General features: G+C 45.7%; 1 protein-coding gene across 1 annotated transcript; it reads right to left on the bottom strand.

Annotated features, from left to right (window-relative positions):
- Positions 1 to 32,238: 32,238 nt before the first annotated feature.
- LOC149437871 (interferon-induced very large GTPase 1-like) lies at positions 32,239 to 65,026 on the bottom strand. Its single transcript, XM_089660526.1, has 3 exons — positions 64,695 to 65,026; positions 53,820 to 53,866; positions 32,239 to 38,459 (listed from the first exon to the last, which is right to left on the bottom strand). Exons 1-3 carry the CDS (start codon positions 65,024 to 65,026, stop codon positions 33,802 to 33,804), a joined length of 5,037 nt encoding a protein of 1,678 aa, XP_089516652.1. The 3' UTR covers positions 32,239 to 33,801.
- Positions 65,027 to 72,089: the final 7,063 nt, after the last annotated feature.

Raw genomic sequence — 72,089 nt, 5'->3', positions numbered from 1 at the left:
GGAGGTCAGATCTGTTCCTGGGAAATTCCTCAGGGAGAGGGTCGTGGCCACTGCTTTTCATGCACCGCTGGCCTTGAAGGATTGCCCAGGCCATAGTCTGCGGGAGGGCTTAAGATTGATAAATATGGAAAGGATTCCCTTGAAGTTTAGGGACCAGGCCTGGCTCGCGTTCCATGGCAGGCTATATGTGAGAGGGAACTTGAAGTGCCGTTCTCTGGACAACCGTGGTTGTCCTAGGACGGAGTGTGGGGGTGAAGTGGAGACTATGGACCACTTCTTGCTTCAGTGCCCTTTCAATATAGAGGTATACAAAGAGGTGGGGAGGGCTCTAGACATCCCCTTCCTGCACTGCGTGTCTTATGCAGAGTGGGTATATGGGGCATTTGAAAGACATGTGGATTTTGATTTTGACACTCTTTTTCTAGTTTGTCTAGTGGTCCGATATTTCACTTGGAATGCACGGTGTCAGGTTTCCATTCGGCAGAAAATCCTTCCTGTCTCGGTGGTGGTATATGACATTCTTGGTGAGGTTGGGAAAATTCGGGGTCTTGAGAAAGACAGACTGTGGCGAAGGGCCTGGATAGAGGCGTGGAGGAATATCAGGTCTGTAGCCGCTGTCTGTTGATCTCTGGGTGAGGATGCTGTTCTTTTTTTTTTCTTTCTCTGAGTGTTCCACTCCCTTAGATTTTGGATGAAGAATTTTTGAAGAGAGGCTACGTACATATGAAGACCTGCGTTTCTCAGCCTTTGTTCTGCATTTTTTGTTTTGTGTGTTAAATATATTTATGATTATGATATGGCCAAAAGGGCCTAAGTATGTGTATAGGTGGATGAGGCATAAAAGCCTCTTTTTTGTCTGACAGGCCGAAAGGGCTTTTGTCAAAGCCTGATAGACTGAATAAGCTGCTGTTAAGATTTTTCCTCCCCGAATCTCAGACAGGCCAAATGCCTCGTCATGAGTGATATGGGCCATAATGGCACCGCCCCTACCTTATTGGCCGAAAGGACCTTTGTGTGAAAACTTATCTGCATAGCGGAAGACTCCCATACAGGCCAGTGCTGTGATATAGGCCATAAAGGCCCTGACATTTTTATATTATGCTTTCCTATTTTTTGCCATAAAGGCGTATATCGGTGTGTTATAATTTTGATTATGCTTTGTGAATTATTACTGTATTTAGTTGATCTTTGTTTAGACCAGTCGTATGGTATTTTGTATTTATTTATTTGTATATATCAACTTTATATTTTTGTAAGAAAATGTTTTTTGTTGCTGGTGGCAAGACCTTTTAATAAAAAATTTCCAGCTACCTACAGCTGAGTGTCGTTAGGAGGAAGTGGGCGTGGTGCTGCACAGACAGTGTATGGTGTATGCTGTGTGAGGTCCTGCTAGGCCTCAGTCTGAGCCAGGGACTAAATTTCTGGCACTACCCAGGAGAGGATGGCCGAGCCTGGCCATGATCCAGGAGGAGGGACCCCTGGGGATCCTAGTACCGGTCCTGACATGCCAGCTATTGAGGACCTGGGAAAAGGCCCTAAAGGAGGGGAATCGTATGCGGATTATCGGGGCCTTGTGGCCGCCCATGTGGCAAGGATCGGGAAGGAGGAAGACAAGCTGGTCAGAATGAAAAATGACCTCAGGAAGTTCAAGTCATCTTATGATCGTGTGTGGAGCACAAAGCGGCAGTCTATGAAGCCTGAGCTGAGTGTATGGAGCAGGCAGTGCGCCAGCAATGTGATCTAGTGGAGACCCTGAAAGCATCCAGCGGGTTCATGCGGGAGAAATACATGAATGAGGAGCGTTTCAGGCAGGCCCGTGACAGATCCCTAGCGGTCGCGAGGGGCCAGATCGGAGAGGCGGTGTCATCTGGGGACCTGTCAGACCCCCCAGGTGAGGTTGGAGAAGGCAGCACAGTTGCTTCTCAGCATGCTGGAGAATGTTTAATACCGGAGGGTGAGTCGGAACCCATCCCCCCTCAGCAACAGCGGCTAGATTGGGGATCCCAGGTGGAGCAGGAGGAGGAGGTTGGTGCCATGGAATTTGTGACTGCATTAGAGTCCCCCCCCTGCGTGGACGGCAGTTCGCATTTTCAACTGATGACACTGGTGATGAGGCAGACAAGTGCCCTAGGCCACTGAAGCCAAAAAAGACTGAGAAATTGGTTTTTGTAAAGCTGGAAAACAGTTGCAAATCGCAGGAGGGGAAGGTGGTGAAGCCGCAGTTGAAAGCCTCTCCGGCTGCGGGGACTGTAAGTGATGTGTCGGACACTTATGTGGTTGTGTGTGACAAATCTGCTGCAAATGCAAATATTGATAATATGGGAGCTTCATGTGAGGCCAATTTGGTTGGTGCAGTGTCTGCTGCGGCCAGTATAGCCCCATCCCCAGCTGCAGCCCCAGTCTCAGCCCCAGTCTCAGTCCCAGCTCCAGGCCCCGTCTCAGCCCCAGTCTCAGTCCCAGTCTCAGCCCCAGTCTCAGTCCCAGTCTCAGCCCCAGTCTCAGTCCCAGTCTCAGCCCCAGCTGCAGGCCCGGTCTCAGCCCCAGCTGCAGGCCCGGTCTCAGCCCCAGCTGCAGGCCCGGTCTCAGCCCCAGCTGCAGGCCCGGTCTCAGCCCCAGCTGCAGGCCCCGTCTGAGCCCCAGCTGCAGGCCCCGTCTGAGCCCCAGCTGCAGGCCCCGTCTGAGCCCCAGCTGCAGGCCCAGTCTCAGCCCCAGCTGCAGGCCCAGTTTCAGCCCCGGTTGCCAAGGGAGCCCTGAGCTAAAAAGAAGGAACGTTGTCCAGCTAAAATGGGACGGTGGAAGCACCACCCCAAATAGAAGAGATGTTGTTGACAGAATTCTGGATATGGGCTTCAAAGCAGTAGACATATTTGCTTTATAGCCCCGGTGGGGACCGGGGAATATGATGTATCATTTGTGAAGCCGGAGTGCCTAGACTTGTTCTGGCAAAAATATGAAAATGAGTGGAAGGGGACCCCCAGGTGGGAGGGCCTGACAACAAAAGTTATTTCTAGGCAGCCCCTTGTCAAAAACGTTACAATCCTGGTCAGGAATGAGTCGATCCCCTTGGCGGATATTATTGTATGGCTAAATCGGTTTTGGGAAGTGTTAGCACCCCTTAGGAAAATCTTGGACGATTGTGGGATCTGGACTGGAGGATGGTCGGCAACCGTAAGGCTACAGGTGGAGAATAACATGGTAAAGCATCTGCCATCTTCATCCTTCCTTTGGGAAGGATAGACTAATAGTCTTTTACGCTGGTCAGCCGAAAGTCTGCCACCGGTGTGGCAACAAGGGGCACTTCGCCTCAAGTTGTGAGGTCCTGAAATGCTCGTTATGCCAGGGTATTGGTCACGTAGCTCGTGACTGTAATCAAATTAGGTGTAACCTCTGTCAGGTTTTGGGGCATTCCTACAACCAGTGCCCTGAGGCACTACATAATCTATCAGGTATTGCTGAGGAGTTGGCGAGGATGGATGCAGAGGAGGCAGGTGTGGGCCCAACTCCTGATGGGGCAACTGCTCCAGATGCCCTGGTGCCAGATGTACCGTGTGTAACCCCTAGTGTGCCTGTAACCCCCCTTGTTGTGGTGTCTTCCCCTGTCTCTGTGTCCTCCCAGGTGTTGTCTGCCCCTCCTCGTGTGCCCCCCCTGTTAGTTCCAAGTTGGGTGAGGCGGCTAAGGGGGCAGGGGTGTGTAAACTATTTGTGGTCCACCCGCCAGTTTTGCTCCTGCAGCGTCGCAGAGGTCGGACAGGGGGCTCGGTGGCATCTAAGGGTCAGGTGAAGGCTGGGCAGGAGAGCTTAGTCCCTGGGAAGGATGGAACATCTAAGGAGAATAAGGAGGGTGTGTGGTCTTTAGTGGGGAAGGGAGGTAGAAATAGGGCAGTGCTGTCCCCTTCATCTTCCGTTTCCTCACTTGAGGTCGAGGTCATATCTCTTGAGAATAAGTTTGGGGTTCTTTCAGGGGAAGAGGGAGACACTGGAGAGTCTCTTTCCCCCATGGAGGAGGAAGAGGCTGGAGGGTCCCTTAAAAGGACTAGACCCCCATCTAAAGCTGAGAAAACCAAAGTTAAGAAACGCTCATCTCAACTACCTTAATGGCAGTTCCAGCTCCGATAAAGGTGGCAACCATTAATGTTGCCAGCATAAAGTCTGTAGGTGCTAGAAGTACGGCCTTATTTTTGTTCAGCAGTATTGGAGCTGACACTTTATTTTTGCAAGAGACCCGGCTTACCAGCCTAGCTGATGTCCATCTAGCAAAAAGGGAGTGGAGGTGTGGTCCTTCCTTTTGGTCTCTTGCGGCTGAGCCTTACAGCGGAGTTGCGGTACTTTTTTCCGGCATGGTAACGTGTCGGCGGGTCATTGAGGTAGAGATTGGAAGGTGTATGGTCTTGGACGTCCTTGTGAAGGGGCAAGAGCTAAGGCACATTAATATCTACGGTCCCCAGTCTACGTGGGGTAGGAAATGCCTCTTTACAAGGATTAAGCCTTTCCTTTTTATGTCCCGGCAAGTTGTCTTTGGAGGAGACTTTAATACTGTCACTAGGCTCAAGGACAGGAAGGGCTCCAATGACAGGCTGGAGTATGACAGCGTTTTTTTAAATGCGATAGTTAGGGAAGCAGGTCTGGAGGATGCCTTAATTAAGCGCAGCCCGGACAGCACGGGATTCACTTTTAGGCGAGGTAGAAGTGAGAGTAGAATAGATAGGTTTTTTTTAAAGGGGGACTCCGCTTTCTCGGCACTTGAGTGTCAGGCGGTGGAGTTTTCCGACCACCTTTTGTTAACTGTGATTTTGAATGCCTTAGATACGCCGCTGAGGGGAAGGGGTGTCTGGAGGATGAATTTGGCTCTGCTGGAGGACGAAGAGGTCCGACGATCCTTTGAGGAGTTTTTTCAAGCACAGGAGACCATCCTGGATTTCTGCGGCAGTAAGTCAGAATGGTGGGAGCTTACCAAAGTGCGGATTGGCAGGTTTTTCAAGGCCCTAGGTAAGAGGAAACAACTTAAGAAATACATTGCCTATCAGCAGTTACGGAGAAAGCTTGACCGCCTTGTCTCTGAGGGTGGAGATTCTGGGGCAATCTCAGAGGTTAAGCTTCTCTTGAAGAAGTATCAGTATGATCGGCATGCCTCTTTGGTTCTGGAGAGGGACTACAGGAAGTACCATTCACCCGACCCTTACCAGAATTGTAAGTGGAGCATAGCAATTAAGACGATCAGCGGCCTGAGGGATAGTACAGGATCCCTGACGAAATCCAGGTCAGGGATCTTGGAGGTCTCAAGGGCTTTTTTTGAGGATCTTTTGAAAGAGAAGCACCTTGACTGGGCAGGGATGTCAAGCTTCCTGGACTCTACACCAGGTTTGGAGAATAACACCCCGTCCACAAGTTTGACAAGTGAGATCACAGCTGAAGAGGTTGCCAAAGCGATAGACAGTCTGGCCATTAAAAAGACACCAGGGCCAGATGGGTTGACAGCAGAGTTTTTTAAGACTTTCAAATCTAGCTTGGCACCTCACCTAGCGGAGGTGATTAACTGCTGTCTGGATGAGGGTTCGCTCCCTCCCTCCATGAGGAAGTCAGCTGTGATCTTGCTGTCAAAAGGTAAGGACCCTACGATGATTGAGAATTGGCGCCCCATTAGCCTGCTCAATGTCGATAGAAAGATCCTGGCCAAGATCCTTTTCTGGCGCTTGTCGTCAGTGGCAGACGGTCTACTTTCACAGCAGCAGCACTGCTCGGTTCAGGGCAGGAGTACTTTTTCAGCGGTGTTAGCTGTCCGGGAGGCTCTGGAGCGGTGCAGGGCTGATGGCTGTGGGAAGTACTTGATGGCATTGGATCAAGCTAAGGCTTTTGATCGGGTCAACCACAAGTACCTCTGGCATCTCCTTGACAGGTATGGCCTGGAGGGGAGGTTCATTGGATGGCTTCAGGCTTTATACAGAGGGGCTGAGAGCTTCATGTTGATCAATGGTTGGATTGGGAGGCCCTTTGAGGTCGGCTTGGGGGTGCGCCAGGGGTGTCCGCTGAGCCCTCTGCTCTATGCCTTTGCCATCGACCCCTTCATTAGAAGGTTTAAGTCTGCCCGAGACAAATCCATTGCAGCGGTGAGAGGCCACACGGAGGTGGTCCTGTCATCTGAGGAGTCCTCTGATCCCGCAGCAGAGATCCAGCAGGTGGAGGAGTCCATGGTCATACGTATCTGTATTCATCTCTGGGACCGGTGAGGCACAGGAGGTGGTTTCGGTGATGGAGCAGTATGCGGAGGCATCAGGCTCCAAGATTAATCATGACAAGTGTGAAGTTTTCTGGATGGGCAGGGAAGATGAAGGCTTCGAGCTTCCGGATGCCTTCCCTGAGCCCCGACAGAAGGTAAAAGTGCTAGGCATCGAATTTGGCCCTGACGACTACAGCAAAACAAATTGGGAATCCAGGTTGGCAGATGCTGATGTTAAAGTGAGATGCTGGAGGGGGTGGCGGCTGTCCCTAATGGAAAGGGTTGACCTAATCAAGACTTACTTGGTCCCTGTTTTCTTATACGTCAGTTTTGTTTGTCTCTTGCCAGAGTCTCTCTACACAAGGGTTTACAGCTGCTTCTTCCAACTGTTATGGGGGAACAGACTGAACCTTGTGAAGCGGGATGTGACTTATCGATCCAGGCGGGAGGGTGGCCTAGGTATGGTCAACCCAGTTGTTTTCTTCTCTCTGATGTTTATTAAACATAATCTTGGTAGCATGTTAAAGAGAGACCGCCTGCATGGGTAGGCCTTTTCCAAGTCTGGTTTAAGCCTTTTCTGAACTGTTGGGAGAGAGGCGGGCCAGTGAGAAGCTTGAGAGTCAGGCATGGTAAGCTCCCGGCTTATGTTGCTCCGTGCTTGAAGATACTGAGGCGGTGGTGTGTGACTGTGGAAGAGGTCAGATCGCTCCCTGGGAGACTCCTGAGGGAGAGGGTCGTGGCACCATTGGCCTTGAAGGATTGCCCAGGCCATATTTTGCGGGAGGGGCTACGTTTGATAAATATGGAAAGGATTCCCTTGAAGTTTAGGGACCAGGCCTGGCTTGCGTTCCACGGCAGGCTCTATGTGAGGGGAAACTTGAAGTACCGTTCTCTGGATAACCGTGGTTGTCCGAGGACGGAGTGTGGGGGCGAGGTGGAATCTATGGACCACTTCTTGCTTCAGTGTCCCTTCAACATAGAGGTGTATAAAGAGGTGGGGAGGGCTCTAGACATCCCCTTCCTGCACTGCCTGTCTTATGCAGAGTGGGTATATGGGGCATTGGAAAATCATACTGCTTTTGATTTGAACACTTTTTAGTTTGTCTAGTGACCCGTTACTAAACATGGAATGCACGGTGTCAGGTTTCGATTCGGCAAAAGGTCCTTCCTGTTCAGGTGGTGGTGTATGACATCCTTGGTGAGGTTGGGAAAATTCAGGGTCTTGAGAAAGACAGGCTGCAGCGAAGGGCCTGGATATAGGCGTGGAGGAACATCAGGCCTGTAGCTGCGGTTTGTTGATCTCTTGGTGTGGTTACTCTCCTGATTTCTCTTCTTTTTTCACCCCCCTAGATTTTGGGTAGTAGGGTTTTTTTTGAAGAAAGGCTACAGGTACCAGAAGGTCTGGGTTTCTTAGCCTTCGTTGGGTAAGTTAGTAAGTATATTTTGTTGTAGGATCATAAAGGTCTATATGATCTTGTTGTTCAAAATTGTAGTCCCTATAAGGGATATGAGTGTAATTTACGCCCGATCGGTGTGCAACAAGCTTACCGCCATCCACAACCCCTTTGTTTCCGGCTCCCTCAACCTCCTAGCGATTATGGAAACCTGGATCCAGGCCACTGACTCTACCTCCCCTGCTGCACTCTCCTACGGAGGTCTCACCTGGACCCACTCACCCAGGCCCAATGGTCGTAAAGGTGGTGGGGTTGGTTTGCTCCTGTCACCGCAGAGTCCTCCCAAACCCCCCCTCTCTATCCTTCTCCTCCTTCGAGGCCCACTGCGTCTGACTATTCTCCCCAACCCCCCTGAAGATTGCTGTGTTATACCGGCTTCCTGGATCCATATCCCGCTTCCTGGATGACTTTTCTTCCTGGCTACCGTTCTTCCTCTCCTCTGAGCTACCCACCATCATCCTTGGGGATGTCAACATCCCTGTCACCCTCAACAAGCAGACCACATCCCATCTCCTCCACTTAACCTCCTCCTTTGCACTTGCACAGTGCATACAATCCACCACCCACTCCGACGGTAATATCCTTGATCTTGTCTTCTCCAACCGCTGCGCTCTCCACAACCTCACTAACACCCCCTTCCCTCTCTCTGACCACAACCTGATTACCTTCTCTATCTCCTCGTCCTCCAACGCCTACCCCTCCAAATGTCACACTACTACCAGCCGTAACCTCCGCAACCTTAACCCTGCCCCCCTCCACTCCGCAGCTGATCAACTCCATGACAGCATCCTCCCCCTGTCCTGCCCAGACTTGGCTATGACTGCCTACAACAACGCGCTCTCAACAGCCCTTGACTCACTAGCACCTTTAACCACACGCAACATCAGACCCCGACCGCTCCAGCCCTGGCAGACTGATCACACCAAAACCCTCCAACTACACAGTTGTGCCCTGGAGCGACTATGGCGCAAAACCAAATCCTAGCAAACCTTCACCCGCTACAAATCTGCCTTCCACACCTGCACCTCCTCCCTCCATGCTGCCAAACAAGCCTACTTCCTGACCCTCATCAAGGCCCTCTCCTCCAATCCTCGCTGACTCTTCTCCACCTTCAACTCTCTACTCTCGCCACCCCCACCTCCACCCAGCACTTCACTCACCACCCTTGAGATTGCCAATCACTTCAAAAACAAGATTGACACAAATTCACAAGGACATCGACGCAACTCACACGCCCTCTCAACCCGTCCCCTTTCAAACAGCTAGCCCCTCATCCCCCCTCTCCTTCGACATAACCCGCAGGGACTTCGTCACTGCTCAAACTCCCTCCAACCCCGTTCCCCCTCACTCAGCTACCCCCTAATCACCCCTCTCCCATGGCCCCACCACTGCTCTGACCTCCACTTCCACCCCACATTACATAAAAGCCCTCCCTGGACCCCAATGACCCAAACAACCTCAGACCCATCTCCCTGATCCCATTTACATCCAAACTCATCGAGCGCCTAGTATACACCCGCCTATGCTCTCACCTCAACGACAACAACCTCCTCGATCCCCTACAGTCCGGCTTCCATCCCCTACACTCCACCGAAACTGCCTTACTTAAACTCTCCAACGACCTGCTAACCGCCAAAGCTAATGACCACTATTCAGTGCTCCTACTCCTTGACCTCTCTGCGGCCTTCGACACAGTTGACCACCCCCTCCTCCTCAAAAAACTACACTGCCTCGGCCTCAGAAATTCTGCTCTCTCCTGACTCTCATCCTACCTATCACAACGCTCTTTCAGCGTTACCTACAACGCTACCACCTCCCCCTCACTCCCCCTCTCTGTTGGGGTCCCTCAAGGCTTCGTCCTCGGGTCCCTTCTCTTCTCCATCTCCATCTTCTCCCTTGGCCAACTCATACACTCTCACAGCTTCAACTATCACCTCTATGCCGACGACACACAAATCTATCTCTCACCCCCCACCTCACCCCCTCAGTCTCCGCCCGAATCACAAACCTGCTGAACGACATATCAGATTGGATGTCGCTCCACTTCCTTAAAACTCCAAAACTGAGCTCCTAGTCTTCCCCCCAAGTCATACACCACCCCCCATTGACTTTTCCATCACGTCCAACAATGCCACTATCAGGCCCGCCCTGCAGGCTAGAGTACTTGGTGTCATTCTGGACTCCAACCTATCCTTCCAGCCCCAAGTCCAATCACTAACAAATTCATGCAGACTCCACCTCCGCAACATCACCAAAATCCGCACGTTCCTAACCCCAGAAACCACTAAACAGCTTATCCACTCCCCCAATTACACTGCCCCAAATTACATCACTGACCTAATTTCCAAATACCACCCAGCACACACACTCCGCTCCTCACAAGACCACCTTCTCTCTAGTTCCCTGGTCTCCTCCTCCCATGCCCGCCTCCAGGATTTCTCCAGGGTGTCTCCCATCCTCTGGAACTCCCTGCCCCAATCTATCAGACTATCACCTACTCTCCTCTCCTTTAGGCGCACCCTGAAAACCCATCTCTTCAGGGAAACCTACCCCATCCCCTGCTAATTTGCCGACCTCCTTCACTCTTTCTACCACTCCATCCCCCACAGCTATCTCCTCCTGTACCACCATCCCCTCCCTCCTAGATTGTAAGCTCGAAAGAGCAGGGCCCTCGAACCGCTCGTGTATTGCATTGTATTGTTACGGAACTGTCGCATGTTCTGTCTCCCTTTGTAATGTACAGCTTTGAGTGAACTGTTGGCGCTTTATAAATACTGTATAATATAATAATAATAATAGACCAAAAATAAAAAATGTCAAACCACTGCTAGATGCACATGCAGAATTCAATGTAAATACCAAATTATTTTTAATATTTTCAAATATTTTACTTAAAAAATATATTTTAAAATATACTTAACTCACACTATAAAGTCAAAAGCATTTCTTTTGGTACATATAGAAAAAATGTCCGGATAAAATGTACGGCAAAGATTGCAAATTTTTAAGGCACAGTGAGAAACCATGCAATCATATAAAATACCACACTATAGTAACAAAAAACACAGAATACAAAGCCCCCTAACACAATGGGGGGGGGGAGAATTGGTACATAGCATATCCTTTTGCATAAAGCATATAGATTGTATTAAAAGAGGTAAAGACACCAGAGAGAGAGGTATCACCCCCCCGGGTACAAATCACTAGTAAGACCTCTTCTGGAATATGCAGTTCAGTTTTGGGCACCAATTCACAAAAAGAACATTGGGGAACTGGAGAAAGTACACAGAGGGGCAACCAAACATGGAGATTATATCCCCCTTATGTATTATACATGGTGATCATATCCCCCCCCCCTTATGTATTATACATGGAGAGCATATCCCCCCTTATGTATTATACATGGAGATCATATCCCCCCCTTATGTATTATACATGGAAATCATATCCCCCCTTATGTATTATACATGGTGATCATATCCCCCCTTATGTATTATACATGGAGATCATATCCCCCCTTATGTATTATACATGGAGATCATATCCCCCCTTATGTATTATACATGGAGATCATATCCCCCCTTATGTATTATACATGGAGATCATATCCCCCCTTATGTATTATACATGGAGATCATATCCCCCTTATGTATTATATATGGAGATCATATCCCCCCTTATGTATTATACATGGAGTTCATATCCCCCCTTATGCATTATACATGGAGATCATATCCCCCTTATGTATTATACATGGAGATCATACCCCCCTTATGTATTATACATGGAGATCATACCCCCCTTATGTATTATACATGGAGATCATACCCCCCTTATGTATTATACATGGACATCATATCCCCCCTTATGTATTATACATGGAGATCATATCCCCCCCTTATGTATTATACATCGAGATCATATCCCCCCTTATGTATTATACATGGAGATCATATCCCCCCTTATATATTATACATGGAGATCATATCCCCCTTATGTATTATACATGGTGTTCATATCCCCCCTTATGTATTATACATGTAGATCATATCCCCCCTTATGTATTATACAAGGAGATCATATCCCCCCTTATGTATTATACATGGAGATCATATTCCCCCTTATGTATTATACATGGTGATCATATCCCCCTTATGTATTATACATGGTGATCATATCCCCCCCTTATGTATTATACATGGTGATCATATCCCCCCTTATGTATTATACATGGAGATCATATCCCCTCTTATGTATTATACGTGGAGATCATATCCCCCTTATGTATTATACATGGAGATCATATCCCCCCTTATGTATTATACATGGAGATCATATCCCCTCTTATGTATTATACGTGGAGATCATATCCCCCTTATGTATTATATATGGATATCATATCCCCCCTTATGTATTATACATGGAGATCATATCCCCCCCTTATGTATTATACATGGAGATCATATCCCTCTTATGTATTATACATGGAGATCATATCCCCCCCTTATGTATTATACATGGAGATCATATCCCCCCTTATGTATTACACATGGAGATCATATCCCCCCTTATGTATTATACATGGAGATAATATCCCCCCTTATGTATTATATATGGAGATCATATCCCCCCTTATATATTATACATGGAGATCATATCCCCCTTATGTATTATACATGGAGATCATATCCCCCCTTATATATTATACATGGAGATCATATCCCCCCCCCCCTTATGTATTATACATGGAGATCATATCCCCCTTATGTATTCTACATGGAGATCATATCCCCCTTATGTATTATACATGGAGATCATATCCCCCCTTATGTATTATACATGGAGATCATATCCCCCTTATGTATTATACATGGAGATCATATCCCCCCTTATGTATTATACATGGTGATCATATCCCCCCTTATGTATTATACATGGAGATCATATCCCTCTTATGTATTATACATGGAGATCATATCCCCCCTTATGTATTATACATGGAGATCATATCCCCCTTATGTATTATACATGGAGATCATATCCCCCTTATGTATTATACATGGAGATCATATCCCCCCTTATGTATTATACATGGAGATCATATCCCCCCTTATGTATTATACATGGAGATCATATCCCCCCTTATGTATTATACATGGAGATTATATCCCCTTTATGTATTATACATGGAGATCATATCCCCCTTATGTATTATACATGGAGATCATATCCCCCCTTATGTATTATACATGGAGATCATATCCCCCCTTATGTATTATACATGGAGATCATATCCCCCCTTATGTATTATACATGGAGATCATATCCCCCCTTATGTATTATACATGGAGATCATATCCCCCCTTATGTATTATACATGGAGATCATATCCCCCCTTATGTATTATACATGAAGATCATATCCCCCTTATGTATTATACATGGAAATCATATCCCCCCTTATGTATTATACATGGAGATCATATCCCCCCTTATGTATTATACATGGAGATGGCATCCCCCCTTATGTATTATACATGGAGATCATATCCCCCCCTTATGTATTATACATGGAGATCATATCCCCCACTTATGTATTATACATGGAGATCATATCCCCCACTTATGTATTATACATGGAGATCATATCCCCCCTTAATCTCCTCTTCTCAGTAGAGAATACATTCAGTTCCTCTAATCTTTCCTCATAGCTGATCTCCTCCATGCCTCGTATCAGTTTGGTTGCCCTTCTCTGCACTTTCTCCAATTCCCCAATGTTCTTTTTGTGAATTGGTTCCCCAAACTGAACTGCATATTCCATATGTGGTGTTAGTAATGATTTGTTCCTGGGGGGGGGATGATATCTCTCTCTCTGGAGTCTATACCTCTCCTAATACAAGAGAGGATTTTCCTCCCTTTAGAACTCGCTGCTTGGCACTGCTGCCATTATTAAGCTCGTAATCTGCCAGAACTCCCAGATCCTTCTCCACCATTGATTCCCCCAGTTGTACCACCTCCCTCCCCCAGTATGTATGATCCATGCATATTCTTAGCCCCCAACTAGAACAACCTTTACCAATGGCCTTTATTGTCAATGATACACCAAGCATATACTCTCACTTGCTGTTGCTTTGTTGCTTTTCATGTACTGGTTGTTTTAAAAAAATGCTTGACTGCATTAAAAATCCAGCAAAATGCATGGCTCCTCATTCTGAAATGGAGGCCTTTAAACACTGTACTGAGCCCATACTTATAACTCAATAGATTTGCTTCATGGGAAACCGTATCAGCAGCTCTTACTCACCAGTGGTTTGATATTTTTTGGTTTTGGTCTATATAGTTTTGAGCCCGTGAGGACTCTGGAATATATTAAATAAACAAATGAAAAAAGGGTTTTGTAGGCCCTTTAGGGTGTTTCGATTGTATGTATTCCCTGTCCATCTCCTGTAGGTTCTGACAGCCCTTTAAAAAAACAAAAGAAATGGTAACCAGCCCAAGTCTATGACTGGCTTATTAAGCAGTGAACACGGTCGGGCATTGCAATGAAGTACAAAAAAGGCTACCCTGTTCAACTTGCCAGCCTTTCCCAGTCTAATAACGGCTAATGTCAGCAAGGAACATGGATAAGTATAACTTATCAAAAGAGGGGGATAAGAAAGCCAGTTCAAACTGCCAGCCAGTTAGCCAACTATCAAAAACCAAATAAACCCGTCTAAAAACTTGCGTTTAAAAACAGGGATTTCATTAGCACACATTTGCAAATACATACGTAAGCCACAGAGCCACGTCACAGCACCCCGAGTATACCTTTGGTCCTAACTCTAAAATTTAGGAGTCCTCTGACAGCCCTTTGCAGCATTATTCTGTATATACTGAACATATAGGCAGCCTTCTGATGATGTCCAAGGCCACAGCTGTTGACCCGCCACCTTGTACATTGACCATCACTTGTCTAAAGTGCTTTTTTTTATAAATTTTTATTTTTCTGGATTACCTTCACATTGCATAAAAAGGCGATTTGCAATTGACATTTAGGTATTCTAACAATGTCCAGATATGATACATTGATTATATAAACTTACATACATAACAACATAGATAACCTGCAACTGCTTTCCAAATAAAGAAGTGTCTGTTTAATGCTCAGAATGGACAATCAGATACATTTTTTAAATATATATCCTGGTCAAGGGGGAAAGTAAGAGATACAAAAGGGGGGAGGGGAACTGAGATAGTGAGATGGGGAGTAGATTTGGAGGAAAATTATAAGGACAGAGATGGAAGGAGGGGGAGCAGATACTAAATCAACTGCTGAGGTCAGAAGTCAATATTTTAGTCACCCAACATTTAGGTTTTTGTGTCCTTGAGAATATACATAATCCAGCCAATAGTAAAATGTTTTTCTAAATCTCAATGATTGCTGTCAGATCACAGTGACTTTGGAAAGATATAGTTGAATATCCAGGGAAGATTACTGTCTCCTGAGCAAGGGAATAAATTGTTCAAGTTTTTTTAAGAAGATTTGGTATTCTTAACTTCCCAAGATCCCATAAGAAGACCTGGTGATGTCAGCGAAGCCCCCAAAACATCTTTATTTTCTTTATTTTCATTTCTTTCTTCCTTTTCTTTTTTTCCTTTTCTTTCTTTTCTTTCCACTAATTGTCTTGGGGACCATTGTCACCAAAACAGAAAATAATGGGTTATCCAAACTTTTACAGTTGTCACCAGAACAAGAGGTGGGGGTAATTCTCCCAATGGGCAACTGCCACTTGTGCCCTTGTTTGTTTTAATGAAAATGAGATTAATATTCCAGCTTTTTTTATTTGCCTGAAAACTTGGCCTGATGTTAAAAAATAATTGCTGGTTTGTCAGTCAGGAAAGTCGATGTTCATATGAGGTGTGTAAACCAGGATGTGGTTTTCTTGTCTAGTGCTGTTCATAGTTACTCTATCTAAAAGTCTATTCTAAAAGTCTATAGGGTGATCTTAGAAAACATTCCTTCCCCCCATAGTATCTGTATTTTGATCCCACCAAATGCCCATTACCTGCCTGTAACGCTCCTGAAGGTGCCCAGAGACGGGTTGGATCCTCACTCCTTTCCAGAAAATGAAACTAATCCAGCGGTTTACAGTGAGTCACGTGCTTTCTTTGAACGAGGCAATAGAATATAACTGTGATAGTTACATAATGTGTACTGTGCGTGCTGCCTACTAAAATACAAGCAGAGTGCGTTTCTTTGTAGTCAGAATGCAACAGATTTTGTCCTACACCTAAGAATCCATACTGATAAACTGTAACAGAAGTAAATATGTAGGGTGAGCACAAAAATACTTTGAATAGTAATAAAATCAAACGTTATTGGAGTAGATTGACAAATATGTTGACTGCAGATACAGTAACTCAAAAATGTCTTTTTTCTCCTGCATAATCTCTGTGCACACCTCCTACCAGCAGAGGGCAGTGAGATCCAACATGGTGCTAATGAAAATGATGATAACCGGCTATCAAAGATTATTTTCAGTGATGAGGCGTATTTTTCTTGCTGTTTTATAAAGGTTACTTTGCGTTATAAGCAAGGAAGTTTAGACCTCCGTAGTGTATTATGTGCTTTTACTAAATGAAAGTGCTGTACATAGAAACAATTCTAGGAATACAACACAAGACTGACCGATACTGTATACCTATAACAAGCACAAATGCTACCTACCTCCTAGTGAATCCATGTTCTGTATACAATAGTAATACGATGAAAAGGTTACTTAACTCAGGTTAGAGTAGGTTCTCAATCTCCATAGGCAATGCTAGGACCCAGGCTTACTCTACAGCAATTGCAGAAGATCGGGTGAAAAACTTCTTCTGCAGAGATCTTTCTTGGTGTTAAGTCCTCTTAGAGTCCCTCTAATCAGCTTCTGTTGTTGCCTTTTATTTAGAAAGCATAGATAGCTGACGGAGAAACCCAAAACTCATGGGTTTCAGTAACATTTTGACTTCTGAAGCCAGACTGAAAAGTAGATGTTTATTATACAAGCATGTAGCTAGACCTCCATGCAGGGAGAGCAGAACAATACATGGTGTTGGATTCAAAAGCAATGCTCTACCCAACTAAGGCCTTCTAATACAATTTATACGCTCTACAGTGGGTGGCACCTAGCTATCTGATCTTTCTGTCAAAAGCCTTCTGTGTTTTTGGAGAAAACTCCTGGAGATGCAATTATTTGTCCACATGTTAATGTTACTTCCAATGTCCATCGAGTTTGACAGGTTTCCAAAGGCTGTGACAACAATCTTGCAAATGAAAGGGAGGTCAACAGGTGTGGAACTGGTTTTCTCATACAGAACAGCGGAAATACAGGATGTCAGGCCATCTGCTTGATTACCAATGTATTTCATATTAACAATGTATTTTATTATACCTAAAATGACTGCTCCATTTTCCCTTACAATAGCCAATCCCACATGGGTGTGATCCATTTTTCTGCTTTATTTACACGGCTCAAAAAAATTAAAGGAAGACTTTGTAATCAGAGTCTAGCATCAAGTCAATGAAACTCCTGGGATATTGATCTGGTCAGGTAAGTCACATGAGTTTCAGCTGCTTTGGTGTTAATGAAATTAACAACAGGTGCACTAGATGGGCAACAATGAGACGGCCCCCCAAACAGGAAAGGATTTACAGGTTGAGGCCACTGACATTTTTTTCCCTACTCATCTTTTCTGACTGTTTTTCACTAGTTTTGCATTAGTCTAGGGTCAGTGTCACTACTGGTAGCATGAGGCCATACCTGGACCCTACAGAGGTTGCACAGGCAGTCCAACTCCTCCAGGACGGCACATCAATACGTACCATTGCCAGAAGGTTTGTTGTGTCTCCCAAAACAGTCTCAAGAGCATGGAGGAGATTCTGGGAGACAGGCAGTTACTCTCGGAGAGCTGGACAGGGCCGTAGAAGGTCCTTAACCCATCAGCGGTATCTGCTTCTTTGTGTAAGGAAGAACAAGGTGAGTACTGCCAAAGCCCTACAAAATGACCTCCAGCAGGCCACTGGTGTAAATGTCTCTGAGCAAACAATCAGAAACAGACTTCATGAGGGTGGCCTGAGGGCCCGACGTCCTCTAATGGGCCCTGTGCTCACTGCCCGGCACCATAGAGCTGGATTGGCATTTGCCATTGAACCCCAGAATTGGCAGGTCCACCACTGGCGCCCTGTGCTTTTCACAGATGAGAGCAGGTTCACCCTGAGCACATGTGACAGACGTGAAAGGGTTTGGAGAAACCGTGGAGAACATTAAATGGGAGGAATAATGCCCCATCATTGATGTCAGTTGGAGAAATAGTGCCTTATCATTGGTATCAATGAATAATAGTGTCCCATTGTTTGTGTCAGTGGGAGGACTAGTACCCCACTGTCAGTGTCAATGGCAGGAATATGCACCACCATATACCACCCAGAGAGTGGGGGTAATTATAACCCAAGGGCCAGATAAAAGCAAGCGAGGGGCCACATCTGGACCCCGGGCCACAGTTTGGAGACCACTGATTTAAAAAATAGTGATGCATTTTTATACAATGTATATATATCTTATATGAGGATATCTGATGCAAGCTGCTTCCCATTTAATTTTAGTTATTTCAGTAACAAAGGTATATGCTGGACAGACATCTTTATTGGCACACATGGCCTAACAAGGAGTCTGCATGCTTCATGAAGGCTCCCACCCTCACTCTCCCCTGGTCTTTCTCATCCTCTATGGCAGTGGTCTCCAAACTGTGGCCCTAGGGACCGATGTGGCCCTTTGTTTGCCTCTGTCTGGCTCTTGGGGCACTATTCCATCTACAACTGACACCAATGATGGGGCACCATTACTCCCACTAACACCAGTGCTGGGCCACTATTCCTGCCACAGACCACAATGATTCGGTGCTATTCCTCTCACTGACCTCCACAATGGGGCACTATTATTCCCACTGATACCAACAAAGGGGCACAATTACTTCCACTTAAACCAATGATGGGGCATTGCTTACTCCCACTGATGCTGGGAGATTTTCTACTCCCACTGGCCACAGTGCAGCCCCTATAAAATCTGAAGGACAGTAAACTGGTCCTTTGATTAGAAACTTTAGAGATCCCTGCTCTAAGGTAACACGATGATAGGACCGTAATTGTCGCTTGAGATGCCATCTTGCTGTAAGCTAATTTTCTACATTGTTAACTTTTGCTATTCAACTAACCCCTTACCACCATCGCCCACTGCACTATACGAGAACCTAAATGAGGGTAGTAGGAGGAGGTGGGCATCTATTCACAATGACTGCGGTAATTGGCTGTCGCAATGGTCACATAATCGTAAGCTCCTAATCGCAAGTATACATCGGAAGCTGCCCGTGACATCTTAGTTACTGTGCTGGGAGTGGCAAGTGAGCATGTGCTCAGCAAAGATAAGCTGTTCCCCATGGATGCATATATGCAGCCACATGGCATTAAACCCCACCCCGGCCTGAGGCTGCATATATGCATACGGCTGGTGGAGACAGGTTAAGATACTTACAAATATATGTTGCGCTCCTAAATACTTCTCAATAAATAATAATTAAATTATTACCATTAAATTAATTCAAATTATGATACAAATAACTAATAAAAGTGTATAAATACCAAAAAAATATTTAAATAGATAGTTTCAACGAATCAATCTCCTCCAAATAAATATCAAAATAATTCCACATGAAATACTCCTCTAAAAAAAATATTTTACCAAGTGCTCATAAATCATCTATTAGTGACATGATGTACTTACTAATACTCTCAATTTCATTTATATTCATAATACCCCCATTTAATATAATAAAAATAGTAAACCAACTAATAACCCTCAACTAAAACGCATTTAAATGATCCCCTATATATAAAGATAACCAAATGCTCATAAATAATTAGTAGTGATTAGTATGAATCCAAATATCATCAAAATAATAGTCCCATTGAATAAACAATTGTTTGTATATAGTGACTTGGTGCTTGTTGTTCTTCAATTTGTGACTTTTGTGAATCCTTCAAATAGTGAAGATGTGCGCTCCCCTCCTTTGATGCCTGCAATTAGGCTATACACGCTTTCCGTTCACTTTCCCTGGAACCTGCTGGACAAATACTTTTGCTGGTAAAATAGGGAGATCCTTCCTTTAGGAGTAATGGATGTATCCTCTGGTGGCTGATTATCCCCTCAGGGATTACACACTCCTTATGTTATCTCAGACCTCCTAATTTCCTCTCCTTGTGTTACTCCGCATGCAGGAAGAAATAGAGGACATAGTGCTTTACCTTTTAAAATTTTTTATTCCCACCATCCAAGTATTAAACTCACATTAGACAGGTTTAAATAACGCATTATCCCATTGGAAATCCTCTGCTGGCCTCTGAGTCATACACCTGCCGCCTCTCCGAGTGATGACGTAGCCCCTCCCCTACGCGTTATGCCTCCAATCACGTGGTTTGCTATCACAACCCCCTGATGAAGCCACGTGATTGGAGGCGTAACGCGTAGGGGAGGGGCTACGTCATCACTCGGAGAGGAGCCGCACAACACGATAGAAGGTAGGTGTATGACTCAGAGGCCAGCAGAGGATTTCCAATGGGATATTGTGTTATTTAAACCTGTGTAATGTGAGTTTAATACTTGGATGGTGGGAATAAAAAGTTTTAAAAGGTAAAGCACTATGTCCTCTATTTCTTCCTGCATGCGGAGCAACACAAGGAGAGGATAATTAGGAGGTCTGAGATAACAAAAGGAGTGTGTAATCCCTGAGGGGATAATCAGCCACCAGAGGATACATCCATTACTCCTAAAGAAAGGATCTCCCTATTTTACCAGCAAAAGTATATGTCCAGCAGATTCCAGGGAAAGTGAACGGAAAGTGTGTATAGCCTAATTGCAGGCATCAAAGGAGGTGAGCGCACATCTTCACTATTTAAAGGATTCACAAAAGTCACAAATTGAAGAACAACAAGCACCAAGTCACTATATATAAACAATTGTTTATTCAATGGGACTATTATTTTGATGATATTTGGATTCATACTAATCACTACTAATTATGAGCATTTGGTTATCTTTATTTATGGGGGATCATTTAAATGCATTTTAGTTGAGTGTTATTAGTTGGTTTATTATTTTTATTATATTAAATGAGAGTATTATGAATATTAATGAAATTGAGGATATTAGTAAGTACATCATGTCACTAATAGATGATTTATGAGCACTTGGTAAAATATTTTTTTAGAGGAGTATTTTATGTGGAATTATTTTGATATTTATTTGGAGGAGATTGATTAGTTGAAACTAGAGATGAGCGAATCGAACATGACAAAGTGGAATTCGTTCCGAAGATTTGGAAAAATTCGATTCGCAACGAATCCGAAGATTAGCAAACTTCGGATGCACGAATCGAATTTTCCCAAAAATGGCGGCGACATGTGTGGCGACGGAGAAAATGGACAGAGAAGATGGGGCGGGGATCTCTGGGAAGGCACGCAGACAAGGCGCGCTGACCCATAATGCATTCATGAGTCATGAATCATGACATGTGATCGCATTAGCCAATCAGCAGCCAGCCAGCACTGTGTAATGGTGGAGCTATAAATCGCGGCCATCTTAGAATTCTCCATTAGCCTCCGGTCATTCAAGAGAGACAGACCTGTGTGTATTAAGGGACAGAGTTAGGGACACAGAGACTTTAGGGCCACAGAATTGTTACTCAGGGACACAGAATCGTTACTCAGGGACACAGAATCGTTACTCAGGGACACAGAATCGTTACTTAGGGCCACAGCTATCAAAGAATCGAAAATTTAAAGTGACATACACCCTTTTTTTTTTTGGTGGCTGTCGTGCACAGTTGGTGCTGCAGTTTGCCGATTGTGCAAAATAAACTGACTTTCTGCTTCACAACCACTATTGTACGTTCAAAGAGTTAAATCCATTTACACGCCGGCTGGCGGTAATATTTTTTGGGTGATTAGTGCATTCCAGTGACACAAACGTACAGTTTCCAGCCAACGGCAAGCTGCAATTGACCGATTGTGTACAATAAACTGACTTTCTGCTTCACAACCACTATTGTACGTTCAAAGAGTTAAATCCGGTTTTATTTTTGGGGTGCTTATTGAATTAAATAGTATGTCAGACAACACGCAGAGGAGTGGCAGAGGAGGCAATGTTTCAGGAGCGAGCAGACGTGGCAGCAGAGGAAGGGGTCGAGGCAGCACTAGTCGCAGCCAGAGGCCAGTGCTCCCGGTGTCATCCAGCGGTCGTGTCTCCACCGACAACCCTGCCGTCATCGATTGGTTGACTCGGTCGTCTTCCTCTTCCCAGGTCACCTCTGACACCTACAGCCAACGGTCGGTGGGTACGTCAGACACAACCGTTAGTTGGCATGGCCCGGGAGCAAGCCCACTGAAATTATGTGTCCTCGACCTGCCCCTGTCCTTTGGTGTTCCCTCACCAAGCGAAGTATCGCATGCTGTGGGCTCAGCCCCACTGTACAGTGAGGAAGAGCTAACAGAGGGCGGTCAGGAACGGGGGGAGACATCCGCCTCTTCAGCAGCCAGGCGAAGAAGTACTGGCGAGGAGAGTGGCTCGGTATCCGGTCTAGACACAGGTCTGTCTCCTGACCCACACGCAGCCGAGGGGGCTAGTAGTGACGCGGAGACCCTAATTGATGATGATGAGGCTGATCGCACTTGGCAGCCTCGTCGTCATCAGGCTATTGCTTCCGCATCATCAGGAGAAGAGGGTGCCAGCTTGCCAGCGAGCAAAACAGTCGGTGGGTTGCCCAGGAGGCAGCAGGGTCGCAGCAGTGTCAGTGGAGCCAAACGGCCACGGAGTAGAGCACCAGCTCCACTGCAGCCTACCACCACGGCCAGTAGTGGTGCCGGTGTGCACGGAGGAAGTAGCAGTCAGCCAGTGAGGAGTAGCGGGGGCAAAGTTTCCTACTCGGCGGTGTGGCAATTTTTCGTCAAGACGTCCGAGGAAGTAAACGTAACCGTATGTCGACTATGTGGCCAGAAACTCAAGCGTGGCCAGGGGGCCAATGTTGGGACTACAGCGTTGCGTCAGCATATGCAGCGTCGCCATTCGGTGGCCTGGGAAAACCGTGATAAAGATACGGCGGTTCTGCCTGCCCCAGCCCCCGCTCCATCACCCGCTCCGTTACTTGCTCCGTCACCCGACGTCAATCGCCCTCTATCAGCCAGTGAAGGCTCCAACACCTCTGCTGAGGGGAGTTGTCGCTCGTTGGCATCTTCCGCTCGTTCAGATGCTCCTTCTCCTGCTACTCCTCTTCACGGATTCCGTCAGCAGTCTTTCTTGCAATCCGTTTCCAAGAGACAACAGTTTGCGAGCACGCACCCGACGGTGCAGAAGCTGAACGTCCTCCTGTCCAAGTTGCTGGTGCTGCAGTCCCTCCCTTTCCAAGTGGTGGACTCAGCACCTTTCCGAGAAATGATGGCTTGTGCCGAGCCGCGGTGGAGAGTGCCAAGCCGGCATTTCTTCGCCAAAAAGGCAGTGCCAGCCCTGCATTCACATGTAGAAGAGATGGTGGGCCAGTCTTTGAGCATGTCGGTCTCTGCCAAAGTGCACGGCAGCGCCGACGTGTGGAGCTGTAACTACGGTCAGGGACAGTACATGTCATTTACGGCCCACTGGGTGAACGTGGTGCCGGCACAGCCGCACCAGCAACTTGGACAGGTCACGCCGCTTTTGCCTCCACGTTTGCACGTCCTTGGTCCAGCAAAGATGTCCGCCTCTACCACCTCTTCTTCCGCCGTGTCCTCAGCCGCCACCCCCGTGCCAAGTCCCATTACCCGACCGGCATATCACATGTGCAGGGCGCAACGGTGTCACGCTGTGCTGCACCTGGTATGCCTTGGCGAACGTAGTCACACAGGGGAGGAACTTCTGCGTGTAATGAACAGAGAAATCAACAGATGGCTGTCTCCGCGCAAACTGAAAATCGGAACCATGTTGACCGACAACAGAAAGAACATGGTGTCTGCTCTGCGTCAAGGAAGGTTGTGCCATGCGCCATGCATGGCTCACGTGTTCAATCTGGTTGTCAAGCGGTTCCTAAAATCCACCATCCCACTGCAAGACATCCTTAAAATGTCACGTAAACTTTGCATGCATTTCAGCCATTCCTACACCGCAAAGCACACCCTCCTTGAGCTGCAGCGGCAGAACGGAATTCCACAGCATCGCCTGATCTGCGACGTTGCAACAAGGTGGAATTCAACCCTACATATGTTAGACCGCCTTTACGAACAGCGAAAGGCCATCACCGATTTCCTGATGTTACAAGCGGATAAAGGTACTCCCCTGTGTAACTTAGATGTCAGCCATTGGCAGCTCATGCGTGACACCTGCCGCTTGCTCAGGCCCTTTGAGGAGGCCACGCTATTCGTGAGTCGGCAGGACTATGGGATGAACGACATCATTCCTCTGTTGCACGTCCTGGAACAAATGCTGTTAACAATGGCTGGTCAGGGTGCGGTAGACGTGGCGCACAGATCTCAACGCCACATGACCCCTGTGGGGGCAGGACAGGAAGAAGAGGAGGAGGTAGAGGAGGACATTGGTGCTCAGGAATTATTGAGTGAAATGGGTGGTTTTTCCACTCAGCAGACAGGAGTGGAGGAGCAGGAGCATCTGGTAGAGGAGGAGGAGGAGACAGAGGACCCAGACGCACCGTGGCAGTATGCTGTGGAGATGGAGGCAGGGAGTCCCTCGCATTCCTTGGCACAAATGGCCCATAGCATGCTCGCTTGCTTGCGTAGCGACAGCCGAATAATAACCATCAGACAGAGGGATGACTTTTGGCTGTCCACCTTGTTGGACCCTCGCTACCGTTCAAAAATGGTGGCCTTTTTCACACCTGCTGAGAGGGAGGCCAAAATAAAGTACTATAAAAACCACCTATGTAGTCAGTTGGTCTCTGCCTTTCTGCGCCAACGTCCATCCTCAGACACTGTGGGCCCTGTGCGCTCGTGTTCCGCTGCCATGGCAGCAGGGGAGGGGTGGGGTGGTAGGAGCAGTGGCAGCTCCACCAGCAGCGGCTGCCTCAGTCGATGATGAGTAGCTTTCTTCACCAGCGCAGTGAGGAAACTACTAACCAGCCGCAGCAGCAGCAGCATCAGGTGGACCTGGAGCAGGACCTCAAACAACAGGCTTGGGCCTACTTGGACAGCACCCTGCCAACCGAGGTAGACAATCCCCTTGACTACTGGGCAACGAAACTTGACCTTTGGCCCCAACTAGCTGAATTTGCCCTTGAAAGGCTGTCATGCCCGGCCAGTAGCGTGGCATCGGAGCGCGTGTTTAGTGCGGCAGGAGGTATTGTAACTCCGCGGAGGACACGACTGTCCACCCAAAGTGTGGAGAGACTCACCTTTGTGAAAATGAATCAGGCATGGATTAGTCTGGATTTCAAACCACCAGTTCCTGACACAACTGACTAAATCCGCCATGAATCATGCCCCAAACATGTTATTAGGGACAAATGGAAGACCTCCACCTGATCCGTACATTTGTATATATATTTTATTGAGAGGCTGCTGGTCGGCCGACTCATGTTTTGCACATTTTTAATGACTTATACTCTGCAGGTCGGGCCCCTCATGAATTGGGGTTTTTAAATTATTTATACTTCGCTGGACGACCGTCACATGAATTGAACCTTTTTAATGACTTATACTCTGCTGGTCGGGCCCCTCATGAATTGGTGTTTTTAAATTATTTATACGTCGCTGGACGACTGTCACATGAATTTAAACTTTTTAATTATTTATAGTCGACCAGTTCCAGACCGATGGAATAGCAATTTTTTTAAATATTTATTTAACACGTGTTGTCCATCTCATCAATGAGGTGGACTGTTTATTTATTGGCCACGGTTTGGCCCCCTCTTGTTTCTTACATTGTTAACTTGTTGTATCGGTCACGGTTTGGCCACATGTTTGGTTGTCTTGTTAAGATTTTCTGTAATGTACACAGTTACGCTTGACTTGTCGACTTTCCACAATCTACTAAGGTATAGCATCGCATCAAAGTTTTTTTTTTTTTTTTGGGTCTAAACCATTTCTTATAATGTCAATTTGTAGGATACGCCGCTGTAAGGCGACCTACTTTTTTGTCACTGTGTAGACATCTATTTATAGGCCGATGTTTGGCCAGAAAGATATATTTAGTAATAACCTAGCCGTTCAAGCCGCTCACTGAACACCTCGGGAATTGCTTTGTATATCTGTCGCCTTAGGGGCCGCTGTCTGGCGACATAATTTTTTGTCACTGTGTAGACATCTATTTATAGGCCGATGTTTGGCCACAAAAATATATTTAGTAATAACCTAGCCGTTCAGGCCGCTCCCTGAACACCTCGGGAATTGCTTTGTATATCTGTCGCCTTAGAGGCCGCTGTCTGAACAGCTCAGGAATTGCTTTCTATATGTGTCGCCTTTGAGGCCGCTGGCTGGACAGCTGATGAATTGATTTGTATATATGTACTTATTGTCCGCTGTCCGGACAGCTCATGAATTACTTTTTGTATATAGCCTTCCAAACCACTCTCAGAATAAGTCATGATATTCATGCTGTGTATAGCCTTATAGGCCGCTGTCTTTACAACTTTATAATTCCATGCAGTATATAGCCCTATCGGCCACTTTCTGGCATCCAGTTGCTGTAGCCCCCATCACCACACTGTGCCACGGGCCCCTGTACCGCCTTCTCATACTGCTGCCAGATCCATCCTCTGCCATGTGCGTCTTTGTCGTCTGCTCACGCTGCTGACGGCTTCCGCTTTTTAACCTAGGCCTGTGTATGGCTTCCGAATACTGCTGCCTCCACCGCCACCCTGCGCCATGTGCCTCTGTCATCTGCTCACGCTGCTGACGGCTTCCGCTTTTTAAACTAGTCCTGTGTATGTGTTCCGAATACTGCTGCCTCCACCGCCACCCTGTGCCATGTACCACTTTCGGGTCTCCTCACACTGCTGCCAGGTCCATACTGATTCATGGCCCCCTGTACCGGCTCCTCATGAACGTGGTTCAGCGGGTTTGCATCACTTAACGGCAAATCGTTGACAAATGCTGGGACATTCAGTGTTGTGCGCATTAAGCCAGACACCAAAGGGCAGCACAGACCTGTTATTACTCGCTCAAGCATGGCTGAACAAAACCAGTCTCTACCACAAATTGGACCCAGACCTGCCCAGGGTCTCGTAAGTAGATTGCACGGAGGAGTAGAGTCCGTTATCTGAATTAAATAGACAAAACGCCACACCAAAAAGAGTGGGCATTTCCAACACTTATTCCAGAAAGAGGAACAACCCATTTCATATACGGCCCGTAGACGTTTCACGTCTGCCACATTCAGTCGATTTAAGACGCAAGCTCCACTTCCTGTGGTCTCTGACTGTCAATATACCTTTAAGTGTCAGCTTTGAAGCTATATTCCCTCCGGAGCACTGACACTGGTGCCCTTCTGTCAACATGCCTTTAAGTTTCAGTTTTCAACCATATTCCCCACAGAAGCCAATCTCTTGGGTATCCCAGAAGCTGCTCAGCGGGTCAGGGCAATAAAGCTCCCGGTTCACAGGTTGTTCCGTCTTATGGATGGAAGTACAACGGTATATGATCTTCTTCGCACCCACGGCATTACCTCATAAAATTTCTGCATTGCATCTGCAATCACAACGCTGACTTCCCGGATCGCCACTCAGCCATTGGACTCTTGATAGTAAAATGGGATAAAAGACGAGCGCTTGGTCTGAAAGATTCAAGCTGCTAGCATGAAGGTAAACCTCGTATAACCTCCTCATAGACAAATAAAAACCAAAAATGCAGCGCTTGAGCATGTAGTAAGAAGAAATTAGCGTATGCACATCCGGATTAGAAGAAATACATTAAAGGTATAACATGCACCAACTTAAACGCACAAATTAATGCAAACAATGGACGGGTAAGTATTAATGATTCATCCGACCAAAACAAAGTGCATATAGTGATAGGGATGTTAGAGTCATTAGAAGTACATCCGTGTATCAATCAAATTCGTGACTTCCGTGATAGGAGAATAGCTGCAAAACGCACTAACCAGATAGCGCAGGAAAAAGCGCATTGGAGTATAATGACCTACTCCCGGTCACAGCCCAAAGATCATCAGCGAAGGGACCTCAGGAACACCTTTGCATCAATCATGCCGTCTCCTACCACCAGGGGGAGTACGTCTCCTTACAGTTACACGAATTTGCCTTATATCGTCTTTCGCCAGGGGTGGTGTGCTTTCGTATCAGGAGATCACCTTGGGGACTCAGCAATAAGGCCTTCCACATTCGACCCTTGTGGGTCACAGAGCTTTTTATATATATATCTCTGCCAGATATTAATCTCCTCCACTGCCTCCACCGACCTTGATCCTCCTCCAGTCAGTAAGTAACACTCCAATAACTCCCCTCATACAACGAATTCAAGCATCAGGGCAGGCCAGAGAGCTTCCTTCGTGTCCCAGCATGGCTGAACAAAACCAGTCTCTACCACAAATTGGACCCAGACCTGCCCAGGGTCTCGTAACTAGATTGCACGGAGGAGTAGAGTTCGTTATTGGAATTAACTGTGAGGGACTTTTAAACCTAGGCCTGTGTATGGCCTTCAATTGAAGCTGCTTCTGCTCCGCCACTCTGCCATTGGACTCTTGATAGTCGCCTCCCCACGCTGCTGCTGGGGGGACTTTTTAACATAGGCCTCTGTATGGCCTTCAATTTTAGCTGCTTACGCTCCGCCACTCTGCCATGGGCCCCTGTACCGCCTCCTCATGCTGCTGCCAGGCCCGTAATCTGCCATGGGCCCCCGTACCGACTCCTCATGCTGCGGTCAGGCCCGTAATCTGTCATGGTCCCCTGTACCGCCTCCTCATGCTGCTGCCAGGTCCAGAGTGTGTCATGGGTCCCTGTACGGCCTCCCATTGCTGCTGTCTCCATCGCCACACTCTGCCATGTGCCACTTTCAGGTCTCCTCACACTGCTGGTGGGTTCAATTTTGTCATAGGGTGCTGTATGGCCTCCCATTGCTGCTGCCTCCACCGCCACACTGTGGCTCCACACTCTGGTTTTGGCCCCGTGACTGCCCAAATGAGTGAAGTGTGCGGTGATTCTAAGATCGACGGCACTCATCTGCATGTCATACTGACTGACAGTATTATTTCTCTTCCCCAGCAGACTCCAAGGGCATTTAAATTAAAGGTACAGTGTTCTGCACTAATATAAAGGCTCTCTGAAGCCTAGAAACCCTTTTTATAAGTTAAATTCGCAGCGAATATATTCGGCACGAAGCGAATTTAATCGGCGAATTCGGCGAATCAGCCGAACCAAATTTTTTAATAATTCGCTCATCTCTAGTTGAAACTATCTATTTAAATATTTTTTTGGTATTTATACACTTTTATTAGTTATTTGTATCATAATTTGAATTAATTTAATGGTAATAATTTAATTATTATTTATTGAGAAGTATTTAGGAGCGCAACATATATTTGTAGATATTTCCAACACAGTTGTAGTTATGTGTTTCATGTTTGCAATCCTCTAGTAATTATCACAGCTGTGGCTCGCAAGTCACTCTGATTCATCTATACCAGGTTAAGATACTTACCTCTTTAACATGACAAAGCAAAAATAATAATGTAAACTATCAGCTCTCTATAGGGGATACTCTGGGAAAGGTGTGTGGTATCCAATCTTTGTTGAAACTATGACTGGCACTAACTGCTATTTTAATGATTCTGTACGTTTTTTATAATTTTTAGGAATACAATATAGTTATTATGCAATTTTAATTGCAGTAGACATATTTATATGATATGATTGGTACCTTAAAAAACCTGAGTTCTGTGGTTAGGCCTTTGGTAGTTTCTCAGTGTTCAGTAAGGGATGTTGGTAGAAAACATTCTACCAAGAGCATTTTGAATGAATTATGCCTTCTCTAATAACCAACAGATGTTTTTTGATTGGTCACTGTGACAGCCAATCACAGACTATCACAGTGATCATGTGATCGGTAGCAGAGTCTCCTTGCACCCAGATGTTCATACAAGATCAGGAGCTGTTAGTAATGGCTTGCTCTCCATGATGGGAGCATACTTTGAGCCCAAATGCCAGTATGCATATATGCAGCACTTTAGAAGAAGACCCCTGTGACGGGCGCGGCGTCAGACCCAGCCCTTCTCACCAAACTCGTGACCAAAGGACTAGCCGATCTAAAACCGCGATGTCATGTATGTAACAATGCCACACCCAGCTGCACCCTGCACACCGATTTTCCAGCTAATTGGACCACAATCGACGTACCGGCAGCTTGAATGCAATTGTTACTGGGTCAGGTTAATTACGAAATTAACCCTTCACACTGACACCACCTCCTTTTTATACAGAGAAAGAGAGGAAACTCAGCAATACACTTGGATGATTGGTTAACCGTCAGTATCCCGCTATCTCTACAAACCGGTTACACAGAGGGTTAAATACTCATAGTAGCACTCTTCAGCGGCAGGGATTCGTAAGTTACATTCAGGAGCTATAGAAATAGTTCAACACGTGTAGAAAGTAAAATTTATTACCAAAAGGTCGAAAGGGTGCAGTAAAAATATTTACAGAAAGAAGATGTAACCAATATATATATATATCACACGCTGATCGCATTCCTGAAGGAGGGGGAATGAGGGGATACATGAAGACTTCTTAATACAGTGAGAGCCTGTGCCTGGCTCTTGTATGCACAAGTATGACAACCCCCTTCTGTGACACTGCATGTTTGTAACAACACGGATAAATAACGCAAACATATAAAACTCCTGGAAGTGTTACACTGACAGACTTAGCATGCATTCTAATTTAATGTCCACTTTAATAGGTTATGAAGGTGGTAGACCAAGAACTGCACAGGCACCAGAATTTACCCATCTGAATCCAGAAGGTGACCCTGAATGATGCCTGGGGAATGTTGGTGCTCTCCTTCTGGAGAGAAAAGCAGATGAAGCCATGATCAGGGGTGGGTACTGTGATTTCTGTGAAAGTTAATAAATACCTGGAAGGGTTATGTAGACACGTTAGTCGGCATGCTGCAATAAGCATGATTATTTTAATGCTAGGTCCACTATAAAGATGAATTTTAATGCTGACTTTTAAAAAACAATTTTCCAGCCCAAAAAATCAAGCACAAGCTTTCTTCAGTTCAAAGGTGGTTATTTATTTAAACCGGAGAGTGCAAAATCTGGCGCAGCTTTGCACAGAAAACTATCAGATTCCAGGTTTTATTGCCAAAGCTTAATTGAACAAGCTGAAGTTAGAAGCTGATTGGTTACTATGCACCGCAGCACCAGATGTTGCACTCTCCAGTTGTAGTAAATCTGCCCAAAAGTCTTCACTGCTGTCTTTGTTCTTGTGTTGCCATTCTGGATTCAGGAGCTGGCTGTAACTATCTGATCAGCCACTACCAACCCCTGACTGTGCATGTATGAGATGCACCAACTGGATGAGACTCTCCAGAAGCTGCCTGGGATGTGTGATACAATGTGATCTCAGGAGGCTGCTGGTAGAAGGAGGGGGTGAACACCACCACCCTAGCCTAGGTGAATGAAGACAAGTACCTGCTGGAAAAAAAAACTTGCTTCCCTCCACCAAAAAGTTTTCAATTGTGTAAAAAGAAGGACCAAGATTATATAAATCGGTAAAAGGAGCGCAAAGGTCAACTAGTCAGACACTACTAAACAACTCGTTCACTCCCTTATTATCTCCCGTCTGGACTACTGCAACTCCCTCGTCACTGGCCGACCTCATCGCAGTCTATCCCCGCTTCAGTCTATCCTGAACTCAGCGGCCAGACTCATCCACCTTACCAACCGCTCCGCTTCTGCCACCCCCCTCTGTCATTCCCTCCACTGGCTCCCGATTGCCCAACGCATAAAATTCAAACTACTAACACTGACATACAAAGCCATCCATAACGCTGCCCCAAACTACCTCACCGACCTGATACCCAAATACTACCCTACCCGTAATCTTCGCTGCTCACAAGACCTCCTACTTTCTAGCTCCCTGGTCTCCTCCTCCCACGCCCGCCTGCAGGACTTCTCCAGGACTTCCCCCTTCCTCTGGAACTCACTATCCCAATCCATCAGACTGTCACCTACCCTCCTCACCTTTAGGCGCACCCTGAAAACCCATCTCTTCAGGGAAGCCTACCCCACCCTCACCTAACTGCCGATCTCCTCCAGTCCTCCTACCACTCCATCCCCCACAGCCACTTCCTCCTGTACCACTATCCCCTCCCTCCTAGATTGTAAGCTCGAAAGAGCAGGGCCCTCGAACCCCTCGTGTATTGTATTGTTACTGTATTGTCTCATGTTCTGTCCCCCACTATAATGTACAGCGCTAAGCAAACCTTTTGGCGCTATATAAATACTGTATAATAATAATAATTTAGCAGGTTACAAAGGTGCTGAGAACAAAAAGTGATACACACATGTATTGGCAAGTGTTTATTTTTCATGCATAGTGGATAGATACATTTGTATAATTAGATCAGTTTTTTATAACACATACTCAGCTCTATATACTCAGCTAAAGATTATTGTAATTGAAACATGCCTTCTATGACATATACTATGTAAAAGCACAGAAACAAGAAATGGCAAGTGGATTAACTATCTGCTAATGCACACATATCAAATTGTAATCTCATGTTATATTTTGATTGAACAAGTAAGGCAAGCACAAAAATGAATGTCAGCAGTTGCACATGTGTGATCATTTGAGATGTAATATTAGCACTTACATAAACCATTCATGTTAAAATCAGAATCAAAGTCTTCGTAACTGTTAATCATTATATAAAAAGTTGCTTTAGTTTTTGGCAGTGTCACATAAACTGAATAGCATAGTACGGTGCTCTAAAGAATATCATACAAATCATAAAATATGTTCTAGAAATTTAACTTTTCATTCGATTGTTCAATTTATCTATTGCAAAATTATGAAAGGAAGTGTTCCAATAGAAGCCACAATGTACAGCAAAAGGTATGTGCTCCCCTCGACCCTACCAAAGTGAAACAAAGAGGGCTCAGGTGTTCTGTTGAAGGTTTCTGTTAATACTACATCATGCAAATACATTTTATACAATTGTGCTCTTGACCTTTTTTTATTCCTACATGACTGTACCCCCTGTGTACAAATCCAGCTCCATATAAACTTGGCTTGACCAGTTTGGTGTGGAGGAAATTTGGTGATCTTCAAAGGGCCATAACATCAACCCTACTGAGCATCTCCATAAAGGCACGGCTTGACCAATTTGGTGAGGAGGAACTGGCGTGGCCTGCACAGAACCCTGACTTTAACCCTACTGAACACCATTGGGATGATTTTGAACACTAGTTGTGAGCAGATATTTTCTTCCATCATCAGTACCTGACCTCACACATGTTCTTTTTTATGATGGGGGTTCTAGCCTTCCTTGCACTTCCAGACACATGGCAACAGTCATGGGAATGTCCTTTTCAGTTCCAGCACAACTGTGAACAAAGCCAGCTCCATAAAAGACGTGATTTGAACAGTTTGGTGTAGAAATAATGGATTGTCCCGCACAGAACCCAGACCTCAACCCTACTGGACACCTTGAGATGAATTGGAACAGTGATGGTGAGCCAGGTCTTCTCATCCAATATCAGTACCTGATTTCACAAATGGGCACAGACACCCTCCAAATCTTGTGGAACGTCTTCTGATAGTACAGGAAGGGGGCAACTTCCTAATGTGCTTGGTTTTGTAATAGAATGTTCAACAAGCTAATATAGGTGTAATTATTAGTAGTCCACAAACTTTTGGCCGTACAATGTATAAATGAACTTCAAATTCTTAAAACAGCAAATGCAGGAGAAAGAGGAATGAGCAAAACACAAAAAACTGAAGTTTAATGAGCTTGTACTGGATTGTCAGTCATGCAAGTAGTCAAATTAATGTCATCCTGTCTTTATTGATGTGCAGAGGCATTGCACAAACATTAGATGATAGACATACATTGCATTGTGTCTTGTCACATATTGAAGGTTTTCTGGAGACTTTCCTTTGCCATCTCTTTAGTCAGACTGTTCCATTCTTCAGGATAATTGGCTGGTTGGGAATTATACTCTGCTGCAAACTGCTCATTGTACTCTTTGAGAACAAATTTCCAGTAGTCAGAAGCTTCAATACTCTCATCAGGTTGAATTTTCCAGTCTGGGTAGAAATCTCTATAATCTTTGTAAGGATAATAATCCCCATCTGTGAGCTCATTCTTAAAGCTTGCATTGCCAACAACTAGAGTGGAACAAATATCATGACATAGAACTTCTGTTGTTACCCATCTGTATCGTCCTAGTCCTTGTGGGCGATGTACAGAGGCAAAGTGCTCCTTATGGTCTGTCCCTCCAGCCTCACAGGGGACTTTGCAGAAAGGACATTGCTTCCCACACCCAAACACTTTCTTGAACAGTTCATCCGGAGGCTTCACTTCAAGTCTGGAAAGAACATCATTTGTATTCAGAGATTTTAGTTCTGCTTGGATCTCTTCTTCTGTTTCGGTCAGGCTGATTATCATAAAATCAATAAAGTCTTTAAGAGTTGCTGAATTTTCAAAAATAATTGCTTTGATTGTCTGTTGTTGTAATACCAGATCACTGTGCAATTCCTCACACAGATAGGACAAAAAGTCTGAAACATCTTGAAGGTTTAGAGTTGGGGGATTTTTGAGACTAGATCTGATCCGTTCCACAATATCAGACAGAATTCTGTCTTCTAAAGTACTGATATTTTTGTATTCCTTTACAATATAGTTAGTTATCCAGGATTTGACAAAGTTTTTATAGTCACTTGAGTATTCCACATAGTTTTTGAAATTGTTTTCCTCCAGGAGGCTCTCTAGAACAGTGAACTGGAAGAACATTCGAGAGGTATATTTCTCAGAACCTTTGCTGTTTGCGATGTCATCTACCATTTCAATTCCAAGTTTTCTGTAAATATGATCAATTAGCGATGGCTTAAAACAATTCTTGCAGATCCGATCAGCAAGGCTCTTACTTTCATTTTTCTTTTGAAAAACATTTTTGAATGCATCATAATATAGAGGTTTCAGTGAATTAAGTCTAGTAAGAGGGTCATTCTTTTTTAAAAAATTCAAATGCATCGTCTGAAAATCAACAAGAAAGTGTCCCAAAATGGTCAACTTCAAGTCGAATTCACGGTCAGATGAAAAATTATTCTTTACATCTTCAAGTTTACAGTTTTCATCAATTATCTTCAATATTTCTCTGCAGTATGTGTCGTCATAGTCAACATCTTTTTGTGTTTGTTTTCTTGAATACTTAATACATTTACGCAACACACTCTGGAAAAAATCTTCATATTGGAATTTCCCTCTCAATTTCCTATATACTTGATTAAACTGACTAAAAAGTGTGCGTGTTTGTTCATAAAATGATAGATTCTGTTTTCCCTTGGGTTTGGGAAATTGTTTTGTCTTCTGTAATTCTTCATTTACAGCAGAACCTCTCTCTTTCATGTCCTTGGTGAGCACTAGTAACATCTCTCCCTCAATGTCACGCTCTGGCCGACGACTTACCTCTAGATCTTTGGTTTCATCCTTCCAGATTCTTTCAAGTTCCTTCTCCAATTGAGCATCACTCGGCTCGTGTTTTTTCTTTCTACACTCTTCTATAAAGTTGCAGACCTTCTGTTCAATTCTTTCGATGTACTGACTATATAAATGTTGTATCTTTATTTGCTCTTTTTGAATCTGAATAGCTTCATTAAGTTTGTTGATTGAAGAGTTTTCAAGATTTTTTCTCAAGTTTTGAGCACTGATCTCGAAGTCTGTTTTGTATTTTATTAGCTGGGCGCTATCAGTCTCTTTAGTAAAATACTCATCCAGCCAAGCTAAAATCTTTTTCTCCTCTCTTGTGAGAATAATTTCTACTTCTTTCTGACACTCATTGGCTTTGGCTTCCAGTGTTTCAGCAGACTGATTCTTGATCATTGTCTCAGATTTAGTGAACCATTCATGCATTAGCTTACTGAATCTCCATTCGCGTTCAGAATATCTTTTAGATAACTGGTTGTAGGCATTTGCTATCACACTGTTTCTGAAACTAAATATGAAATTTTCATGTTTAACTGCACTCCATAATGCGGATACCCATGAAACGAATTCATTAATGTTTTGTGTCTTATTATGCTGATCTTTCATGAACATGAGCAGTTTTTGCTTTAGTTCATTGACGTTTTCACTGTACGCACTGCTGACCGAAGCCATTGGTGGGACTCCATGCCACAGACCAGCAATATAACAATTGTCATGTTCTAGGTCATACTCCATGATATCTGAAAAAAAATTAAACTGAATCTTATTCTCCATAGTTGCCACAGTTCTGGTCATTTCATCTAACTGGTCCATCAACTTCTTCCTACCCCTCACGTTCATTAGTGGAGCTGATACGTCGCTCACATTCTGATGTACAAATTGGCAGTTGGGTTTTTTGCCAATTTCTTTCATCCGAAGAAAAGCATGGATGACAATCTGTAAAATATCTTTCATTTCTGTTGTATTTTCCATGGCCATGTTAATTAAGGTGATGTCACTCAATCCAATCACTATTGTCGCCAATTCATTATCGTGTTCATAGCTTCCATCAAGAGAATCCAACTCTGGAGCTTTCAATCCCTCCGTGTCAATCACCAAAATGAACTGACACCTCAGAATATCCTGGAAATTTTCCTCCACTCTCAGAAGAGTCATGAAGGCTCCTCTTGTACATCTTCCGCTGGCCACTGGGAACTGCAATCCAAACATGGTGTTCAGAAGGGTGGATTTCCCTGTACTCTGCACTCCAAGAACTGTTATTACCCTCAGTTTGTTTTGTCCTTTGGCTTTCTTGTCCAACTCACTCAGTACATCTTTTATCCACTGTAAGGGAATTCTGGAGGCATCTCCATCTATCAGCTCCAGAGGAAACCCATCCAACAGGAGATCTGCTGCTACTTCAGGAAGACATTCAAAGTTTATGTCTGTTGACTTTCCTCTTTTTCCCATGAAATGCCAGGCTTCATAGAACTGACCCACTTCTCTCAGAAAGTGCTCAATACCCAGAGAACTGTCAGATATCCTCTGATCCAACTCGGTTAGCTCTTTCTGCTTGCCAGATAAATTACATTTTTCCTTATATTGAGCTTGTAAAGGGTAAAGGCACTTTCTTGCCTCAGCATCAAGATGAAATTTTAACCACTGTAAAAAATAGAACTTTTCAGATCTATTTGCTGATGTGATTGCCTTTACAAATTTGGATATTCCACTCGGAATATCGCATTTCCATTGTTCTTCTCTTATTAACTCACACTTTTTTCTGAGGTTAGATTTGTATTTCTCCCCATTACTATTCCCTTGTCCTTTCATTTGGCACATCTCCTTTTCTAATTTGGCCATTTGTATCAGTGGCCCTGCTTGTAGATTCATTGTATCTTTCTTGTATTTAACAACATCTTCTATTTCATCTGTTATCTCTTTTGCTTTCAGTTTTGCTTTCTGACATTCCTCAAGCTCCTCATCTATTCGGATTCCATGTCTGGAGGCTTGTTTGGCCATTTTTTCTAGACTGAGAGTTTTGATGTTATTTTGAACTATTGACAGAAGTGATGAACAAAGCTTCAAACCAGCTGTTGTCTCATTTGTATTTCTTGGAATCAATAAAATACTGTCTTGGCTTAAGTTTAGCACAGATGCCAAGAGCTGTAGCCTTTCATGTGTGTCCTCCACCATTCTGTTGTCCTCTGGGACAATAATGAAGAGATATTTTGTATCATGGCTGTTATACTTCATTAACAGCTCATACTGGTCTTTTGTGATGCCTTCTGTAAGAATCACAACAAGTGATGAAATTTCTGTCAGAAAGTTAAACTGCTTCACATTAGACTCAAGTTTTCCTCGAAGATTTGTAAAAGCCACAGGCTCTGGAAATTTTCCTTTACCACCTGGAAAATACCAGGAAATTTCCACCAACCCATCTGATATTTTCCTTGTAGCATTTCCACCTTCCATATCCCTGTGGATAAAATGTTGATGTTGTTGTTGTGTTGTGCCCAGAAGCTGATTTAAGATTTTTGACTTTGATAGCCTACAATTCCCCAGTCTTACAAATGAGATAGTTGGCATGGGAACATTGACCAAGCTGTCCTCTATAAATCCTTTGTTGTCTTTTAATGATTGAGGTCTCCATTTTTTTACTATGCCTCTCATTGCCCAAAGCATGAAGGTGCATTCTGGGCCATGAGCATCAGGCAGCAGCAGAGGGACAGCAAACTGACACATCAACATTTTTGACATCATTTCTTGCTGAAGGAAATGGTCCGAGCAATTAAAGGCAGCAGAAACCACATCAAGAGGGTGGATGTAACTGAATAAGTCATTTTCAATAAGAAACATTAGGCTGTCATCATTATTCTCACTCTCTTCTGATTTTATAAAAAGCTTATTTATGTTTCTGGCTTCCTCATTTAGTGACATCAGCTTTCTTACAAAATACCATAATGCATTATCATTAGAAGGCTCGTCTATCATTAAACTTTCTGGACCAATTTCAAGAACTTTCTGTAGAGTCAGTTGTATGGTTTGTTTGGTGTCAATCTTCATCGCCTCCAGCAGTTCCATGAAAATAATTTCTTTCTCTAGAAATAGTTATAAATAGATGCAATTATCATCAATAATACAATTTAAAGAACATTTACAATTATTACAATATTATGAGTTGTAGATTGGTGCTTCTCAAATGTAATTTAAAAAAAAGAATGATCCGCTAATGGAAATACTAAATCTTAAACCTGATGCAATAATAAACTATACAATATTATACAGATCCCCAACAATCTCATATCCTACCATAGTGTCCCTCCCATGATTTGATTAAAATCACTGGTCCAGCAGACCTGGATTGTTTTCAGTGGTGGGTACTTGAATGAGAAGATCTGTGCCAGCGCTGACTTGCAGAGTGATCTTCTGCCTGACAGTGTCTACATAGTTCTGACACCGAGATCATCAGTCAGTATGAGCCGCAGCAATACATAAAGGCTGCATTCTGAAACAAATGCATAGGTATTTAATCCCAGTGACTGATTCTTCCTCCCTTTATGGATACCAACAGAAGGGCATTATTTATACCATGACACCAAGGCATTCTTCCTCCAACAGATACAGTCAGTAGCAAGGTCTTCCTCCCATGGACAGAAACACTAAGGAATTCTTCATCCCACTGATTACAAATGATGGGGCATGAGCCTTCCTCAGACACAAATGCAAGGGTATTCTTCAACTCATTGATCATCAACCCTCCCATAAAATTGCCAATGCATGTTCATATTTTCTATTGAAACTAGCATCAGAGCATTCTTTTCACACAGACCAAAGCTGATGGTTTATTCTTCCTCACAGTGATGCCAATGCCATGGGCGTCTTCCTCCAATGGATACCAACACTAGAGCATTCTTTCTTCCACAGACACTGACTCTGAGATTTCTTCATCCTGTGCAGACTCCTCTCATAGACACCATGAACACAATCGCTATTGCATTTTTACTTCCACGCACACACCTATGCCAGGACTTTCTTCATCCCATTGACCATCTCCCAAAAACAGGAATTATGAGCCAATTTTCCTCACACTAATACTGACTCCCATAGACTCAGACATCAGGGCATTTTTTCACTCATGGACACCAATGCCAGGGCATTCTTCCTTCCACAGATAAGAATGGTGAGGCATTCTTTTCCCACCACAATAAGGAATTCTTCATCTATCAGACACAATTGCTAGGGCATTCTTCTTCACACCAACCACCAACACTGAGGCTCGACATGTGGATGGTACCTTGCCAGGGGGGACTCCCCTTTTCTTTATGTTGATGAGGACAAGATCCTCTTGCCCTTTATTGGAATCTTGAAGCCTCCTTTAAAAACAAGGGGGCTCCCACATACCACCCACCACATGAAAAAGTAAAGGGTAAAGAAAAAAAAAGAAAAGTAAATAAACACACTGAAACACTCGACAAGTCCTTTTACAAAAAATGACAATGATGTCATCCAGCAATGCAGATTTCCTCAAGTACAATGAAAAATGTGTGCCGACCCGCCAAAAGAAAAAACACACAGAACTGCCAACACATCCAATCTTAACAATTGCTTGCTGCAAGTTACAGCTCATACATCCTCAGTGGAATGTAAACAAAATGTAAACATATTTGATGTCATTGATCAAATTTGGATATGACTATATTTGGTAACCGATGTCACTGGGGACCCCTGCTGATGTGCCTGGTGGGGAGGTGGCCCAGCGAGGGAGGGAGTCTGTGGCGGCTGCCAGCCTGTCTCCAGCTGTGGCTGGCAAGCCCCGCTCATCGCAGGATGGATGTCTTCCCAGGTCAGTGGGCAGAAAGCTATCATATGGAGACAGCGTGGTGTACACCCAGGCCACTGGAGGCACCCACAGGAGGGCTAGAACGTTGGCAGGTGGGTCCGGTGCTCGGGAGGGGCACTCCTGGAGGAGTGACCAGGTACAGTGACATGGGTCCTTGGCTCCCAGCTCAGCTGGAGTGCCTTCAGCAGTGGTGAGGCCTGCAGAAGACAGATTGGAAGGTGAACTGTCTGGCTCCGCAGATTAGGATGCACTGGGCCTCCGGCAGTGGTGGATCCTGGAGGAGCGGCTGGTTGGCCTGGTCCTGGGCAGATTGGTGAGTACTCTTCTATTATTTCTTCTTCTTCCTTGCAGTGTGCTTTACATGATTTGTTGGGTGTTGGGGGGGAGCCTTGTCGGCGGTGTGTGCGACGAATGCCAGTTTGCTTGTGGTTTTAGCCCCTCAGTCACCTTAGTCCCGCCGCCTCAGGGTTGGATTGCAGCCTGCAGGGCTTATTAACATCCCTGAGGGATCTTGTGCAGAAATTTCAGGCAGGTGGTGGGGTCTGTGCATTGCTCATCTTGGCTTGGATGCCACCAAAGAGTGGAGAGGTAAGTCGGATGGTACTATTTTCCCCTGGTGGGGTGGTAGGGGTTGGTGTGGTGCATACTACAGTCACATCGGGTGCTGGGGAGGGCGCAGGTCCAGCTTCAGGACCGGCATCTGCTTCTGATTCCGCTGCAATGGAGAGGCCAGAGACACCAGGGAGATGCCGAGAAGATGACTGATTCAGTGCGCCTTGCTGACTTGGTGAAATGCAAGGTTGATGAGTGCTTGGAGGGCCCTCTGGGGGCTCACTTGAAACCTGAAGTCAGGGACAAAATTTGGAAGAGTGAATATGTGGAGATCTTCACTCTATTGATAACGTTTTAATAAGGATCCTGAAGAAGTCACGTGACTAGCGTGACATAGCGCTCATTTCCGGCGTGGGCGCCATCTTGGTGCACCCTTATACCCATGCAGTACACCCATAGCATGAGGTGACAGGCGAATATTGTACTACATACATGTGAATAGGCATTTTTATTCAAGTTTACTGTCTTCATTAAAACGTTATCACACTATGGAGGATCTTTCTGTTTTATTACTTTGATCCTGTGTGGAGGGTGAGCAGTGTTGCTGATGCCAGTGGCTGGAGGAGGTCTTAAAGGAGGGGAGTAAGTGCCACCATTGATGATACCGAGTGAGGTGATTGACCTGTGATGAGTAATACCCGTGAGGATCGTGGTGTGATCCTAGAAGCAAGCTGGCCCATGTGGTCACTGTAAGGAGGTGAGGGGGCATTTTGACCACTTGAGGATTTGCACCTGTGATGTGACCAATATTACACATTATCACCTGCATGATTTTGACGTTGGAGCACGATTTGATATTTTCAGATTTGGACGATATATATTTTTGTACATAAGCATTATTTTGGTGTGTCTAGGATTTTTATCTTACTGTTTATGTGGACCATTTATGTGGTTAAGTGTGTTACACTTATCACTTTTGTTTTAGGATTTTATCCCTATAAAGGGATGCACACACAGTTTTGCACTATTGATTTGTGAATAAGAGACCCCTCAAGTGTGGATTAAGGGGGGTTGGGAATATATTTATATTTCACGTTTTAAATGATTGTTTGTATGGATGTCACTTTGTCACTTTATTTTACACCCATAGATCCATGAAGGATCTTATCACTTTATTAGATATATTTATTGTATACTTATTTTTATATAGTATTTATAGCGCTGCATTATATTGTATTTTTTTCAAGTTACATACACCTTGGTTTTAGGTTATAAGTGCCAGCAGCTTAGGGTTAGAGAGGATCCATATATACGCACAGGAGGATCTTATATTATCAAATGTGGCATATTGCTTCTAGTGGAATGGAACACTGGGGGTCATCTGGCAAACATCAGCAAGACAGGTAACAGGCTGCATACATCTCCAGGCTCCATGGTGATGGAGAAAGTCTGCGACTTCCGGGACATATGCGCAGTGTACAGCGCCCCCCTAAGGTGAATCCTTGTTACTCTGCATCTACCTTCACGAATGGTTCCCCCTGCTGGATGTGTTCCTGGAGCCTGGAGATGTATGCGGTGTGTTACCTGTCTTGCTGATGTTGGTCAGATGACCCCCAGTGTTCCATTTCCCAGATCCAGATGACCAGGAGTTGGTTTTGATATACTCAAATGCGCATTAGATTGAGCTTTCTGGTTAGTGCAATCTACACTCATTTACAGCCACTGGAGTCAGAGTTTCACCTTTATATTATTATTATTATTATACAGTATTTACAGTATATAGCGCTAAAAGGTTTGCTCAGCGCTGTACATTATAGTGGGGGACAGAACATGAGACAAGACAGTAACAATACAATACACGAGGGGTTCGAGGACCCTGCTCTTTCGAGCTTACAATCTAGGAGGGAGGGGATAGCGGTACAGGAGGAAGTGGCTGTGGGGGATGGAGTGGTAGGAGGAGTGGAGATCGTTAGGTGAGGGCGAGGTAGGCTTCCCTGAAGAGATGGGTTTTCAGGATGCGCCTAAAGGTGAGGAGGATAGGTGACAGTCTGATGGATTGGGGTAGTGAGTTCCAGAGGATGGGGGAAGTCCTGGAGAAGTCCTGCAGTCGGGCGTGGGAGGTGGAGATCAGGGAGCTAGAAAGTAGAAGGTCTTGTGAGGAGTGAAGATTACGGGTTGGGTGGTATTTGGGTATCAGGTCGGTGAAGTAGTTTGGGGCAGCATTATGAATGGCTTTGTATGTCAGTGTTAGTAGTTTGAATTGAATGCGTTGGGCAATTGGGAGCCAGTGGAGGGAATGACAGAGGGGGGTGGAGGGCACTGAATGGAGGCCAATGGAGGGAATGACAGAGGGGGGTGGCAGATGCGGAGCGGTTGGTAAGGTGGATGAGTCTGGCCGCTGAGTTCAGGATAGACTGAAGTGGGGATAGTCTGCAACGAGGTAGGCCGGTGAGGAGGGAGTTGCAGTAGTCCAGACGTGATATAATAAGGGAGTGAACGAGTAGTTTAGTAGTGTCTGGGGTTAGGAATGATTGTATTTTGGAGATGTTGCAGAGGTGGAGCCTGCATGAGTTTGCCAACGATTGGACATGAGGTTGGAAGGACAGGTTTGAGTCTAGAGTGACACCTAGGACTTTGGCTTGTGGGGTGGAACTGATGGTGGCGTTGTTGGTCATGATGGAGAGGGTGGGGGGGAGGGGGGCACGGGCTGGGGGGAAAATCAGGAGCTCGGTTATATTGTTATTGAACTTGAAATTATTTGATTTTATCCCACTATATGCACTTTATTACGTCACACCTGGACGTTATTCACATTACCGTTGTTAGCGCCTTGAAGCGCTCTTTTACACTATTTATTGCATAGGATATTATTAAGCAGTTAATTTATGTATTTATTCATCATTTTATTCAGTGCTGCATATATATGTTATGATTTTATGAGAAGGTTTTAGAGGTTTTACCTTTTATGCCAGCAGCTCTACCTGTTTTACCCAGCGCTCGTTTGAGATTATTTATTACAGCGACATGCAAGTGTAGCACCCTCAGTGTTACCAAGTGTAGGCAAATTTAGTTTGGCTTCCCTGTAGGCAGAAGAGAAGGGGTTCATTTGTGTTTTCACTATGCAGTCCTTCAAAGGATGAGGCTCTCCCCTGTTTCCTGAATATTTATAGAGTTCCCACCAAACCCCAAGGAGGCAAGGCTCAGGAGGGGTGGGAACAACCAATAAATACTCAAAAGCCTGGAAGTCTGTGAGTCCAGGGCCTTGTCACCTGTAGGTGACCCCTGTGTTGGGGGGTCTGCCCCTGGACAGAGGGAAGGCCAAAAGACAGACAGCAAGAGGGAGAGAGCAGGAGAAGCTAGAAGCCTCACATCCTTTACTATCCTCAGCTAGGCTTAGGTGAAGATATCCTGAAATGAGAGAATCATCAAAGTTAGACGGAAGAAAGTGTTCTACCCAGGGGTCCCAAATCATCGTAAATTTCGGGATGGTATCTAAGATTGTGGCTTCTACTTTAGCGGGAATCATAGCCTGAGTTACCTTATTTTGAACCACTGTGACATTTAGCGAGGGAGATTTCCATGATTTGGCGATTACTTGTTTGGCAGCTGTGGTGACCTGCTGGATAAGTTTGAATTGTATTTTTGTGATATCAGGTGGTCGTAGGTTAAGCAGCGCTATTAATGGGCTAGGGTGGAGGGTTTCCGCACTTAGTAGAGAAAGTATTTTAAAAACTTCCGTCCAGAAAGCTCGAACAGTTGGACATTCCCACCAAATATGGAGGAAAGTGCCCAGGTCTACACAGCCTCTGAAGCATGCCGCAGGATAGTTGGGGGTATACTTAGCTATTCTTGCTGGGACTAAGTACCAGCGGGTCAGGACCTTGTAGTGGGTCTCCAATGCCATGATATTTTGTGATGACTCCATGGTAGCAGACCAAATGCGGTCCCAGTCCAAGGGGTCAATCTGCCGTCCTATGTCAGTTTCCCATTTCTGTGTGTAGGAAGGTGGTTGTGCTGCAGGTGGGGTCATGAAGAGTGAGTACAGGTATGATATGAGGTCACGTCTATGAGGATCGTTATGGCAAGCTCGTTCAAAGAGGGACATGGCGGGTGTTGGGTTAGCTACTGCGGTGTACGGGGCGTAGAAATGCTTCAATTGCAGGTAGCGGAATATTTCAGAAGGTGGAAGTTCATGAGTTTCACATATCAAAGCAAAGGATCTAAATTTGTTCCTAAGCATGAAGTGATGAGTTCGGTCAAGACCAGCTGAAAACCAGTGGCTAAAGGCGTGTGGTGAGGGCCAAGCTGGGGGAAAGGCTGGGTTGCGGAGATAGGAGAGGAGGGGATTATGTGGTGACTGGAGGAGGTAAAGAGATTTTAGTTTATCCCAGAGATGCAAAAATTGGGAAGTGGCAGGGTTGGTGACCGGACGGCGATCTATAGGTCTCAACCAGAGTAGGTTAGCTGTAGATAGGGGGTCGCACTATATCGACTCTAGGATAACCCACTGCGGGGTTTCGTAGGTGGCATGGTATTTTGGCAACTGGGCTATATGCACCCCCTGGTAATATTTACTGATATCTGGGAGACCTAGCCCGCTGTTGAGCTTAGGGAGATAGAGGGTGGAGCGGGAGACGCGTGGGAGGACCTTGCCCCATACATAGGAAAAAATGCGGCTTTGCAAAGTACACAGATAATGAGCAGGTATCGGAATTGGGAGGACTCTGAAGAGGTATAGAATTTTGGGAAGGATGGACATTTTCACGACTGCTATTCTGCCTAGCCAAGCAAGTGGAAGGGAGGACCATTTGGACATGAGTGTTGTAAGTTGAGCTAAGATTGGGATGTAGTTGGCAGTATAAAGGTCTGGAATGTTTGGGGAAAGTTTTATATCCAAAAAGGGAATGGAGCCTTGTGACCACAAGAACGGGAGAATCTGCTTCAATTGGGTTAGTTCGCTAGGGGGGAGTGAAATATTAAGCGCCAGCGACTTCTGGGGATTTATATGGAGACCTGAAAGAGAGCCGAACCTATCGAGTAACCGGAGGAGAGTAGAGTTGAGGTCAAAGGAGAGGTGAGAAAAAGTAGGACGTCATCTGCAAATAAACATAGTTTATGACAAGTGCCTCCAATCTCAAGACCACGAACATCCCGATTGGTCCTAATCAGAAGGGCCAACGGCTCCATAGCCAAGGCAAAAAGCAGAGGGGATAGGGGGCAACCCTGCCTAATGCCTCGTAAAATTGGAAATCGGGCTGACCGATGACCTAAGTATTTGATTCTGGCCGAAGGTTCATGGTAGAGAGAGAATATCCAGGTTAATAAGTGAGGACCAAAGCCCCAACGGTGCAGAATGTACTGCAGGTACGGCCATGAGACTGTGTCAAAGGCCTTGAGTATGTCCAGAGACAGGAAACAGGTGGGAATTTTGCGGGATTTAGCTATGTGAGCCAGAAGGGTTGCCCGCCGGACGTTATCCCCAACCTGTCGAGTCGGTATAAAGCCTACCTGGTTGTTATGGATTAGGGATCCAATACATGCGTTAAGGCGCGTCGATAGGATTTTGGCTAATAGTTTGATATCGATGTTAAGAAGGGATATTGGCCTGAAATTGGACCACTGTGTGTCGTCTGAATTCGGTTTAGGGATCATCGAGATGTTAGCCTGCAGTGTATCAGTGTTGAAGGTATGACCTGACAGTATGGCGTTGAACGCACTTGTAAGAACTGGTGTGAGAAGGTGGGCAAATATTTTGTAGTATGTAGCAGAAAAGCCGTCAGGGCCTGGACTCTTACGTGGTTTTAGAAGTTTAATAGCGTTTAATGTTTCATCTGTAGTGATAGGTCGTTATAGAGTACTGAGATCGTTTTCTGAAAGCTTCGGGAACTGGAGAGAGGCAAAAAGGGTATCAGCCTGGGAAGAGTCAAAGGGTGTGGAAGTGGAATAAAGACGTGAAAGATGTTTGTGGAAGGTTTGTAGGATCTGTTCTGGGTTACTTGTGAGGTGGTCAGACGAAGTACGTAGGCAAATGGGTTTAATGATCTGGTCTAGCTTACGGATGGAGAGTGCTAGGAAGGTGCCAGGTTTGTTGGCTTTTGTATAAAATTTGTGCCGAGATCTGCAGAGGGAAAGTTCAGCTTGGTCCGTGAGAAGGAGATCGAGGGCTAGCCTGGATTGTTCCAGGGTTTCGCGATTGGCAACGGAAGGGGTGACTTGAAAGGCTCGGTGTGATTGGTCGTAAGTTTGTTCGAGAAGAAGGCGTTTTTGTCTCTTTTCCATGTTTAGGAAGGAAGTTTTACTGATGCAAAATCTGCGAAGCACAGGTTTGTGGGCTTCCCAAAGAAGGAGAGGGGAGGTTTCCGAATTATGTTTAAAAGGTAGGTACTCCTTAAGCACCGTTTCTATTTCTGCGCAGTGCGACAGGTTAGTTAAAAGGCTCTCATTGATGATCCAAGATGGATCTGGGGGGGAAGGGGCCAAAGAGGTAATGGATGTAAACACAGGGCAATGGTCCGACCAAGGAATTGGGAGGATATCAGAGTTCAGCACTCGAGGGGAAGAACTAGCAGTCATAAAGATATGGTCGATTCTTGAAAATGTCTTATGTGGGTGGGAATAGAAAGTATATTGGCGTGTGACCGGATTGAGTTCCCTCCCATGTATCTATCAAAGAATATTGCTGTAGGGTGGATTGGAATGTTTGTTTAGATGTGGGTGAAATGGGGGGGTTGAGGGGATTTATCTAAGAATGGGTATATCGTGCAATTTGAATCCTCGCAGATTAGTAGCGTACCCCGTTTATGGAAATCAATAACTGAGAACAGATGGGAAAAAAATGGTAAGGGACCCTGGTTTGGGGCATAGTATGTGGCAATGGTGACCTCAAAATCCAGAAGTTGTCCGATAAGTATAAGATAGCGACCTTCAGGGTCTTTAATCCCAGTGTGCAATTTGAAAGGCGTTGTTCGGTGAAAAGCTATAAGGACCCCTCTACACTTGATAGCTGCAGAGGCCACATAGACCAGTGGGTAGTGAGGGCCAAAAAAATTGGGAGTGAAGGTGGGAGTGAAGTGTGTTTCCTGGAGGCAGACTATATGGGCTTTATGCGAGGCAAAGGAGCGGAATGCTTTGCTGCGTTTCTGTGGTATATTAAGACCCTGTACATTCAGGGTGAGAATGTTTAGGGAACCTATGGGAAGAACAAGTATTGAATCAGATCGTAGTGTGGTACCAAAAGAGAGAAAATTAGGAAATCAAGGTGTAAGACCGCTGAATGTGAGTAGGTAATAGGCGAAGATGCAGAGTCGCAGAGGGGGGGAGAAGGGGAACAGGCTGAGGGGAGGTAACATACAGAGAGGTAGGAGGCCCAGAAGTGGTCCCCAGGAGTACCCTAATGTCAGGTGGTCCGGGGAGCTGGTATAGCCCAAGTGGTGCCAAAAAAAACGCGACACCAAGGGGGCTAGTGGCGAGTGCACAGGTACGCAGACCGCGGGGAGGACAGCATGTAAACATAAATGTAATGGTGCGATCCTGGAGGGAACAGAAACAACAAGGTGAAGACATTAAAATTAAGACACTAAAAGGGTCAGGAGGTTCCAGAGGCAAGTGGCCACGGATGTCCAGGAAAAAGGGACAATAGAGTTACAGGAACAAAATCTTCCGTGACGCCTGACCCATGAACCTCATATATATATATAAAAAAAAAAAGAAAATACAGGCAAAACCATAACTAGGCAAGTTCAATCAGTTAGACTTGTAAGTGGGGTTTAAGGCACAGCGGACCCTTAGCTACTAAGGAAAAAAGATTCAGGGTAGTGGTATAACAGCATGAGCCCTGGAGGCTAATACAAGGATACAAGTTCGTGACGTCCGCCGTCAGATGTGGAGAAAGAGGAGCAGACACGACGGGTGTCAGCCACAAAAATGGCGGGGGTACGCTGCGTTGAATGCAGGCTTGAGAGCGAAGGGTGGCAGACGGGACTCAGTCCATAGTGTCCTGTGGAGATGGAGCAGGTGAGGAGAAAAGTCCACATTTGTGGATGTTGAGATGACCGTTGGAGATATGTGGCGGATGAGACTTCTGAGGAGAGCACGATGCCGAACGTTGCCTGGAGGTTTCCAATGGTGTCGAGGGAGGATGCAACTGAAGGTTCTGTAATGTTTTCTGGAGTTCGTCCGTGGTCTTGCAGGTGTGGTCACGGGCTTGGTACCGAAAACGCACTGCGAAGGGAAAACACCATTTGTAGGGTATGCCTTGTTGTTGAAGCACCAAAAGATGTGGCTTCATGGCCCTTCGTTTGGTAATGGTGCTGGGACAAAGGTCTTGAAATAGTTGGTAGGTATGACCTTGGAACATGAGGGAGCCCGCGTTGCGAGCTGCTTGCAGAAGTTGTTCCTTTGAGCGAAAAAAATGCAGTTTAGCTATGATGTCTCGTGGCGGGCCGTCAGTGCGTTTTTGGAGCGAGCGCCCTGTGAACCCTATCCAATTCTAGGTATAGCGGGAGCGAGCTCCTGAAATAGCGCAGTAACAGTGGATTGGACATCTACTATCGACTCAGGAAGGCCACGAATTCACACGTTGGAGCGCCTAGCCCGATTTTCAAAGTCCTCCAGGCGCGACTGTAACATGATATTTTCGTCAGAGGTCAAGTTTGTCTCCTAGTGTTTGAAGTGAGGTGTCAAGGTCATCCACCCTTTGCTCTGGGTCAGCGGTGCGTTGCCCTAACTCACGAATCTCCTTGGACAGCTTATCGGTAATGCGGTCTGAGGTCTGCTTCAGGGCCTTATACAGCATTTTCTCAAAGCGAGCTAGCAGGTCAGGGGTCGAGAGGTCAGGTGCTAAGGCATGCATGGGGGGTCCTGTGTCAGCATCAGACTCACCCTTGGACGTGCAGGGATGGCTCGGCTGCTCAGTGTGCAGGGCTGCGTACTGGGAGGCTGGTGCTGGCTTGCTGCTGTGCTTGGGTGCGGCGGCCATCTTTTTGGAGGCCCGTGCCAGGGCTTCCTTAATCGGCTTACCCGGCAGTGGCTGTTGGTGCCTGGATGCTCCCCTAAACATGCTGGTGTGTGGTAGGGGTGATGGCAGAGCTGTTGCGGATAATTGCGCCGCTGTGTGGGCCAGGATCGCAGGCCGGGACGGCTGTCCTCCCTGCGGTGCGGAGGAGCCTCAGGGAGACATGTCCGTCACCGCCGGCCACGCATGCGCACTGCTGTGTGTCCCTTTTAAAATGCATCCTCCTCCAACTGATTAAATACTTACTGTACAATATTTCTGGCTCCTGTCTCTGACACTGTAATCTTTATGGTTAAAAAGTGCCTCATCCCTCCCTCTTCAAATGTGGGCTACTGAAAAAACTTACATGAGGTCATGTCCACACATTTCTGGTCATACCCAAGGTTCTGACATAACACCAAGGCCAGTCCTGACCAAAGGTGGCTGCACAGGGAAGCCATCTTGGCTTGCTGTTTGCGAAGGATGCATCCTGAGGAGGTTGTGTTCTTGTCTCTGCTAGTCTTAGAAGACAGGGAATACTGCTATCAGATACTGAAGGAGTATGCCAGGGATCAGCTGCTAGAGTGCATGCGGGTTGCTCATTCTTTAGTTGATCAGGGCACAGTGTTTGATCCAGGCTTGTGCTGAATTTGGCTCTGTCCAGTACCCCTGAAAACAGGGATGACTTTTCCCCGCCATTCAGTGTGGATCAAGTAGAATCACTGGTATGGTTGATGGAGGATGATCCGGATTGCTTCTTGGAGCATTACTCAGCATGTTCACCACATGTGCTTGTGGATTGTATAAACACAGTGCAGTCTTTGGTCAGACAGTCTATGTGTAAGCTGAGCTTTGTTCAACCAGTACAACAGACATGGTCAGATTTGTTACACCCAGCCTCAGTCAGCTTGCAAGAACCCAGTCCCGCTTCTAATCATTCATTTTCTCAGAGCTCTCTGCCTCCATTCCCGACAGCACCCCCAGTTACAGCCCAGTATACCCTGCCATCAACCACATGTCAGTACCCTGTTCCCACTGGCTGCACCTATCCTGCCTTTTAACCCTGTAAAGAAGTTCTCTGTAGCATCTGCTCCCTTCTCTGTTCCATCCTTCAGCTCTTCTCTGTCTTCAGCTGCTCCCTCCGTTTACAGCCCTGAATTCACTTGCAGTGCTTCAGTAATTAAACCCAAGAAGAAGCGAAAATTCTTTCCAACCAGTACCATCCTGCCAGTATCCAAATCGGCCAACCTGTGGTCTGAGAACCCACCTTCTGTTATTCAGCCTGATGCCCCAATGCCTGCTATCCAGCCTGATGCCTTGATCACTGTTATCCAGCCTGATGCCTTGATGCCTGTTATCCAGCCTGATGCCCCGATGCCCATTATCCAGCCTGATGCCCCGATGCCCGCTATCCAGCCTGATGACCCGCTGCTTGTTAACCAGCCTGATGCCCTGATGCCTGCTATCCAGCCTGATGCACCAATGCCCGCTGTCCAGCCAGATGACCCGGTGCACGCTATCCTGCCAGATGACCCGGTGCCCGCTGTCGTGCCTGATACCTCGGTGCCTGCTGTTAAGCCTGATGCCCTGATGCCTGATGACCCAATGTACGTTACCCAGCCTGATGATCCTACCCAGCCTGATGATCCTACCCAGCCTGATGATCCTACCCAGCCCGATGATCCTACCCAGCCCGATGACCCGGTGCCTGCTGCCCAGCCCGATGTGCCTGCTGCCCAGCCCGATGTGCCCGATGTGCCAGCCCCTGATTCCCAGCCTGCTTCTGGAAATCCTGTGTCCAGCAACCTGCCTTCCTGCGGTCTCCTACAAAAAGATAGGTCTACCAGCAGGAAACCCAGCCAGTCGCTTGACTCTGGCAGTGGGATATCCGGCCAGTTACCTGACCTGGGCAGTGGAACATTTTGGCCATTAAGGACTGTTTGGAGCGTCATGAGGCCGCTCCTTGGAGGGTACTGTCAGGAATGGGCTCACCTGCCGTGTGGGCTGCAGTACCGGTCCTTGCCAGCGGGTGCTTTTCAGCAGCCAGGATCTCACCTCCTGCAATCAAACCATCACCTGAGGCTGATTGCAAGAGTTGTATTTAAGCAGTAGCCAGTCCTGCAGTCAGTGCCTTGGTGTATCCTTGAGCCTCTGCTAACCTGCTACCTGCCCCGTGTATGACCCCGGCTGGCCTGACTACTCTTGTTGCTGTTTGTGTTTGTATTGGGTGTAGGGTTTATTATTTAGTTGTTGTTGTTGCACTGTGCATTGTTACTGTGTCTCACAAATAAATGGTATTATTTTCATTACTCCTGAAGCCTGGTGTTCCCTATGTCAGTCTACACATTTCTGGTCATACCCAAGGTTCTGACACTCTTCTTCCTTAAATGCAAAAAACTAAAAAAGATTTGCAGTATGCGTGTGTAATATGTTTGCCTCTGACATAACCCACCATATATTTTCTTTCTGGATAAAAAGTACCTTGTCTCTCACTATTTATATGTGGCCTGCTTAAACCGCTTACATTATGTGCACTGTATCTGTGTAATATTTCTGGATCTAGTCTCTAACATAATACATTTTCTTCCTGGATAAAAAGAGACTTGTCTCTCCCTCATCAAATATGAACTAATAAAAAGGCTTACATGATGAGCAATGTGCATGTGTAATATTTTACTGGACACCGATAGACAATATTTCTATGGATACTGATTTTGGAAGATTTATTTCCTCCAACCAACACCAACATAGAGTCATTCTTCCTACACTGACAACTTGTAACCAAACAATCTTCCCAATACTGTATATACTGTATACCAATGCTAGGGCATTCTTCCTAATACTGACAATCTTTTTTCACATCACCAACACCAGGTTATTCTTCATCCCAGTGTCCACAAATGATGGGGCATTCTTCCTCCCTCTGTGCAGGGGCACTGTTCATCCTTCTGGCCCCGATAGAGCATTATTTCTTCTATGGTCATTTATCCTTCCAATAAGAAGGCCATATAGCCATTGTACACACGTGTACACACACACACACACACACACACACTGACCACTGGCAATGAGGCATTCTTCCTGTTATAGACATATAGACATTGATACCTGAGTACTCCTCATTCAAATGCTAGTACAGGATCATTCTTCAATCAACAATCTATTAATGCCATTGCATGCTTTAGCCCTCAGGTGTTAAACTAGCGGTCCTCCAGCTGTTGCCAAACTACATGTCCCATGAAACATTGCAAGATTGACAATTACAAGCATTACTCCCAAAGGTAGAGGCATGATGGGACTTTTTCGCAATAGCTGGAAGTCCGCCAGTGTGACACCCCTGCTTTAGCCCATCTAAATTGTTTTCCTTTTATCCTCAAATATCTCTTTACCCTTCCATGTTCTTCTTAGCCTTGATGGTTTGATCACTCTAACTTCAGTAAATGCTTAGCATAGGTCTGTACTCCAAAACAGGTTGGTCATTAAGCATTTGCCAGTAATACATTTTTGTTTAACTTGTGTTTTAAGTTTCAATTAAATGTTTGTGGAGCTTTCATCTTCTTTACTTGCATATTATATTTCAAGGACCTAGTATACGGTAATGGCACACTGAAAAGCTGCCATGTTAACCATTACCAGGCATATTCTGGGCACTTACCAGAGAAGTCAAAGTCCAGCACCCCAACAGCATATTTTACCCCTCCTTAAAGGCCCCCCCCCCCCCGGGTATACCTGCCCTTAATCTATCCATTATCACATACTGTATGTGCTCCAACTTTGGAGGCTCTCACAAGAGAGTTAGGACTGCTGATATACTGGGGTGCTGTGAAGTGACCTCTGCAGCTAATGCATGTATTTCCAAAGAAAACTAAACCCCTTGTTTTAACATGAACTGTTGGATGGGGCAATCTGGTCTGTTGCAGGCTGCCTGGGCTAGGAATTTTTGTTTGTTGTTTTTTGACATGCATTGCCCTTCCATGTGCTCCTTGCTGCATAGGTTAGTTACATTTGTTTGTTCTGTTAGACTTGGCATTCTGCATGTTGTACTTCAGTGTTGATTATTTTTATATAACTCACCATCATGGATTTCTTTTCTTGACTTTTGGGATTCTTCTGGAGAAACACTGAAAAAAAGAGATATTTAACTACGAGAACCCAAGCTCATTTATTATTGGGTGATTCATGCGAGTAAAAAATAAAGGTTACTTCAATTCATGACATTAGGTTATAAAATATATCAGGACGAAAACAAAAAAAACATTGACCACTTGCCTACTGGCCACTTTTACCCCCTTCCAGTCCAAGCCAATTTTCAGCTTTCAGCACTGCCACACTTTGAATGACTATTGCGCGGTCATGCAGCACTGTACCCAAATACAATTTTTATCTTTTTTTTTAGACCAATACAGCTTTCTTTTGGTGGTATTTAATCACCACTGGGTTTTTTATTTTTTGCTAAACAAACAAAAAAATACCAACAATTTGGGGAAATCGCTCAGTTTCTGTTATAAAATTTTGTAAAGAAGTAATTTTTTTCTGTCATTGACATGCGCTGATGAGGCTGCACTGATAGGTGGCACTGATAGAGGAGGCGGCACTGATGTGGAGACACTGATAGGTGGCACTGATGGGCACTGATATGTGGCTCTGATGGTCACTGATAGGTAGTAGTGATAGGCACTGACAGGTGGCACTGACAGTTAGCACTGATGGACACTGATAGGCGGCCCTGATGGGCACTGATAGGCGGCACTGATTGAAACTGAAAGGTGGCACAGATAGGTGGCCCTGATGGGTACTAATAGACTGCACTGATGAGGGGGCACGGATAACCAGCACTGATGGGTATTGTCAGGCATCACTGATGGGCACTGATAGGCAGCACTGATAGACAGCATTGATGTACACTGAGAGGCATCACTGATGGGCACTGAAAGGCAGCACTCATGGACACTGATGATCAGTGTCCTGATTATCAGTGTAGATGTCCCCTCTGAGGATTGCTGCTTATTGGCTCTCTGTCAGCACGAGGATGACTGCCAATAACCACATTTCCTGTTTACATATGATCAACTGTGATTGGACAAAGCTAATTACATGGTACAGAGCCTATTATTATTATTATATTATTATACAGGATTTATATAGCGCCAACAGTTTGCTCAGTGCTTTACAATATAACGAGAGACAATACAGTTCAATACAAGAGAGAAAGGAGGGCCCTGATCCTTGGAGCTTTCAATCTAGGAGGGAGGGGCTAGTGGTACAAAAGGTAGTAACTGTGTGGGATGGACTGATAGGAGGAGTAGAAGACTCCATTATTAGCTGAGGGCAGGATAGGCTTCCCTGAAGAGAGAGGTTTTCAGAGATCGCCTAAAAGTGAGCAGAGTAGGCGATAGTCTGATAAATTAGGGTAGAGAGTTCCATAGGATGAGGGAAGCTCTGGAAAAGTCCTGGAGATGAGCATGGGGGGAGGAGGAGACAAGGGAGCTAGAGAGCAGGAGGTCTTGCAAGGAGCGAAGAGTACGGTTTGGGTGATATTTAGAGACAAGATCATTGATGTAATTTGGGGCGGAGTTATAAATGGCTTTATACGTTATTGTTAATGTTTTGAATTTTATCCGTTGGGCAATGGGAAGCCAGTGGAGGGATTGGCAGAGAGGGATGGAGGACACTGAGTGGAGGTCAGTGGAGGGATTGGCAGAGAGGGATGGAGGACACTGAGTGGACGTCAGTGGAGGGATTGGCAGAGAGGGATGGAGGACACTGAGTGGAGGTCAGTGGAGGGATTGGCAGAGAGGGGTGGAGGACAGTGAGTGGAGGTCAGTGGAGGGATTGGCAGAGAGGGATGGAGGACACTGAGTGGACGTCAGTGGAGGGATTGGGAGAGAGGGATGGAGGACACTGAGTGGAGGCCAGTGGAGGGATTGGCAGAGAGGGGTGGCAGATACAGAACAGTTGTAAGGTGGATGAGTCTGGCAGCAGCATTCATGATAGACTGAAGAGGGGATAGCCTGCGATGAGGTCGGCCAATGAGGAGGGAGTTATAATAGTCAAGGCAAGAAATAACAAGGGAGTGAATAAGTTGCTTAGTGGTTTTCGAGGTTAGGAACAGGAGTATCTTGGAGATGTTGCGGAGGTGAAGTCTACAAGATTTGGACAGGGATTGGATTTGGGGGTGAAAAGACAGATGGGAGTCTAGGATTACACCTAGTACCCTGGCATGAGGGGAGGGACTGATGACTGTATTATTGATCTTGATGGAGAAGTCAGGGGAGGGGGCACAGGTGGGGGGGAATACTAAGAGCTCAGTTTTGGAAAGATTGAGTTTGAGGAAGTGGAGTGAAATCCATGCCGATATGTTGCTTAGTAGGTTAGTAATGTGAGAGGAGACTGAAGGGGTGAGGTGAGGGGTAGAAAGATAGATATGTGTGTCATCAGCATAGAGATGGTACTTAAAGCCATGGGAGTTTATCAAGTGACCAAGGGAGGAGGTGTAGATAGAGAAGAGAAGGGGTCCAAGGACAGAACCTTGAGGGACCCCTACATAAAGAGGGAGTGACGAGGAAGTGGCAACGTTATAGGTAACGCTGAAGGAGCGCTGCGATAGGTAGGAGGAGGACCAGGAAACAGCAGAGTCCCTGAGGCCAAGAGAGTGGAGTTTTTTGAGGAGGAGGGGATGGTCAACCGTATCAAAAGCCGCAGAGAGGTCAAGTAGTAAGAGTATGGAGTAGTGGCCATTGGTTGGGATGAGTACAGAGTAGTGGCCATTGGTTTTAGCTGTTAGTAGATCATTAGTGAGGTTTAGTAGGGCAGTTTCAGTGGACTGTAGTGAGTGAAATGCAGACTGTAAAGGGTCAAGAAGGTTGTTGTCGGTGAGGTAGGAGCTCAGGCGATTGTAGATTAAGCGTTCTAGGAGTTTAGAGCTAAATGGCAGCAGGGAGATGGGTCTTAAGTTGTTCAGGTTGTTGGGGTCCAGGGAGAGCTTTTTAAGTATAAGAGTTATGTGCGCATGCTTTAGAGGGGAGGGGAAGGCACCAGTAGAGAGGAAAAGATTGAAGATGTGAGTGAGGGAGCATAGGATGGAAGAAGAGGGTGACCGTAGTAGTTGTGAGGGGACAGGATCCAGGGGGCAGGTAGTGAGACGGGCTTCTGAGAAAACCTTAGTGACCTCTTCGGTAGTAGCGAGGTCAAAAGAGGAAAGTGTTGAGGGAGGTTTAGTATAAGGTATGATAAGTGGGATGGATGTCTGTGCAGTGGCGATGCCCTTACGAATTGCGTCAATCTTGTTTTTGAAATTATTTACAATCTCGTAAGCAGTGAGTGAGGTGCTGGGTGGAGGTGGAGAAAGTAGAGAGTTAAAAGTAGAGTAGAGACGACGAAGACTGGATGACAAGGTATTAACTAGTTGCCGACCGCAGATAGCCGAATGACGGCTGCACTGCGGCCGGCCAGTTCTGAGTGGACGTCATATGACGGCCTCCCAGAACGCGCTCTCCTGCGCGCCCCAGGGGGAGCGCACCCGGCGATCTCCGTGATCGCTGTGTCCTACGGACACAGCTGATCACGTGATGTGGTAAAAGGCCGATCACAGCGGCCTTTTACCACGTGATCAGAGGTGTCCAATGACACGCTGATCAGAGGGAAATGCAAGTGCCGGTTCTCGGCTGCACTTTCCTCACGCTGTCAGATCGTGAGGAAAGTACTGCCGAGAACCGGCAGTTGTCAGAGCGGGGATCGGCACCGATCATCAGGGCACTGATGATCAGTGCCCTGATGATCGGTGCCCAGCAGTGCCACCCGCAAGTTCCGCCCACCTGTGCCCAGCAGTGTGCCCACTAGCTCCGCCCACCCGCCCACGTCATATGACGGCCTCCCAGAACGCGCTCTCCTGCGCGCCCCAGGGGGAGCGCACCCGGCGATCTCCGTGATCGCTGTGTCCTACGGACACAGCTGATCACGTGATGTGGTAAAAGGCCGATCACAGCGGCCTTTTACCACGTGATCAGAGGTGTCCAATGACACGCTGATCAGAGGGAAATGCAAGTGCCGGTTCTCGGCTGCACTTTCCTCACGCTGTCAGATCGTGAGGAAAGTACTGCCGAGAACCGGCAGTTGTCAGAGCGGGGATCGGCACCGATCATCAGGGCACTGATGATCAGTGCCCTGATGATCGGTGCCCAGCAGTGCCACCCGCAAGTTCCGCCCACCTGTGCCCAGCAGTGTGCCCACTAGCTCCGCCCACCTGTGCCCAGCAGATCACACACCTGTGCCCAGTAGTGCACCCACCTGTGCCATTCTGCAGTGTCACACACCTGTGCCCAGAAGTGCCACCTACCTGTGCCCAGCAGTGCCACCCACCTGTGCCCACCAGTGCCACCCACCTGTGCCCACCCACCAGTGCTGCCCACCAGTGCCACCCACCAGTGCTGCCCAGCAGTGCTGCCAGTCAGTGCCGCCAGTCAGTGCCCAGGGGTTGTGCCAGTCAGTGCCCAGCAGTGATGCCAGTCAGTGCCGTCTATCAGTACCCATCATCAGTGCCGCCTATCAGTGCTGCATATTAGTGCCGCCTATCCGTGACACCTCATTAGTGCTATCAGTGCCGCCTATCCGTGCCACCTCATTAGTACTGCCTATCAGTGCCCTTTAGTGCTGCCTATCAGTGCCCATCAGTGTGCCTATCAGTGCCCATCAGTGCTGCCTCATCGACGCACATAAGTGAAGGAGAAAAAAAAACTGTTTGAAAAATTTTATAATAGAAACAAAGAAACTTTTTTTTTTTTCAAATTTTTTGCAATTTTTTTATTTATAGCGCAAAAAGTAAAGTGCCCAGTGGCGATTAAATATCACCAAAAGAAAGCTCTATTTGTGAGAAAAAAATGATCAAAATTTCATATGGGTACAATGTTGCATGACCGCGCAATTGTCAATCAAAGTGCGGCAGCGCTGAAAGCTGAAAATTGGCCTGGTAAGGAAGGGGGTATAAGTGCCTGGTAGGCGAGGGGTTAATAAGAGTGACAAAGTCGGCTTGTTTGGCAGCATGAAGGGAGGACTTGTATGTTAAGAAAGCAAATTTATATTGGGTGAATGCTTGCTGGGATTTGGTTTTATGCCACAATCGCTCCATTGCACGACTATGTTGTTTAAGATTTCTGGTGTGGTCAGTCTGCCAAGGTTGTAATGGGCGGGGCCTGATGCTTCATGTTGTTAGAGGAGCAAGTGAGTCCAATGTGGATGATAGCAAACGGTTGTAGACAGCAGTGGCCAGGTCAGGGCAGGACATGGGAGAGATTCTGTCATAGAGTTGGTCATTTGCAGAGTGGAAAGGAGCCGGGTTCAAGTTGTGAAGGTTTCTGCGGGTAATTGTTTGCTGCTTGGAGGGATAGGTGTTTGAAGACGAAGACACTGTGAAGGCGATGAGATTGTGATCAGAGAGAGGAAAGGGGGTGTTTGTGAGGTTGTAGGGAGTGCAAAGATGGGAGAAAACAAGGTCTAATGTATTCCCATCAGAGTGAGTGGAGGACGGTATACATTGTGCTAATGTAAAAGATGAGGTTAGGTTGAAGAGTTGGGATGTAGCCGGGTTGTTGACATTAATGGGGATGGTAAAATCTTTGAGAATGATAGCGGGTGGTTCATAGGAGAGAAAGTAGGGTAGCCAGGTGGAGAAATCATCAAGAAAGTGGGACACGGGTCCAGGAGGCTGATAGATCACTGCAATCCTCAGAGAAATGGGAGAAAACAGCCGGATGCAGTGAGTCTGGAAAGAAGAGAAGGATAGAGAGGGAGGGTTAGGGGGGACTTGAAAGGTGCTGAGTGGGGATAGAAGCAAACCAACCCCCCCACCTTTCCGACCACTGGGTCTGGGTGAGTGGGTCCAGATGAGACCTCCATAGGAAAGTACTGCGGGAGAAGCAGAATCTGCTGCTTGGAGTCAGGTTTCTGTAATTGCTAGTAAGTTACGGGAGCGGGAGACAAAAGGTCATGGACAGAGGTGAGCTTATTACAGACAGAGCCGGCATTCCAGAGCACACATGAAAAAGGGAGGGTGGTTTTTTTGGAGCACCGGGACTGATGTTAAATTGAGGGGATTGCAGCTATTCCCGGAAGAAAGAGGATGCCTGGTGTGGGGGTGAAATAGTGGAGGACCAGGGTTTGTGGAGATATCCCCAGAGGTTAGGAGAAGAAGAAGGGTGAGGAAAGTAACATGGGAGGGGGATGTACACGAGCGCACATGCCTTCCAGTCCTGGTGTTTGGGTCAGCAGGAGGTGATGAGAGCAGTAGTAAGGAGATGGTAGCAGTGAGGGTGAGATGTACAAGTTTTGGGGTGGAGCAGAGGGGTAAAGAAGTGAGATTTTGGGAGCGTGGGAAAGTAATATGAAAAGGAGGAGTAGAGGGGACATATTAAATGCACACGGAGTGGGACTCAGACTTGTAAGAGATGTTTCCCGGGGTGTTTGCTTGCAATCTGTCCAGCATGCAGTAGAGTTTCTTGCTGTTGTTGTATCTTCCTGCTGCTTGAGTTATCCTGCTTTAGTTAAACTGCTGTGTTCAACTGCGTCTTAGCACTCCATCAAAGCACGATTCCCACAAAAGCAGCACCCCATCTGTGACTATGCCCCCCATCTGTGATCCCCCCCCCCCCATGAGCTGATCTAAATATATAGGGAGATGATCAAATGATCACTCTTCTCCGCCCCAAGTAGGAACTGATAAGGATCACATGAATGGGGGGGATGTTTCTCAAACACAGACCAGACACAGTCATAAAAAGAGTGCAACTAGAGGTGAGAAGTAATCAACATATACAAAATATATACACTATTTGTTCTGAATTTAACAGGAGTCAATGTGTGGAGAGGAGATAGCAGCATTAACCCAGAAAACAGGAGTCTATGCGTAATCCACTGTATCTGACGGTCGCACCTGTGCGACTAGAGTGGGAGGACATCATATGACCTCCTCCCAGATCAAAAGAGCTCCCGCCGGTAAGGAAATGTGTCTTATTAACTGTCATTCATTTTGTATAATGCCTCCATTTCTAGATGTGTGAACAGTTAGTATAACTTTTCTCTCGTTTTCTGAGACTAGTTTAATTTCTAATGAAACAAATCTCTCTTATATGGTATTCCTCAGTTTCTGTTCTTCACGTAACTATATTGATAAGAATAGAACGTTTCATTGCTCATCCTGAGATTAAGCCACGCCCTCTGAGTTCTATACAACCGTTCTTGCCATGCATTAAACTTTCAGAGATTTAACTTGCACACTTCGGTGTCTGGAGCTTTATTTCTCCCGGGCCTGGAGGGTAAAATAACGAGGACAGGGGCTACAGACATAGGCTGATTCCTATCACTGCCTGTCCGTCATTTCCCAATACTATGGGCAGGAGGTGTTTAAAAAAAAAAAAAAAAAATTAAAAACAAAAACCTCTGCAATCCATGCCCATGTTCCCAATAATGCAAATTCCTTAATTGTGCAAGCACCCTGTGATGAGTGTAACAATGTGTACAACATCCATAATAAAGAGCATTGAAAATATCAATGTTTGAAGAACCAGTGTGCAAAATCACTGATATGTAATGATTGATGAGCTCCATTGTTCATGGAGGTGTGACAAGCACAGTAAATAATGTACAAAGTTGTCCGATTAGAAAATCTGTCAGAATTCAGTTCTGCACGCACTCTTTTCTTGTTTTTAGGTATTTCAACAAAAAGTCATGGGGAGCTGCACACTGCAATACAGACAAAGAACAAAGAAAACAAAACTGTTTTTAATACTGTACATTGGGGAGAGGGTCTTGTATGCTTCCCAAGTGGTGCATGGAAAAACTACAAATGATATTAAAGCAGTGTGGAAAATAATTGTCCTGTGACAACACAGTTTTAATGTTTTGACTATTCTCCGATCCCAGAGGACGCCATTTTTAGAGAAACACACGTTGGGGCGGAGCTTTCTGTGACGTCACCTCATTCTGGCCGATGGTCTGACACCGCGGGAATTTAAAATGTTTACACTGCCTTTATGCACCTTATCTATGTAAATGCAATACTTTAATACATTCTTTGCTGGTTAATTGGGTCGCACTATGAAGTTTAATTCTTCTGTTTTTAAACCTTTCCTTGCATGATGTGGAGAGCCGTCTGATGTGATGGATTCATTCAAGTGAACCTGCACTTGTCCATTCATCTCCTTGATATGGCTAACTAGGGTGTCAGTGTGGGACACTCTTTCTTTAGCACACAGAGCTGTGTTATTGGATTTGGGGACTTTTAATTATCCACTTGAGCTCCAAAGGATTTACCCCCCTTAATGACCAGGCCTTTTTTTGCTGTTTGGTGCTGCACTAATTCAAATAATAATTGCGCGGTCATGCAATGCTGTACCCAAACAAAATTTACATCCTTTTTTTCACACAAATAGAGCTTTCTTTTGGTGGTATTTGATCACCTGTGCGCTTTTTATTTTTTGCGCTATAATCAAAAAAAATACGAAAATTTTGAACAAAACCAATATTTTCTACTTTCAGCTATAAAAAATATATAGTAAACTCAAAGTTAGTCATAAATTTAAGCCAAAATGTATTCTGCTCCATGTTTTTGGTAAAAAAAATCCCGTGCATTAGCGGGCAAACTGGCGCTATCTAGGAGGGGCGCTAACACTATCGGAAGTCACCAGTGACACTAATACAGTGATCAGTAAAAATCTGTTCACTGTAATCAATGACACTGGTGACAGGGCAGTGAAGGGGTTAACTGGGGGGGGGGAGGGGGCGATCAAGGGGTTAAATGGGATTTCTGGTGCACTAGCGGGCAAACTGGCGCTATCTGGGAGGGGCGCTAACAGTATCGGAAGTCGCCAGCGACACTGATACAGTGATCAGTAAAAATCGCTTCACTGATCAATGACACTGGTGACAGGGCAGTGAAGGGGTTAACTGGGGGGGGGGTATCAAGGGGTTAAACGGGATTACTGGTGTACTGGCGGGCAAACTGGCGCTATCTGGGAGGGGCGCTAACACTATCGGAAGTCGCCAGCGACACTGATACAGTGATCAGTAAAAATTGGTTCACTGATCAGTGACACTGGTGACAGGGCAGTGAAGGGGTTAACTGGGGGGGGGCGATCAAGGGGTTAGACGGGACTACTGGTGTATTAGCAGGCAAACTGGCGCTATCTGAGAGGGGCGCTAACTCTATCGGAAGTCGCCAGCGACACTGATCAGTAAAAATTGCTTCACTGATCAGTGACACTGGTGACAGGGCAGTGAAGGGGTTAACTGGGGGGGGGGGGTGATCAGGGGGTTAAATGTGACCTAGGTGTGTTCTAACTGTAGGTATGTGCTGTTTTACTCACTGTTAGTATGTCTTCTTCTCTGTCTGGAACGGAATGTGTCCAGGCAGAGAAGAATGACATCATATCCTGCCCTGTGTAAATGTCAACACAGGACAGGATAGGACAGGGACCGATCATCCGATTTCAGCCAGAAATCACTGGCTGAAATCTAATGATTGATCCCTCCTGGATCAAATTGTATCACCCGCGGGTCGGCGGGAGCACGCGTGCGCGCCCCCTACCCGCGAATGTTTCAGGAGCGCGAGCATGTTTTAAAACGTGCTTTTGCTCTCCACTGCCGCCCTACACACGTATATACACAGTGGCAGGGCGGCAAGCGGTTATTTAATGTATGAATGTGGACTTGTATCATTTCAATTAATTTATGCACTCTTTTTATGTAGCAGCATTTGATTGATTATTGTTTATGATTATTTAGTGTACAGCGCACTCATTTTATGTTTTGTACTTTCAGGTGTTCAGGGAAAGAGTAGCAGCAGTTCACTACTTGTTTTACTATTGTTTCAGAATATATTTGTTTCACTCATTAATTCACACATTGTATTGTTTGGGGTGTAATGCAGTTTTTTTCCCACTTTTTTCAGTTTTAATGTTTCTCTAGAGAAATTAGGAGACTGCATATGACAAAGCAATGTACAGAGTTTCCCAGAGGCAGAACAGTTCAACTGAGCAAGACTAAGTCGAAATGTACAAGAGACAGAGCACAGGCAATTGTTTTCATTCAAGAATTAACAGAAGACACATTTTAACCCCTCGCCTTCCAGAGGATTTCCCCCCCTTCCTGACCAGGCCATTTTTTGTGATACGGCGCTGCATTACTTTAACTGACAATTGTGCGGTCGTGCAACACTGCACCCAAATTAAATTTACATCTTTTTTTCCCACAAAGATTTCTTTCAGTGGCATTTGATCGCCTGTGTGGTTTTTATTTTTTGCGCTATAAAAAAAAAGTTCCAACAATTTTGAGAAAAATACAGTATTTTTGACTTTTTGCTAATAAACCTATCCAGTAAAAAAAAACGTAAAAATCATATTTCATCATAAATTTTGGCCAAAATGTATTCTGCTCCGTGTCTTTGCTAAAAAAAAAATCCCAATACGTGTAAATTAATTGGTTTACATGAAATTTATAGCTTTTACAAAATGGCGGTATATGTACTGGGATTTTTTATTTTTACTAGAAATGGTGACGATCAGCGACTTATAACGGGACTGCGGTGGACATTCTGACACTGGAAGGAGCTGACTTGGTGTCACTGACATTTCAGTGACACCAATACAGTGATCAGTGCTAATAAAAAGCACACTATACTAATGGCACTGGGCAGGGAGGGGTTAACATCTGGGGCAATCAAAGGGTTAACTGTGTGCTGTTTTACAATGTGCTCTGTGTTTGTGATTCATTGTAAGCACACTGCTATGCAGAACCATGCAAATCGGTGTGCAGATCTGACAGGGAGAGAATTGTTTTGTTTACTAAACATTGTCCAGCAGCAGGCCTGTATAGACAGGAATACAAAACCATCTTCATGCTTAACCATTGGCCTGGAGTTTAGTAACAGAGTAACTATCCTATAATCCTGAACTCACTCACCTGTACATAGTGTTTTCAGAGGATGTATGCTCTTCATCTGAACAATCTGCATAGTTTTCATCTGATTCCATTTCTATATCACTGTCAATGTGGGGCTTGTCATTTTGCAGGGCTTCTGTCTGTGATGAGGTGTCAGGTTCCTCAGAGGAGGAGTCATATTCTTGCTGTAGATTGGTCTGTTGTGGACTTGCTTTGTAGGTGTCAGCGTTGCTTTGCTTATGTGGAACATCCTCAGTTTTCTCATTTTGGCTTTCTTGATAAGTGAAGTGCTGTGATGTGACTCCGGAGTCATCAGGAATTTTGTCACATGGAGGGATGTTGGGTTCTTCCATCTCATCACCTGTAGTTTGATGGAATATGCCCAGAAATATCAAGGTTTTGTTTAAGATACGAACCGTTTAAAGCCAAACATACAAAACGTGACAAAAAATTACTACATCAAATGAACATGCTGTGGCGAGGCACATTTGTTTTCGGAAGAAGTTCTCTCAAGCTATTCAGAAATGACATACTGATAAAATTGGAGTACAGATATACACTCACCAGCCACTTTATTAGGTCCACCTTGCTAGTGCCAAGGAAATCTCCACCACACCATGACACCACCAGCCTGAACCATTGATACAAGGCAGGATGGATCCACCACACCATGACACAAACACCATCAGTGTGAACCATTGATACAAGGCAGGATGGATCCCCCACACCATGACACCACCACCACCAGTGTGAACCAATGATACAAGGAAGGATGGATCCCCCACACCATGACACCACCACCACCAGCCTGAACCACTGATACAAGGCAGGATGGATCCACCACACCATGACACCACCACCACCAGCCTGAACCATTGATACAAGGCAGGATAGATCCACCACACCATGACACCACCACCACCAACCTGAACCAGTGATACAAGGCAGGATGGATCCCCCCACACCATGACACCACCACCACTAGCCTGAACCAGTGATACAAGGCAGGATGGATCCACCACACCATGACACCACCACCTCCAGCCTGAACCACTAATACAAGGCAGGATGGATCCCCCCACACCATGACACCACCACCACCAGTCTGAACCACTGATACAAGGCAGGATGGATCCCCCCACACCATGACACCACCACCAGCCTGAACCACTGATACAAGGCAGGATGGATCCCCCACACCATGACACCACCACCACCAGCCTGAACCATTGATACAAGGCAGGATTGATACACCACACCATGACACCACCACCACCAGCCTGAACCACTGATATGTAAGAAGAGAAAAAGCTCTCATTGTTTGAATACTGTGTGAAGTAAATTAGAGAACGTCCTGACTGACATTATGCAGTTTGGACACAAGATGTCACTGTTTGTAGCACAGCTTCAGACTGCATAGCTATTTCTATATTCAGGAAGGGGTGGGGTTCTCTCAAGGCGAGTGAACAAGAAGAGAGACTGCAGCCATGTTTTGTTGATACTGCTGGAAAAGAGCCATGTGAGAAGAGAGTCCGTTGGCATCCAGGTGTGAGAACTGCAGCTAAGTGAAGCTGATGGTGTTCAAGACGCTGATCCTGCTCAGAGAAAGGCTTGTTGAAGAGACATTTGTTCTGTTCAGAGTCACCAGCGGGTGCAAAGCAGACCCAGGTCGCTAAGATCGTGCACACACCTCATTTCAGTGTTGGCGCCTATAGGACTGAGACAGGCCTATAGTTAGTTAGTTAGGGTCTCTGTTTGTGTCAGGCCACAAGTGTTGTTACTGATTATTGGAAGGACTCCACAACTTAAAGTGACATTTCACATTGGAGAGCTGATAAAATCCTACACACTCAAGCCAGACTGGCGTTTTGCTCAGAAGGAATACTCAGGCACGTGCTACAGGGCCAGTTATGGGAGGGGGAATACTGTAGATTTGTGTAAGATTATAAGCTGTTGTGCTGCACCGCAGACTACCCCATACCGTACCCCCATACACTGATTCCTGCTCTGTAGGGTAATAACAGGTAAGGTGTGGCAGCTTAGTTGTGCCCACCAGTAGGTGAATTACTTCACTTTCTACCTTCATCCATCAGAAGGTGCCGTGCTGTGCAGCACAAGGGTCTCAGCCTTTGGGGTGGGTGTATGTAAATTTATTGTATGTTTCCAGCATTTGTGGTTTTGTTTATTTGCCACATCTAAGTAAAATTCTGTTGTGACAAAAGCTGGTGTTGGGGTTGCTTTCCTCGTTCGTGACTTCACTGTATCCTGGGGAGCCCTCCCCGGTACACGGCTTACACATTCACTGTATCCTGGGGAGCCCACCCCGGTACACGGCTTACAGATACAAGGCAGGATGGATCCCCCACACCATGACACCCCCACCACCAGCCTGAACCATTGATAGAAGGCAGGATGGATCCCCCACACCATTACACCACCACCACCAGCCTGAACTAGTGATACAAGGCAGGATGGATCCCCCCACACCATGACACCAACACCACAAGCCTGAACCATTGATACAAGGAAAGATGGATCCCCCCCCACCATGACACCACCACCACTAGCCTGAACCAGTGATGCAAGGCAGGGTGGATCCCCCCACACCATGACAGCACCACCACCACCAGTTTGAACCATTGATACAAGGCAGGATGGATCCCCCCACACCATGACACCACCACCACCAGTTTGAACCATTGATACAAGACAGGATGGATCCCCCCACACCATGACACCATTACCAATCTGAACCGTTGATACAAGACAGGATGGATCCCCCCACACCATGACACCACCACTAGCCTGAACCATTGATACAAGGCAGGATGGATCCCACCACACCATGACACCACCAGCCAGAACCACTGATACAAGGCAGGATGGATTCCCCACACCATGACACCACCAGCCTGAACCATTGATACAGGGCAGGATGGATCCACCACACCATGACACCACCACACCAGACTGAACCATTGATACAAGGCAGGATGGATCCACCACACCATGACACCACCACCAGCCTGAACCATTGATACAAGGCAGGATGGATCTACCACACCATGACACCACCACCACCAGCCTGAACCATTGATACAAGGCAGGATGGGTCCCCCACACCATGACACCACCACCACCAGCCTGAACCATTGATACAAGGCAGGATGGATCCACCACACCATGACACCACCACAGCAGACTGAACCATTGATACAAGGAAGGATGGATCCCCAACATCATGACACCACCACACCAGACTGAACCAGTGATACAAGGCAGGATGGATCCCCCACACCATGACACCACCAGCCCGAACCAGTGATACAAGGCAGGATGGATCCACCACAGCATGAAACTGCCACCACCAGCCTGAACCACTGACACAAGGCAGGATGGGTACCCCACACCATGATACCACCACCACCAGCTTGAACCAGTGATACAAGGCAGGATGAATCCATGCTTTCATGTTTCCACCAAATTCTGACCCTACCATATGAACGTTGCAGCAACCAGTCTGCCCATTCTCCTCTGACATTAACAAGGCATTTTCCTCCATACAACTGCCACTCACTGGTTGTGTGGGAAAATCCCAGTAGATCAGCAGTTTTTGACATACTCAGACCAGCCCGTCTGACAGCAACAACCATGCCACATTCAAAGTCACTTAAATCCCCTTTTTTCCCTATTCTGATGCTCGGTTTGAACTTCAGCAAGTTGTCTTCACTACTTCTACATGCCTAAATGCAATGAGTTGCTGGCATGTGATTGGCTGATCAGCAATTTGTGTTACCAAGCAATTGAACAGGTGTACCTAATAAAGTGGCCGGAGAGTGTAAGTCCCTGTAATCAATACATAAAATAAACATAACAAAGATTTGTACGGTTTTCATTAGATCTATCATTATTTACAGTATGTAATTCTAGAGCATGCTTGATTTTGTACAGATAAGTGGTTTGTTTAGGTCCGTCATATTGAATAGCTATGGTAAATCTAAAAAAGAATTTAGAGTTTAACAAGACAATAGTCTCTTGAACACTCATTTCCCACCCGCCACCCACTTATACTCACCTTTACAGCTCAGGAGACTCTCACTTACTTCTGAATGGGCGAAGTGTAAGTCTCTCGAGGCGAGGGCGAAGTGTAAGTCTCTCTAGGCGAGGGCGAAGTGTAAGTCTCTCGAGGCGAGGGCGAAGTGTAAGTCTCTCTAGGCGAGGGTGAAGCTCTCTTCGCTAATGCAATAGTCAAATCCCCAAATCTGTTCGGTCTTCTTGTAAAATGTTCCTTCCAGCTCCCACTGCAGGCGCAACGCTCTCCTGTCTGTGATTCCTCTGGAGCTGCTCTTCTACTGCAGGAAAAACCTGATATTCTCTGTTCTGTAGAAACGAAACTACATGAAAATGACACAACCAGGAGTAGGTCACAGTGAGCCCAACCTTCTACTAAGGATGTAAATGACCTTTGTCAGGTAGAGATTTCACTGATTACCATGGAAGAAATCAGTGATCACCAGGGTGCAGCTCACTATTGAGGAAATAACCTATTGTGGCCCCACCAATAACAAGTGAGGAAGATTAACCCCTTGACACCGACGTCACACAAATATGCCTCACAGAACTTGGCTTTTTTCCGTGGGGCCGCATATTTGCGTACCCTTCTTTGTGCTAGGAGTGCGTCGCACAGCGAGCCTCCAGCACAAAGACCGGAGTGGCACTGAGAGCCCCGGGTCCCGTTCTAATGATCGGGACCTGGGACTACCAATTCTGGATCAGATAATCGCTGTGATAGCCTCTGACTGGCTATCACAGTGATCAGTCACTTTGAAGTCCGCCAACCTTGTTTTTGTTTTCTCTCTGAATGGAGGAGAGAGATACACTGTATGCAGAGAGAGAAAAAACAAAACAAAACAACTATTTGTAAATATATAAATATTAAAAATTAAAGAAAAAATACCTAGATCAAGATTTGATCTAGTTCAGTGCCAGGGTTAATGTTTGGGTCAAGGTCAGGGTCAAAAGTCAAGATTTATTTAATTTTTTTTTAAATTGGTATCAGTGCCAGTTAGTTTCAGTGTGTTTTAGGTAAAAAAAATGCGCACTATTGTTTCTGGGTTGTACTACAGGTACAAACAACAAATAACATACACATATATGGTATCGCTGTAATCGTCAGGAGCTGGAGAATTTATTTTGGGTTGTTCTTTGATGGTAGGTTATGGTAGTAACAAGAAACACACAGCTGAATTTAAATTTTTTTTTTTTTTTTTACTATTTTGGGCCAGTTTTTCTTTGATATGATAATCCTATGACAATTAAAAAATCAGGAGATATCCATTACCATTTACCACCAAATGAAAGCCCAATTTGTCCTGAAAAATGCGGTATAATCCTCCCGGATGTACAAAGTAGTTGTGATGATATGTACGGTTTTACTATCACACGTCAACGTTGTAAAATGTTACTTAGGTTTTAAGATTTGTTTTACGCTCAGGTGTGAAGGGGTTAAAAAAACAAAAAAAACCAGACAATGGTATAGAATTGTGCAGCTTAGAGTGACTGATGTGTATGATCAGTAGAAGCTACAATCTCCAAACACTCAGGGCCAGTTCACACTACAGAAACGCACTCCAGATGCATTCCAGATACGTTTTTGTTTACATTTCCCACCACACGCAGTTCCTGTGCTTTTTTTGATGCAGTTTCCTGTGTTCCAGTACGGTTCTGTGCAGAAAAAATGCAGCATGTTCTACTTTATTTTTTCTGCACCAGAAACTGACTGGAACTGAAAGCACTGGTGTGAACCAGGGAGATTGGAATACAAGGAAAACACTGTGCATGCATTTTTGATGCAGAAAAAAAACGCACTGGACTGCATCTAGTGTGAACTGGCCCTCAATCAGACAAATGTAAATCGCTGGTAAATGACAGTTCCTGGCTGTTCCTCTCTGTATTCTTCCACCTTGCTAACCATTCAATATTTGCTACCTCTCTCTGCTGATCCCTTCATTGGCTTCCGCTCACCCAACAAATTAAATTAAATATACTAGCAACAACTTACAAAGCCATCCGCAAGTCTTCCTCCAGATACATCACTAACCAGATTTCAAAATACCAACCTTAGCATTCTCTTCATTCCTCCTAAGACCTCCTGCCCACTAGCTCAACTAGCTCATCTGTCTCCTTCTCCCACACTTGCCTCCATGACTATTCGTTCCCTGTTTCTGGGATTTGTTTGCCAATATTCCCTTTGGCCGTCTAACCCTATGCACTCTTTAAATTTTCAATTTTTTTACCGCTGGTTTTCCCATAATTGGATTACAGATTCTCTCCACTTTCTCCTGTAGATCTTCTTGCTGTCCCGTTTCTTCTGGTAGACCTCTGATCCTTAGATTATTTCTTCTATTTTGGTTCTCCTGATCTTCTATGATGAATGATATCTTTCTCTCTTCTCTCATCTCTTCATCTTACAATTCCAATGTATTGATTTGTTGTGCATATCCCTCAGTTTTCTCCTCCGGGTTAATATTTGACCCAGATCAGTGCAAAGTGTCCCGATCTCCTTTTTCACGGATATCTCTAGTTTCACGAACATTTCTGCCATTTCAGTTTTTGTAAGTGATTGTGATGTGTGTCCTTGCTGTTCCACATTCCCATGTTCCATTACACTTTCCGAGTTTGCGTATTCTTTATTCTGGTTCTCTTCTAGTGTCTTGAGTGAAAGTCTGGATTTATCACCCTCAGGTTTTTTAAGTCCTTCATGCTGATTCTCCCGGGCTTGGGTCTCTGGGTTTTTGTTTTGCATGGGCATGTATTTTCTTATTGTGCTTGTGTTTGCATTTGATTGGGGGGTTTTTGAGCCCCCCCTGTAATCGGTCTAATCTTCATTTCAAGGCTTTGCAATTAGGTTTCCTCTGTTCAGTACTAGCCCCAAAATAGCCCTCATTTTAGAGACCCAAACGCCCCTTCTTATCTTGTTTATATATAGGAATAGATTCACCGACCCCCAAGACCCCCTAGGACCCTCCAATAAGTTCTTCCCTTTCCACACAATAGTCCCAACAGTCTCTATTGCACAGGCAATAGTTCTTTCAAAGATTTCTACCGCTACCTGCGGCGACTCACTATCACCTTTCGTGGTGACAGGTACACTACTACTCCAACCCTTGTCGCTCCTTCCTTTTGGTCTGACCTTCCAGGCTGGGATCCTGGAGTAGGATGTATGCTATTGAGGGTCCCCACTGATCAGGGGTCCTGGGGTATCTCCGCATGCCAGAAGTGACCTAGGGGTCTCCCTTTAAGTGCCGCTGCTTCCTTCTCCTCAATCTCCTTCAGCTCTTCCTTGGCATCTGGGACTTCAGCCACCACTCCACACCACTTCCAGCTCCCCGCAGGCCTCCCGCTGGCTCCACAGCT

Source organism: Staurois parvus, unplaced genomic scaffold (genome assembly GCF_062004578.1).
Source record: "Staurois parvus isolate SC_StPar_1 unplaced genomic scaffold, SC_StPar_1.0 ptg001252l, whole genome shotgun sequence".
Taxonomy (NCBI): domain Eukaryota; kingdom Metazoa; phylum Chordata; class Amphibia; order Anura; family Ranidae; genus Staurois; species Staurois parvus.
Note: the sequence above shows the minus strand (reverse complement) of the source record. Positions and strands in the feature narration are given on the sequence as shown.

What these genes read in the sequence shown, in the direction of transcription:
- LOC149437871 (XM_089660526.1), bottom strand. Translation starts at nt 65,026, where the DNA reads ATGGAAGAACCCAACATCCCTCCATGTGACAAAATTCCTGATGACTCC. An exon ending in TCTGAAAACACTATGTACAG is followed by an intron (nt 53,867 to 64,694) that starts GTGAGTGAGTTC and finishes TCTTTTTTTCAG; the next exon opens with TGTTTCTCCAGAAGAATCCC. An exon ending in AAGAAAAGAAATCCATGATG is followed by an intron (nt 38,460 to 53,819) that starts GTGAGTTATATA and finishes AACTATTTCTAG; the next exon opens with AGAAAGAAATTATTTTCATG.